This window comes from Sminthopsis crassicaudata, chromosome 3 (genome assembly GCF_048593235.1).
Source record: "Sminthopsis crassicaudata isolate SCR6 chromosome 3, ASM4859323v1, whole genome shotgun sequence".
Lineage (NCBI taxonomy): Eukaryota > Metazoa > Chordata > Mammalia > Dasyuromorphia > Dasyuridae > Sminthopsis > Sminthopsis crassicaudata.
This window is the reverse complement of record NC_133619.1, coordinates 652,100,192-652,166,599: the sequence shown is the minus strand read 5'-3', so window position 1 is coordinate 652,166,599 and position 66,408 is coordinate 652,100,192. Positions and strand designations below refer to the sequence as shown.

Below are 66,408 nucleotides of genomic sequence, written 5' to 3'. Positions count from 1 at the left end.
TTTTATTCTGTTGATTGTCTAGGCTTAAGAAAGTGATGGGGGTAAAAAGTACCCATGCATATGTACTGTCAAAAAAATTATAATTATAAAATTAATTAAAAAAAAGAAAGAAAGTGATGGGGGTAAAAAGTACCCATGCATATGTACTGTCAAAAAAAATTATAATTATAAAATTAATTTTAAAAAAAGAAAGAAAGTGATGGGGGTAAAAAGTACCCATGCATATGTACTGTCAAAAAATTATAATTATAAAATTAATTTTAAAAAAGAAAGAAAGTGATGGGGGAAATGTTAAAATTCGAGTTAAACTGAAAAATCAAAGCAGAGGTAAAAAGGGGTAAGGGAGAGGTAATAGCAGGCATAGGATTATTGGTTGGTTACTATTCATGGTAGGGAGAGTGGTGGGTGAAGGGTAAGAACTAGAAGGGAAGAAGTATTGGAAGTAGGGACTTCATTGGGTAAGGGGAGGAGGAGCAACATTAGTATTGGGGTAACATTCAAGGCAAAGTTAGGGAGGGGCTAAGAGACTGAGCTTGGGCAAGACTAGAAGCAGTATCACCGTAAGTGTTGGGGAGAAGGGGAGAAAACTCGATGTGAAACATCTTTAAGGGTAGAAAAAGAAGAGGAATGGAGAATTTTGTGCCTTTCTCTCCCCAAGCAGCAATCCAGGGTTTTCTGCTTACCAGGCAAGGGCCGAATCCTTCTGTATCTGGTCAGGTCTGAAAAGGAGCAAAGAAATGTGTAAATGTGCTTCTGGGAGCATATCCAACCAATCCATCCACCCACTCACATGGCCCTCCTAGCCCCAGAAGCCTCCCACACCTGCATGGGCCCCAGGGAGGCAGAAGAATAAGCACACCCAAGCCCCCAGCAGGCCTTTCTCCAGAATCATCTCAATTCAGCTCTGGAAGCTAGTTTTCTGCCCAGATCCAGCTCTGAGTTTTATCCCCACAAGCCCTGCCTGTCCCTCCCTCAGTCCTCCCACTTCTTATCCCCTCCCAACTAGCATGCATAATTGTCCCTGTTCCCCAACACTACTGGGAACTAGTGAAAACAGCCTGGGAGTTCAGATCAGGTAGCCTGCACCTAGTGCTGCATTTATGTCACATTGGGCAAGTCTCCGTCTCAGTTATCCCAACTGCAAAACAAAAAAAAACAAAAAACAAAAAACAAAAAAAAACCCTTTTCTGCTTATCTTTTCCCAGCTCTATCAACTTGGGGAGTCCCTTCTTTGAGAACCCCACTTCCCTCAGCTATCAAATCATGGGATGAAACTGATATCTTATCTCACCAATAAAATATAAGCTCATTGAGGGCAAGAAAAATTTCATTTTTGTTTTTCTGTCCCCAAGAGTCTAGCACAGGACCTGACCCATGGGTAATATGTACTTCTTTCTGGATGACTTGGAGAGCTCATTTCTAGCTTTCCGTCTCATGAAATGTCAATGGTTAAGGATTCATCTAGTCTCTGAAATCCACTCCAAAAGGAAAAACATGGTAGTTCTGCTCTCATCCTTCTCATACTTCAAAAAGTAGAAGGTAGAAGGATCAAGCAGGGGAGAGAGAGGAGACAAGACCCTCCAAGGTGGGGCTGCCAAGGCCTTCTGAGTGGGGACCCGGTCCGGCCCCTGTTTCTCCTAATAATCATGTCTACAGAAAGAAGGAAATGAGACTGAAGTTGGGCCTGGAAAGGTAGATTTTATCAATAAGTCAGTTTTTAAAAAATTATGAATCACCAGCTATCCTCCAAATATTGGACTGATCACTGGGGATATCAATATTAGGGATATATACAAAAAGCAATTCCTGGTCTTGAGGATCTCCCACTCTAATAGAGGTAATTACAGGTAATAAAGAAATTACTTATAAGACAAATGGAAAGAGAATATTGTAGGATAATCTATTGTGAATAATAGTTACTCTCAGCAATACACTAACCTTATTCCTTCTACATTGACTGATCAGGAAAGTTGTAGTGAGAAACCCAATAAATTATAGCAGAAACATTAATGCCTAAACCAAATGATACTAAATGGACTCCTTCCTCCTGCTTCACCTGCTCGAAGGAAAATGGCTTATTAGCCACCACAAGGCTGGTCAAAGATGGAATGTCTCTCTTCCAGTCCTTTTTCACCCTTATATACCTTATTGTAGTTACATCATTACAGCACATGGAGTATGTGGGAACTAGAGAGCCATGACGTCACCACGCTGAGTACTGAGTATACATGGGAGCTAGAGAACCATGACATCACCATGCTGAGTACTGAGTATACATGGGAGCTAGAGAGTCATGACATCACCACGCTGAGTACTGAGTATACATGGGAGCTAGAGAACCATGACATCACCACGCTGAGTACTGAGTATACATGGGAACCAGAGAGCCATGACATCACCATGCTGATTACTGAATATACATGGGAGCTAGAGAACCATGACATCACCACGCTGAGTACTGAGTATACATGGGAACTAGAGAACCATGACATCACCATGCTGATTACTGAGTATACATGGGAACTAGAGAACCATGACATCACTGCACTGAGTAATAAGTATTTATGGGAACTAGAGAACCATGACATCACCATGCTGAATACTAAATATATATGTCATCTAGAGAATAATCATCTCATCAATTCCATTGGGTTAACACCTTGTTTCAAGTATACTTGTTCAGAGTTCCAGCTCTCTACAATTATTATTCTTAGATTTTGTTTTTTGTTGTTGTACAAAGTTATGCAAAAGGACAGTTCCTAGAGGGCTCTTCTTGATTCATTAGGTTTGTTATGCTGATAATAAGCAGATAAAAACCTTATAAATTTGACTTATATATAGTGATCGTTGGGGGAAGAGGGAAAGACTGACCTTCCTAAGAATCAAAGAGGTAATTGTAAGAACTTCATTTTGTGAACAGTCTCCATTTTGAGACTTCAGTTTGTCTGTCCTGTAAATCACCTGATATCAGGGAATTCCATTTGTTTTCTCATGTCTTCCCAACTTTGAAAGTCCCAAATCAGTCCTCCAATAAGAAATCAGATTTTTTTTTTTTTTGAGGCTGGGGTTAAGTGACTTGCCCAGGGTCACACAGCTAAGAAGTGTTAAGTGTCTGAGACCAGATTTGAACTCAGATCCTCCTGAATTCAAGGCTGGTGCTCTATCCACTGCACCACCTAGCTGCCCCAGAAATCAGGCTATCTAATTCTACATCCTATTTTGTTTCCTACTAATTTTTTTTAATGCAGAAAAATCTGTGCAAAACCTGTATTCAGGGATTTGTGCCTATTGAAGGGCTCTTAACCAAGTATTTATACATCTTTTGTTAATAAATCACATAGCTCAGAATCTGTTTCCTCAATTCTTATAAAGCCACTCACAACAAAGAGAGGGAAGGGAAGAATGAAGGAGAATGCTCAAATGCATTGATAAAACACATGGCTAGGAGCTCCCTAAATAGAGCAATCCCAATTCCAGTCCCCAAAATTGGCAAGGCACTGTGTAGAAGATAGAAATACAGATGTAAGAGAGCCTCTTCTCAAGAAGAAATAATTCTATAGCATGTTCTCAGATAAGTAAATAGAGAATATGTGGATGTGAGTATAGGTGTGCATGTGCACATATTCTCTCCAGTGTGAGATACAGGGTTTAATTAACACCTCCAGTAACTTTGGGGCAAACATTAGAATCCTAACTCCTTGATTTGCTACTAGCTCACTTCTTTATTAGCTCTTTTTTTTTTCTGATGCGATTGGGGTTAAGTGACTTGCCCAGAGTCACACAGCTAAGAAGTGTTAAGTGTCTGAGGTCAAATTTGAACTCAGGGACTCCTGACTTCAGGGTTGGTGCTCTATCCACTACATCCCCTAGCTGCCCCTATTAGCTCTTCTTCACCAGGTTCAGAAAAAATGTAGTTGCATGTTCCAAATATTTTCAGAAATTGCTAAAATTGAAAAAAAAAATTTCTCTGGTTGGCTCTGTCCCAACCAAAATGTAGGCTTGGGGAAATCTGTTTTTTCATGGATTACCTTTCCTTCTCTCATTTACAAGCCTCAAATTTATCAGCTTAGACAAAACTACTGGTAAGTGAAGTGGTTTATTTTCATTGCCTATTGATAAAGAAAGAGAAAGACATTTAAACTAAGAATAGACCACAATGGGCAGCTAAGTGCTACTGCGAATAAAGTGCTTGCTCTGGAATCAGGAGGACCTGAGTTCAAATCTGCTCTCAGATACTAGCTTTATGATCATGTGCAAGTCATTTAACCCTGATTGCCTCAAATTCTCATGTATAAAATGAGCTATAGAACCTCTCCAGTATCTTTGCCAAGAAAATCCAAAGGAAGTCTCAATGGATCAGACATAACTAATCAACCAAAAAAAAAAAAAAAATGAACATGACACAATGGCACTTCAAGCTATTAGCTCCCATAAGGAAAAACTAAGGATTAATCACTAGAATTACTTTCTTTTTTTTTTTTTCCTTTCCAATGCCTTGTTATTTGGTTGAGATCAAAGTTCTTATAATTATCCCCTTCAGATATTGGCTTAATTTTCATCTCCAGATTAAAGGTCAAAGTTTCCATTTTCTTGTTCCTTTTTAAATTTTTTTTAATTAAAGCTTTTTATTTTTCGAAACATATGCATGGACAATTCTTCAACATTAGTCCTTGCAAAACGTTGTGTTCCAATTCCCCTCCCCCTTTCCCCACACCCTTCCCTAGATGGCAAGTAGTCCAATATATGTTAAATCCAATATATATATACACATACACACACACATTTACACAATCATCATGCCATACAAGAAAAAAAAAAAGAGAGAGAGAGAAGCAAAATAAAATACAAGCAAACAACAACAAAAAGAGTGAAAATGCTATGTTGTGGTCCACACTCAGTTTCCACAGTTCTCTCTCTGGGTGTAGCTGGTTTTCTTCATTACTGAACAATTGGGATTTGTTTGAATCATCTCATTTTTTAAAAATTTTTTTCTTTTTTTTTTTCTCTCATTTTTCTCTTCCAACATGATTCATAAGGCAGTGTGTGTCAAAAATAAATGAATTTGTTTTGTTTTAAAAACTCATAAAATGAAAATCAAAATACAGCAAACAATCAAATAAAAAAGACATCAGGTAGCTGGATTTTTAGTATTTTAAGGAAATCCCAGAGTATGCAACACTTGAATAAAGCAGGTAATCAATATTATGCTACAGTACTAGTATGCATTCCTCAAAATACTATTGCTATATTCATGGCAACCTATTTTGAGAACATAGCTTTGGAAATTCAAAATCTTGTTGAGAATGGGTAAGCAGAATTGGGGTTGCTAACAAGATTGCTCTTTGGGGAAGTCTGGCTTGTCAGCATTCTTTCTGTGTTGATTCACCGGGTAGCCATGGCAATAAAGCAATTTCAAGATATTGATGTAGAGAAAATAAACATTCAATCAAAAAAAAAAAGATTTAAGTTTGGGGAGTGCTGGGATAGTTTATTTTCATATTTGCATTATTAGCTTCTTCTTCTTGTTTTTATGATCCTAAAAAGTAGGGTAAAGGTGGGGAGTATTGATACATTGGGACTGGAAATTTGGTGATGAGTTCCAGGGAACTGTGTGCTCTTTAAAGCTGCTGGATTATGACAGTTTCAAAGAATAAAAGAAGCAGTAGTCATCTCTGGTCATATTAGTGAGATCACCATATGACATTCCACAAGCCAAGATCTATGTTACCATGGAGACCACTGCTTTACTCTTCTAAGGATGTGAATCTGAAATAGAAATAGGAAACCTGCTCTGTTATATTTGCTTTACCCCAAAGAGATATGATCCATCCCTAGAAAAAGACCTTTTTGGAATCTTGGTTATTTAAAGAATAACTGAATTTCAGTTATTAGGAAATTCAGTGGCTATTTGTTGAATACACAATTTCAAAAATATATAAAATATATTTATTAAAATCTCTCTGACAAGAAGAAGCTCTTCAACCTTTATTTGAGGACCTTGAGGAAGCTATTCTTTCCTGGGACTCCTGTGATAAATCTCTTGTTTGAATTTTCCCTCAGATCTCAAAGATAAATTTTCGAGCATGGCATGTGCCTTTCCGGCATCAACCCTTCTTCAGGTAATGTTTCTGACTACTTAGAGCCCTCCAAAATTTATTTCACTGGCATCAATAAATTTGGCTTGAAGAACCCATATAGTTTCCCTACCATCCTTTTCTCTTTCTTCCCCCCTTTTCTAGCAACACATAGTCTCTTGATGCTGTCCCAGCAATTTCCTGGGACAACTGTATACATGAACCATTCTCTGGGGACAATAATATATCTGAACTCACTCCTTTTTTTAGTTATAGCTTTTTATTTACAAGATATATGCATGGGTAATGTTTCAGCATTGACAATTGCAAAACCTTTTGTTCCAATTTTTCCCCTCCTTCCTCCCACCCCCTCCCCTGGTAGCAGGTAGACCAATACATGTTAAATATGTTAAAGTTTAAGCTAAATACTATATATGTATACATGTCCATATAGTTTTGCTGCACAAGAAGAATCAGACTTTGAAATAGTGTACAACTAGTCTGTGAAGGAAATCAGAAATGCAGGTAGACAAAATTAGAGGGATTGGGAATTCTATGTAGTGGGTCAAACTCATTTCCCAGAGTTCTTTCACTGGGTGTAGCTGGTTCAATTCATTACTGCTCTGTTGGAACTGATTTGGATGAATGAATAAAGAAAACTAACATAGGGCAGATAAACAGGCCGGAGCATCTAGGTAGCACAATACACAGAGAAATGCACTTGAGTCAGGAAAATCTGAGTTTCTTTTTTTTTTCCCCTGAGGCTGGGGTTAAGTGACTTGCCCAGGGTCACACAGCCAGGAAGTGTTAAGTTTCTGAGACCAGATTTGAACTCAGATCCTCCTGAATTCAGGGCTGGTGCTCTATCCACTGCACCACCTAGCTGCCCCCCAAAATCTGAGTTTCAATATGGACTCAGATACTTGATAGCTCCGGGTAGCTCTGGCCAAGCCTCTTAACTGCCATTTGTCTGAGTTTCCTCAGGAATATTAGCAACTTCTTCCCAGGTTTGTTGTGAGAATTAGATAGATAATATTTATAAAGGACTTATATAGTGACTAGCATATAGTTCTATATACATGTTAGTTATTATTATTATCATTAGTGTTAGAAAGAAAAGAACCAGGAAAGAGTAGTGACTCAAAAAGAGAGAATATCCAAGAGGAAAGGAAGGTATATAATGTGGAAGGCTGCATAGAGATCAAGAAAGATGAGGATGGAAAAAGGGCCCATTGTATCTAATAGTTAAGAGATGACTGGGCCCACTTGGAATTAGGAAAATGAGAGAAGAATGCAATGAGATACCAAGGAATATTCAAATGAAAGCCATTTTCTAAAATTGATTGGTAAGTTGGTTTGGATGGCCTTTAAGATTTCCTTCAAAATCTGAGAGTCTGTTTCTAAGAAGAAATGGTGATCTCCCTAGTCCTAGGGTTTACTGAGTACATGTCAAGGATTTTGTAGCAGGAGGTCATGGTCAGCTAGGGACTGAATCAGTGGCCTCAGGTACCCCTTCCAGTTTAACTTCATTTAGAGGTCAGCAAAATGTTACATCCTCTTTAATGCCTTTTAAGATTTCCCCAGGTATCAAGACCATTTTCCTTCTCAGATTGCTTTGGATAGATTTTTCTGAGCATATGTTCTTATCCCCAGTAGAACGAAAACTTTTTTAGGGCAAGGAATGTCTCACATTGGGCTTTGCCTCTCAGTGTCTAGGACATAGGACATAAATGTCCATTGTATTGGAGGGAACAACATGAGCAGACATGAAGGTAAGAGAATATGGAACCTGGGGATGGGGCAGAGAGCCATCTAATTTGGCCAAAGTACAGCATGATAAACAAGGAAGGCTGGAGAACACTGAAGCATCAGATTATGAAAAGCCTCAAAAATCAAGGAGAAAAAACAAAAACAAAAACAAACTAAAAAAATCAAGGAGAAGAGTCCTGAAATTTTCAGGTTTCAAACCAGCATGGACAGAGACATGGAGATTATTGAGGTACTGATCCAGGGGGGCAGGGAATAGATGCCCCTAGCTAACCCTCAGGCCCCTGGCCAAGTCCAGTACTCTATGCTTAAGACTAAGAACTTCTTGCCCCTTGATGGGGCTATATTGGGCTTTGCTGGGGAGCCAGTGTCCTGTTTAATTCTCAGCAGGAGTTCCTATAATCCCCAGGGGGCCCTGGTTCCCCAAGAAGCCTGCATGCCTTTCTGAACCACATGGACTTTGCCAGGCTTCCAGCCTGAATATCATGTATAAATCTATAATTGACAACATTAATACATTATGATTACCTTAATAGAAGCAGAATGAAGCTTTTGATAAAATACAGCACTTATTCCTATTAAAAATACTTGAGCATATAAGAATAAATGGAGCTTTCTTTAAAATGATAAGAAGCATCCATCTAAAATTATCAGCAAACATTATATGTAATGATGATAATAAGCTAAAAGCATTCCCAATAAGATCAGGGGTGAAACAAGGATGCCCATTATCACCACTGTTATTTAATACTGTACTAGAAATGTTAAGCTTTAGTAATAAGAGAAGAAAAAGAAACTGAAAGAATTAAGAGTAGCCAATGGGGAAACAAAAGTATCACTCTTTGTAGATGATATGATGGTAGATTTAGAAACAACAACTTTAGCAAACTTGCAAGATATTTAAAAATCCATATAAATCATCAGTTTTCTATTTGATACGAACAAAGTCCAGCAGCAAAACCTAGAAAGAGAAATTCCATGTAAAATAACTGTAGACAATATAAAATATCTGGAAGTCTGCCTGCCAAGAAAAACCAAGTACCATATCAACATAATTACAAATGCTTTTCACATGAATAAAGTCAGATCTGAACAACTGGGAAAAATATCAATTATTCATGTCTAGTCTAAACTAATATAATAAAAATTGCAATTCTACCTAAATTAACCTATTTATTCAATGCCATCCCAATAAAACTGCCAAAAATTACTTTATACAGCTAGAAAAAATAATGACAAAATTCATACAAAAGGACAAAAGATCAAGGGAATTAATTAAAAAACTGCTAAAGATGATGGACTAGCCATACCAGAACTAAAATTATATTATAAAGTGGCAGTCATCAAAACCATTTGGAAGGGGTTAAGAAGTAGAATAGGAGCAATAGAGTACCTGATGGTCCACACAATAGTAAATGACTATAGTAATCTAGTGTTTGATAAACCCAAAGACTCCAACTTTTGAGATTAAAAACTCACTATCTGTCAAAAATTGCTGAGAAAATTAGAAAATAGAATGACAAAAACCAGGCATTGATCAACATGTCACATTTTATATCAAGATGATGTTGAAATGGGTTCTGGATTTGAACACAAAGGGTGATACTATAAACAAATTTATAGAGCAAGGAATGGCCTACCTGTCAGATTTGTGAAGAAGGGAAAATTTATGGCCAAAAAAGAACTAATATATAAAATATAAAATGGATAATTCTGATTATATTAAATTAAAAAGGTTTTGTGTAGAGGGCCAGAACTCTAAAAAGATGTACTTAAATCTAGATCAGGATGGTGCTTATAGTTAAGTACCTTTTCAATGTGAGATAATGGTTCTCTATGGTAATGTAATGGTTTCGAGTGCTCAGTGTGGTATAGTGATATAAAGGTACTGAAGTATTTAAGGGCTGGGACAACTGGGAATGCTCTCTCAGCCACAGACACAGGATAAGATGCCAGATTCCAGACTCCATCTTCGATCAGCCACATGGTAGCATTTCTGCCTCCTTCACTCTTGCACTAAGACCAAAGACTTGGGCTGATCCCAAGGTCCTCCAGAGAGCTAGTCTGGACATTACAGTTTTGCACAAACAAAATCAATGTAGTCAAGATTAGAAGGAAAACAGAAAGCTGGGAAACAATTTTTATCTTCAGAGTTTTCCTGAGATAATTCACACAGAACCAATTCAGTTTCCTGGAATGATACTAGTATATTGTCCAGGTCCCTATACAGCATCATTCTGATAAACATTCTAACACCTCTTCTCCTCTATACTTCCTTCAGGAGCCTCTCAAACACTGAGCTAGCTCTGGTAATGTGTGCATCAATTTCATCATCTTTGTTTACATCCCTAGAAAGCATACTGCTAAGGGAAATGAACTTACCCACTACATTTAAATTTTCATTACCATAACCAGTGGTTCCATGTAGGGATGGTGTGGTGCTGGCTTGTGGAGAAACTCGGTTTCTTTGATGTTAATTGTCTGGCCAAAATTTGCACAAGCAGCAGAGAGTTGATCCATTGTCTGTTGCTATTTAGCCCCAGAGGTTGCATTGAGTGCACAATCATCTGGGAACAAAAAAGCCGAGCAGTAACACTCCCTCCACTTTAGTCTAAAAATCTCCAACATGGCATGCCATCATCAAAGAAGGTTCTGAGCTCTATGAGTAAAGTGCAATTGCAGTAGCTCATAAAAAAACATGAGATGTGCACATTTAGAAACCTCTGCGCTTCTGGTATTCCTATGGACTATTTGTACCCAATCTGTGACAGAGTTTTGGTCGGATCATCCATTGTTCCTTGACTCCACCATAGTGATTTCATTTTGGTTCTCTTCCAGCATGCAGGTCAACAACTTTTAAGCACCCAATATATGTAAGGCTCCCTCTTGAATCACTGTCATCATGAAAAGCTCAATGAAACTATGAACTATGCTATATGGGTTACCCAAGGTGGATGAGTCATAGTAGAGAGTTCTGAAAATAGGTGAACCACTGAAGGAGAAAATGGCAAACTACTCCTGTATCTTTGCCAAGAAAACCCCATGAACAGTGTAACGTGCTCTCCTGGCAGTTACAATTACTAGCTTAATAACCGGTAGCGCACTCAAGAACAACCATGTGTAATCTTAAAAGCCTTTATTATACCTACTCACATAATGCCCTGACTGATGCCCTGACTTGTTGGTTCCCGAGTGAACACCTGGTCAGAAGACCCATGTGTTCACTACCAAAACCCTTACCTCTTTTGGTTATCCATCTTGGCTTGGCCACCCAGGCTAGGAAGCCAAGGTGAAGAATGCCAGGTTAAAGAGAGCGCGCTTGCTGCCTGCAGTGGGCTTACATAGGGCCTGTGAGGTCACACACACAGCCAATCAGCGAGAGAGTCACCCATTACGAAGCTATCTCAATATGGCCAGGATCCCGCCCAAGGGCAGTCCTAATATCCACAGAAATTACTTCCGGGCCTCAATCTCCCGATTTGCTGTGGCACCCATTTAAAGGCCCCTTACAGAACAGTATCAAAATTGTAAAAGACATGGCACTGGAAGATGAGACTCTCAACTTGGAATGTGCTACTGGGAAAAAGCGGAAGACAAGTACAAGTAGCTACAGTGTTATTGAAGCACCGGGTCAATAGCCAAAAGTAAGCTCAGCTGGAGATGTGTCTAGGGATGAAAAGAGAGACTGCTTCTGTACAGATCAATATTGCATGAAAGCTGGAATGTAAGATCGCTGAACCAAGGAAAGCTGGATGTGATCAAATAGGAGATGGAAAGGAAAGTTTAAGCAGTGAAATCTTGGGTTGTCGTGAGTAAAAAGGATGGGAATGAATGAATTTAAATCAGGTGATCATTAGGGGGGGGAAAGGAAGGAAAAAAATTTGGAGCACGAGGTTTTGCAAAAGTGAAAATTATCTATGCATAAAAGCTTTAATTTTAGTCAATCTAGTAAATATAAAATGATATCTCAAGACTGTTTTAGTCAGAATTTCTCAAATCAGTAATAATTTAGAGCATTTTTATTCGACTATAAATTATTTAGATTTCTTCACTGGAAAACTGCCTGTTCACATCAATTGATAATTTATCAATTGACTAATTATCAATGACTTGTATTCAAATTTCCCTCTATCTTATTATTACTCACTATTTTCTTTCTCAATCTCTCTTTTTTACCTTATCCCTGTTGCCTTATTTTTTCCTCTTGGTCTCTTATTCTTTATTTACCCACCTCTCTAAAATTCCTTCCCTTATCTTCTCCCTCACCCTCCTAATCTTAATCAATATACCCTTTGAAAAGTCCCTCTGCTCTGTTATCCCCTAATTTTCTCATCACTCTGGAAGTTCAGTAGATTTCTAAACCTCTTAAGAAGTTCACTTTGTTTCCTTTTCAACCCATGTGAGCATAAAGTTCCAACATTACTAGTCCTTGACACCCACCTGTTTATTCTGTATTCATTTTTCTTTTCATGTCCTGTTTTTATGAGATTGTGTTCCTTTTTTACCTTTTCCTACTCAATTTGTTTTTTTTTTTTTTTTTAATCACCCACTATACACAAATCAGTTGTAACTTTTCTTTCAAACTACCTTGGAAATGATAATAGTTTTAAGAATACTAATAACATTTTCATTTCTTTTTGTTACAAATTCCTGAAAGTATTTCAGTTCATTAAATATCCTTTTTTTCATTCAAGATTTTACTCAATTTTTCTGGATGCAACCACAATTACTTTGTTCTTTGATATATAATGTTCCAAGACTTTTAGTGTAGAAGCTGCTAGGTCTTGTAAAATCCTGATTGGGGGTTGTTTGTTTGTTTGTTTTGTAGTATTTAAATTCTATTTTTTTATTTTTGTTTGAAATATTTTTTCTTTAATCTAGGAATTTTGAAACTAGCTTGTGACATTCTGTAAACTTTCTTCCTCGGATCTCTTTCAGATGGTGATCTGTGAATTCTTTCAATTTCTACTTTAATTTCTTGTTCTAAAATTTCAGGGCAACAGGTTGCATGTACCTTCGGATTCTAATGTTTATTGTGCAACAAGAAAATGATATTCACACACATGTATTGTACCTAGACTATATTGTAACACATGTAAAATGTATGGGATTGCCTGTCATCGGGGGGAGGGAATAGAGGAAGGGGGGGATAATTTGGAAAAATGAATACAAGGGATAATATTATAAAAATATATATATAATAAAAAATTTAAAAAAAAAATTTCAGGGCAATTTTGCTTAACAATTTCTTGTAATATTGTACATAGATTCTTTGTTTTTTATCATAATGCTCAGGTAGTCTGACAACTCTTATTTCATGAGTTTCTTTCTTTTTGCAAAATTCAAACTTAAATTGAAGAAAGTGGAGAAAACTATTAAACTTCATAGGTATAACCTAAATAATTTCCCTTATGAATATGATTGAATAGATTTATGAGAATAGATCTTGAAGACAGTGACTGAACAAGAATGGACAGAAGATTGTATTGTAGTATAGGAGGCAGTAACAAAAAACAGCCCAAAGAAGAGTAAGAAAGCTTCACTGCCTGTGAAAGCAAGAGACATATGGGATGATAGTTATGGAGCTGATCTAGGAGCTGATCTAGAATAATATCATTTGGGAGCTTAAAGGACTCTGCCTTTGCAAGGAAAAGAGCTACCTACCTCTTCAGGTGAGACAGAAATGCAAAAGGAGATAGTGGAGGAAGTCACCTGAATGATGTAAGATGAAGAGGAAAGAAAAAAGAGCCCTGGAAGATGGCTTCAAATTTTTCAGTGAAACTGAGGCAAGTTTTCAGCTGAGGCAATGAAGGCAGATGGAGCAAGATAGATTTGAAAAGGTATGAAAAGATTTAGAATAGCTCCTGCAGTGACTGGGAGAGTAAATGGATTAAAGAGCTGTAAAAAGATTGTCTCAATGCAGTGGAGCCCTAGTTTATGTTATATAACATCACTTTCTAGTGAATCCAGACAGTACAGTTTTGTTCAGTAGCACATAAATAAACAGAAGAAGCAACAGATGGTGGGAGTCATCCAGATTTGAGGTTTGAAAAGACTAGATCTTCAAAACAATAAGGGGGAATGAGACTGGAGGGAAAATAATATAGAATTGAACTGGTTAACCAAGAGGTCAATCAATGTTGAGAAGGGAGGAAGATGTATCTAATACAATGATGATAGCCTGACGAAGAGTTAATGGGTCTAAGGATTAGGGGAAACAATGAGGATGAAGAACAGAGTCAGGAATCCAAGAAGAGACAGGTTGAATGACAGTAGATTGTGATTTAGGGGAGGAAATTGCAAGTATTTTGTGAATGATGGCAAGATCAAGGGCTTTACCATTTCTTTGATAACCGAGATGGGATGGAAGAATTCATGAGAAATGTGCAACTTAAAGAACTGGGAGTTTTAGGTGTTTGAAAGGTAGGTATTAAGCCCTGGCAAAAAGGGAACGGTATTGGAGGTCAATAGACAATAGTTACCAGTATCTTGTTTTAGCCTATCAAAATCTTTTCAGATCTCAAGTCTGCGAGCCAATATGTAATCTTATTCATAAAGGTCATATGATATACTGGAAAGCATCACTGACTTCAAATCTTTCTGTTCTTTACTACTTGTGTGATGCTTCATGTTGTTAAATCTATGTTTCCTCATCTGTTAAAAAAAAAAAAAAGTGGGGTTGGAGAGGATTGAACTAGAGAACTTCTGGGAGACCTCATTGATCTCATAAATATTTATTCAATGAAATGATTGCGTACAATCCCCATTCTTTGAAATTTTGATGAACTTGCTAGCAATGTTCTTTCAATAATTTGAAACTTTTCATTTTCAAATGTCAACACAATAAAGAAACACAGGAAGGAAGTTTGATTTCTTCGTGGAATTCTCAAGATTCTGTCCATATGTGAATGGTTGACTTAGGTTTTAGAAATATACTTTCCCACTTTCAGGCTATGTGAGTAATAAAATGGAGTACTAGACATTTTCTTTGATTCTCCATGACTTTTCAAAACTCTCTGAAACAGAAATTAGAAGGAAAAAAAACTTCAAATGTCTCCATGATCTAGGGCACCAAAGATACAAGAAAAGATTTTTTTAAAAAAGCCTAAATTCATGAACTGATGCCCTGAGTTCACCCTGCACTTTCCACACCTCCCATCCTATCTGTGTTATGGTTACATTAGCAGACCCAAGAAAAAAAAAGAAAAAGAAAATCAGATAGAAACAGCTCCTAGGGCATATATTTACGACTATCAGTAAGCATAATATGTAATGGAAATAAACTGGAACCTTTCCCAATAAGATCAGGAGTGAAACAAGGTTGCCCACTATCACCATTACTATTCAATATTGTATTAGAAATGCTAGCCTCGGCAATAAGAGTCGAGAAAGAGATTAAAGGAATAAGAGTAGGTAATGAGGAAATCAAACTGTCACTCTTTGCAAATGATATGATGGTATACTTAGAGAACCCCAGAGATTCTAATAAAAAGTTATTAGAAATAATTCACAACTTTAGCAAAATTGCTGGATACAAAATAAATCCTCAGTATTTTTATACATCACCAACAAAATGCAACAGCAAGAGATACAAAAAGAAATTCCATTCAAAACAACTGTCGAGAGTTTAAAATATTTGGGAATCCATCTACCAAAGAATAATCAGGAATTATATGAGCAAAATTACAAAACACTTGCCACAAAAATAAAGTCAGATTTAAATAATTGGAAAGACATTCAGTGCTCTTGGATAGGCCAAGTGAATATAATAAAGATGACAATACTCCCCAAACTAATCTATTTATTTAGTGCTATACCAATCAGACTCCTAAGAAACTATTTTAATGACCTAGAAAAAATAACAACAAAATTCATATGGAAGAATAAAAGGTCGATAATTTCAAGGGAACTAATGAAAAAAAAAGGCAGATAAAGGTGGTCTAGGTGTACCTGATCTAAAGCTATATTATATAGCAGCAGTCACCAAAACCATTTGGTATTGGCTAAGAAATAGACCAGTCGATCAGTGGAATAGATTAGGTACAAAGGACAAAAAAAGGGTACATCTATAACAATCTAATCTTTGACAAACCCAAAGACACCAACATTTGGGATAAAAATTCATTATTTGAAAAAAACTGTTGGGAAAACTGGAAATTACTATGGCAGAAATTAGATATGGATCCACACTTCACACCATATACCAAGATAAGATCAAAATGGGTCCATGATTTAGGCATAAAGAATGAGATAATAAATAGATTAGAGAAACAGAAAATAGTCTACCTCTCAGACCTGTGGAGGAGGAAGAAATTTATGACCAGAGGAGAACTAGAGATCATTATCGATCACAAAATAGAAGATTTTGATTACATCAAACTAAAAAGTTTCTGTACAAACAATACTAATGCAAACAAGATTAAAAGGGAAGTAACAAATTGGGAAAATATTTTTACAATTAAAGGTTCTGATAAAGGTCTCATTTCCAAAATATATAGAGAACTGACCCTAATTTATAAGAAATCAAACCATTCTCCAATTGATAAATGGTCAAAGGATATGAACAGACAATTCTCAGATGATGAAATTGAAACTATATCCACTCATATGAAAGAGTGTTCCAAATCATTACTGATCAGAGAAATGCAAATTAAGACAACTCTGAGATACCACTACACCCCTGTCAGATTGGCTAAGATGACAGGAACAAATAATGATGAATGTTGGAGGGGATGTGGGAAAACTGGGACACTAATACATTGTTGGTGGAGCTGTGAAAGAATCCGGCCATTCTGGAGAGCAATTTGGAACTATGCCCCAAAAGTTATCAAACTGTGCATACCCTTTGATCCAGCAGTGCTGCTATTGGACTTATATCCCAGAGAAATACTAAAGAGGGGAAAGGGACCTGTGTGTGCCAAAATGTTTCTGGCAGCTCTTTTTGTAATGGCTAGAAACTGGAAGATGAATGGATGCCCAATCAATTGGAGAATGGTTGGGTAAATTATGGTATATGAAGGTTATGGAATATTATTGCTCTGTAAGAAATGACCAGCAGAATGAATTCAGAAAGGTTTGGAGAGACTTAAATCAACTGATGCTGAATGAAATGAACAGGACCAGAAGATCGCTGTACACTTCAATGCTGTATGAAGATGTATTCTGATGGAAGTGGATATCCTTCAACATAAAGAAGATCCAACTCACTTCCAGTTGATCAATGATGGACAGAAACAACTACACCCAGAGAAGGAACACTGGGAAGTGAATGTAAATTGTTAGCATTACTGTCTATCTACCCAGGTTACTTATACCTTCGGAATCTAATACTTAACGTGCAACAAGAAAATGGTATTTACACACATATATTGTATCTAGGTTATACTGTAACACATGTAAAATGTATGGGATTGCCTGTTATCTAGGGGAGGGAGTAGAGGAAGGGAGGGAACAATTTGGAAAAATGAATACAAGGGATAATGTTATAAAAAATTATTCATGCATATATACTGTCAAAAAAATTTAATAATTTTAAAATTAAAAAGAAAGAAAAAAACAGAAACAGCTCCTAGGGAACAAAAGCCTGGCCAGTGGCCACAAACCTGTAGCACCAGCACATCAAAGTTCTGAACTGGCACTGCCCAATTAAGAATTAAGGAACAGAGGGAGTGGGCAAGGTACCAGGACAGAATGTCGTCTGTGTAGGTGGGTGGGTGGGTGAGTGTGTGTGTGTTGGGATTAGAGGGGCAATATGAAGCATCACACTAAGGCTGAAGGGAAGAGCACAAAATACAGTTTGTAGTTCTGATCAAGATCTAGGTTAGAGGCTCACAAATTGCCCACCACGGGAGGAGGCTGTGTTGTAAACAACAACGAAGCTCAGAATGCAGACCAGCATGACAGATCTGGCACATCTGAGTTTAGCCAAGCTGGGCAAAGTGTGGGCGTTCAATAAAAAGGAAGATTTTGAAATGAGAAGAGATTATTTGCTTCTCAAACTCTCCAAACAACAGAAATTCAGGCAGAATAATTCTGCAGACCAATACAACGACAACAGAGTGGCCACTGAGAGGCCCAGGGTGAAGTCATAAGTTGGTAGAGTTAACAATGAAAAGGCAGACAAGGGGTATTATGGACAGAACCTGATGACAGAACCTCATTCACAGATGAATCAGTGGTTTTCTATGGAACTATAACATTCCCATGGGTAGATGAAAGGGAGGAAAGAGAACAGAGGATAGAAAGGAACATGTGATGAACCAGGGTAAAAGCAAGTATTAGCAGTGAGGAAAAGGTGACCTCTGAAATCTCCAAAAGAGCAGAGCCTAAAGGGGAGTGGCTGAGAAGGAGGTCCTGAACTTCCTAACTACTTGGCTTTCGGCAAGTCCCTTTCCTTCAGGGTTCCACCTAGCCCCCAGGCCCAATGTCAGAGTTACATTGGAAGAATCCCCCACATCTAGGATTTGGTGGAGGAGGTTGGTTGTGTTCCTCCCTCCGACCCTTCTGGTACCCTCAGTCTCCAATCCTGGTCAAGCTCAGTTGTACTCCTGTCCTGAGTCCTTTCCATAAGAGATCTAAAGAGCCATTAAGTCAAAGAGGAGTTGGACTTGATTGCTTTGGACCTACAGGGAATGTCCCGAGAACAATAAATGGAAGGGAATATTCCCCAAACTTCCAGCAATCCCAAAGTGGGAGGAAGGCTCCCCATTCAGGGAGATCTTCATGTAGAGGCTGGGTAGCCTCTTGCCTAGGTTACCAAGATTCTGGCTCATGTGTTTGCATCACAAGGTCTCTGAAATCCCTTCTAGCTTTGCTTCTTAGCTTCTGATTTGATGCTCTCTAACTCTGATAATCCATGATTAGGCAGGGGAGGGGGAGAAGCTGAGAAGGGAGATGGAGACATATACCTTTCCCAGAAGGATCTCAGAGGCAAAAAACTTTCAGGAGTCCTTGAGTGCACCTCACTCCTGGACAGCGTGTGGAATTGATGGAGTGAAGAGTTCTCATGGGAATAGAGCCTTCAACTATTCTTTAATTATGACTTGAGAGAACAAATAGAGTTATAGCTAAAAAGTTGCAGGTGCTGTCCCCTATTTCTCTCCACTTCTTAATTAGCATTTTAAGTTCTTCTTGTAAAGGTGATGATGGCTTTGAGTTCTCTGTGCATCACTTCTCCAGGGAAACTTAAATGAAGAGTTAATTATTATTCCATTTGTATCTTTTTTGTTTCTGGGTGAAAGTTTCGCTATTAGAATATAAGCTTGGACTCCCCCAAACAAAGAGAGAAAAGGCCAGCCTGGTGAGATGGGGGCTACAGGGACTCCTGCATTTAGACTATTTAATCTTGTGTTCCAAAGTGATTCTTGGCACTTTTTACTGACAAACACTTTGTCAGATGAAAGGTGCCCTTTTTCTAGAGATGGGAATAAACCCCTTTTTGCTTTTTCTCCCTCTGAGAGTCACTGATGGTTTTGTGGACTATCCTGTCCCACACAGCAAGAAGTTTGTCCCCCAAGCCATCTGGGAAATGATGACCGTCCAATTTCTGCCTAAGCAACTCCTTTGAGAGAGAGGAATTCACTTCCAAGCAGGGCCAAGCAGTTTTGGGGGGGAGGAATTCAGGGCTCCTAGGCCCTCAGTGGGAGAGAAAAGGACAACCAATCCTTGCAGTCTGTGCTGGCCCCAGGAAGAGAAAATAGTGTTCCAGAATACACTGTTCCTGCCCTCAGGGCCAACGCTGGGTCTTCTTTTAACGGAACCAGAGGGGACCCACTGCAAGCCAAGACTGCAAAAATAGGAGAAGTCTGACCCCTACATTTATTCAGAAGGAATAGGCCCAGAGACAGAAGGTTACACAGGTATAGCACATTATCAAAGGGCCAAAGCTACGCGATGACAGCACCTGAGAGCAGAAAGCAACCTCAGGAGCAGCTAATCCAACGCAGAGCTGAGCCAGAATTTCCCCTATACCATCCTAACACTTGGTCATGCAGGGATCCAGAAGTCACTACCTCTTCAGCCCCAGATTTTGGCCCAGTTTAGTTGCCCATTGACTAAGTCATGGAGAAATAGTGATGGAGAGGTAGCCCCATCACAGATCCCTAACTTAATCCTTGAATGAAACAGTCCCAGAGTTTTAAAATCTAACTATTGCTACTAACCGGAGGTTGGGCAGTTACTTTTCCCTTTCTGAGCCTCAGTTTCCCCCACTTGCTCTAAGGGGTCTCCTCCAACTCTTTGGATTCATACACTTGTTCCAGTCGGGTTCACTCCTAAGTGACCCTCACCTCTAATAAGGGGGAGAGGGGACTGCCCTCCATCATATTCTTCAACTCCTTAAGCCTCCACTCTGGAGCAAAACTGGAAAATTGCTCCCCATTAATCATTCCCCATTCACCAATGATTTGCACCTCTCAGAAGTATACCCTTTCCCAAAGGTATTTAAAAGCATTCAGCAATCTCCCTGGTTTTGGCTTTGGTTACCAAGAGAAAATGTATTGATTATCAACTGGCCGAATTAATAAATTAATTATAAATTATCCAGAAACTCAGGCTTTTCACTCATCTCATTATTACATGTTTTAGAGATTCTCTTTTCTCTCAAGGTGATCTATGAATTCTTCCAATTAGGATTTCATTTTCTATATTCAGAAGTTCTGGGCAATTCTCCTTTATTACTTCCTGCATTGTTGTATTAAGGTTTTCTGTTAGGTTCTTACTAAGTGCTAAGTCAATACTTAACAATTCTCTAGTTCCGGCCTTTATTGGGAGTTTAACCCCTTCCAACTTCTGGGGAGGAGCTTCCATGCTTAGGAGGAGCAAGTTCATTGGTTGAAGTAATTTTTCCCAGAAGCCCTTGCATTATCCCATGCCCATTCTCTGGGAGGATAAAAGAGGGCGGCACTCGAGAGATGGAGAGTCTTGTCTGGACCAGACTTGAGGCCGCTCTCTAGAAGAAAGAACAGTCTCTACTCTGGACCAGAGTTGGCGGCAACTGTCTGGAGACAAGGGCTCTCTACAGGAAGAAGAATCTGTCCGAGAGATCTGAGTTGACACAGCAGATCTCCTCCCAGAGAGCGATCAGAAGCTTCTGGAGACAACAGTTACAATTTGGCACCCACAACGTGGGGCAAGGACTTTTGCTTATCCTGACAAGGACTTATTCTGAGCCCTTCAGAGGAGCTGGACCGGACCATCGCAGTTTTCCATCCTCATTTCTTCTGAGAACATTATGATCTTTAGATTGTTTCTATACCTCCTGTCTTCAAGATCAATATGTTCTAATTTCATAGTGAACATAATTTATTTTAATAACATTTTTTTTTGCTTCTTTTCTTCTAGATTGTCCTTCACTTCTGTGTATTTGCATTCTCAATCTTTTGTTTCTTTGGTGAGGTTCGCCATTGCAAATTCAATTTTTTCTATTCTGCCCATTATTTTTGCTAGGTAGATCATAAATTCTGCTCCCATGATGCACATTTCTCTTTTGAACCATTCAGGGACAGCGTGGAGTAGTCCCATGTTCTCCTGTCTCATCAACTAGTGAATTTTTTTTTTTTTTTTTGATTCAGGCCTTGGCCAGCTCAAGAAAGCAAACTGGAAAAAAGAAGGACAAAAGTCTTTCATTAGCACAACAAATGAGCAAGATACAGATTTCAAACTGCTCTTCAGAGGCAGAAGGAAGCAGCTTCCACCTAAGGGTTAAATATGTAGGTTGGTATACGTATGTGACGAGGGGCAATCTGTGCCATCTCATCAACTTCTCTGTGCCCAAGTGCCCTGTGCGAGGCATTTCCTGCCATCCCCTCCTGGCTGGTTATACATGCCCTCAAAGTCTAAGCAAGGTTTGCACAGGGGATGATGAGGTCCAGCCAAAGACCTTATCTTATCCCTAGTAGCCACCCAGTTCCTGAGTGGCCCCAGGGAGGAACAAGCTGACCCTGTGGAATTATCTTACATAGACACATCATATGTAGACCAAGCTGCACTGTACTAAGGGCCATGTTACTTAGACACCCTGGAGGTGAAGCTATAAATTCCCATGACTGTCTTGCATCAGTAGGATGGCAATGGCTACCAGTTGCTTTGCTGATGCACACAGTGAGCACCATTAGCATACCTTGTTCCGAGTCTTTCCCTAGTAAAGGACCCATTTTCCCTTGTTAACTGTGAGTTCATTAGGACTTTGCCCACCTTATGGCATTACAAGAAAGCTTTGCCCTCTGAACCTGTGGATTCATGACCTTCCACCTTCATCACTTGTCATGCTGTTGTAACCTGTGGGTCCCTCAGGGTCCTTCAGACCGATTTTGCACAGGTGATTGATTCAGCCCAATTTCCACTCTGGTATTAACCATACTCAAGGCCGTGGTGGTTGTCGTTCATCTTGGCCCCTTCTGGCAGCTTCTTAGCAAAGATTCTGGAATGGTGTGCCATTTTCTTCTCCAGCTCATGTTAGCGATAGGGAAACCGAGGTAAATGGGTTTAACAAGTGTCCAAGGCCAGATTTAAACTCAAGAAGTCGCCTGATACTCTATCCACTGCACCACCTAACTGCCACCATCCTCAAGGTACAGCACCCCAGTAGGACCTTCATCTATCCTCAATTGCATCATCTTATTCTCTGCTGCTTGTAATTTGGAAATTGGATTAGGATGCAGTTCTTTGCACCAAGGGAAGTACTGCAAACACAAGCAACACACAGTCCCATGAAACATGTACCAACCAAAATACTTTTTTCTGCCATGAGAGATTTGGAATAAATAGGTTAATTATTCCCATAGGAACCAGGGTTCCTTTCCAATCTTCTGGAACTTGTTTCAGGCTTTCTGAACCAACAATTTCATCAAAGATGTCAGGAACCCAGGTGCAGCCCTCCTGACCTATAAAGGTCAGGCTATTCTACAAGGCTGCAGCCCTAAGTACATGGACTCAGTATTGTGGTCGTTTGAGACCCCATACTTAATTATTCAGCATTTCTTCAGTTCTTGATGGCTATCAGGGACTGCATTAATGAATGGAGCAGTAGGATTAGGTTTTAGTTAGTTATATACGTAATGCTGTTAAAATAAGAATTCTATATGTTAGGACCAAATATCCTCTTAGGTATTCGTGATACTGCTATTATGTATTAATGGTGTCATTGTGGATTGGAGGATAAACTCCTCTGACTGCCTGTTATAGAATAAGCCATTACATTTGACCCTGGAGCTTGTTAAGGAGTGTCAGCACCCCTTACCGACTGTTACCATTACCACTGCTCCTGTCGATGTTTTCTCTTGCCCACCACTTTCTTAATTCTCAGAATACTGCCGACCAAATTGCCAATGTTTGACTTCCTAGGAAAATCTTCCGGAGATGACAGGTAGAATGGCTTTGCTGAAAAAACCCTGAAGTTAATGACTAAAAATTGACAATTTTTTGGTCCCTATTGTCAAACTGACAGAAATGTCAATATTGTCACTATTGACAAAGGGCTTATGCTTGATGAATATGCCCTCAATCAATCTGAATTTTTCCTGATCCTGGTGTTAACCAATAATGAAATTGTACTGGCTCATTCTATTTTTAGTGCTCTCCCAAGTGTATTAAAGTACCTAAGAGCCAACGGGAGGGTTTCTGAGCATTGGATCCAATTGATTAGGGACTCCTGAACCCCCAAATAAACGGAATACCCATGGAGTACATATTGGACTGGAATCTGGGGGTCCCAGAATTAAGCTCCTTCATTGTGCCTATGTTTTCCTGAATAAAATCAGGGAAAAAAAATTGTTCATTTTTTTCAATAGTGCTCTGTTGCATCCAGTCCCATACATGGATAATCGGAAAGCAAAACCATGTTCAATCCTACTCGCCAAAGGCAGAAGTAGAATAGAAATTTGGATAACTTTTTGGACATATGTGCTAGGAGGAAGGATACGTGTGGGCTGGAAGCCGAAAGGCACCCACTCAAGCCACTGCTGCATAGCTCCCCGAAGAGAAGGAAGCAAAGTCCTCACAGGGTGATCCTAACTCCACTCATGTGTGCCAGGCCCCCCATTTAAGAATCCGAAGGTTCTTTCTCCCCTGAATGGTCACATTTTGTTTCAGGGATAAGAAATAATCACGTTCCATTTGTCATCCCATGTCCGGACCTTGGGACCCAATTTGTTCATGAACTGCAGGGTCTGACACTATGTCCCAGGTTCAAGGAAGGGATGAGAATTGCCAAAGGTCATTGTCTAGGTCTAAAAAAGTCCATCCCTCAATATCTCCAAAATAAAGCTCATTTATCAGTCTTCTTCTGGCCAAGAGGAAATGGGAAGAGGAAAAGGCTAGAGCACGGTCCTTCCCTTTAGACCCTCCTCAAACATATGGATGATGACAGTTCTCATGGGAGGTATTCACACAGCAGTAGGGTGTTCCTCCCCAAGCCTGGGACTTTGTGCTCCAGTCTTGGTCAAATGGAGACTGGTGGGGCAGGAGGCCCCGAGTGACCAGTATAAATGTTAGTATTCATTTGGGAAGACTAACCTTGCTGGGGACTCTTCCCTCTATATATGGTGCATAATTCCTTTTAAGCAGTGGGGGTGGAAGTAGTTTAGAGACACTGACTAATCCACCCTCTTGCTGGAAATCTCTTTCCTCTTCATTGACTAATCTCAGGGATATACAGTCTCCAGATGCTTGGATGAAAAATAGCCTCTCTTGCTAGGACTCCTGCCCTTCCTGAATCCCATCTCAGCTCTGCCCTGCTCCGTTATTAGCAAAATGCCCTTCAAACCACCTTTCTCAGTCTCCTTTGCTGGATTATGGTTTCTGCTCCTATCTTAATTGGGGGTGTCCCCAAGGCTCTCCCCCTGGGGCTTTTTCTTGTGCATTTTTATGGATTTTTAGTGGTTAAATTCCATCCCATAGGTGCAGCTGTCATCTCCATACTCCCAGTTCTTCCTAAGCAGGTCTAGCTGGAGAGCTCCACCAAGGGGTCTCCAAAGTGCATTCACTACCCAACCTTTACCCCAATCTCACTCTCATCCTAATTTCCTCACTTGTGTGTCCTTTCAGCCACCTTTAGGGTCATATGTCACTTTCCCTCTCCATCACCCCTTATCTAATTCCTTTCCAAGTCCTATCAATTCTACCTCCATAAGACCTCTCAGAGATGTCCTATTTGCAGCTAGATGGTAGGCAGAATAGATGGCCCACTGAGCCAAGAGTTCAAATCCAGCCCCAGACACCCTCCAGCCTTCGGACTCACAGCAATCTCTGTTCTCTCTCTGCCCTCACTTCCTCTGAAATAAAATGAGGGTCTACCTCTAAGGAATAAAGCAAGATCATATCTGTTAAACTTTATGACACTACCTGGCACATAATAGGTGCTTAATAAATGCCCATTCTTTCCATTTATTTGCTCACCATCCTAATTCAGGCCCTCATCACCCAGACCATTGCAGATGACACCTCATGGATCTCTCAGCTAGGGAAGTTCCAGTAATGTCTTATCATCTCTAGATCAAAATACAAACTATTCTATTTGGCTTTAAGTTGACAAGATTGATTGAAAGTATGTGGGAATACGAACTCTACTCTTGGTTGTTTTTTTTTTTTTTTAAGCATTTGATTCAGTATATCAAAACCTTAAAAGCTGCCTTCCAACTAGAAATAGAAAGAAACAAGCACTTATTAATTATATATTATTATAAACTTGAATCAATTCTGTGTATATTTTTAAAATGAGGCCTTATCAGAACCCTTGAATACAAAAATGTTTTCCCAATTTACTGTTTCCTTCTAATCTTGTCTGTATTAGTTTTGTTTGTGTAAAAGCTTTTCAATTTGATATAATCAAAATTTTCTATTTTGTGATCAATAACAATCTCTAGTTCTTCCGTAGTTACAAATTCCTTCCTCCTCCATAGATCTGAGAGGTAAACTGTCTTATGTTCTTCTACTTTGTTTATAATATCATTTTTTATGTCTAGATCATGAACCCATCTTGACCTTATCTTGAGGTATAGCATGTTAGGTGTGGGTCAATGCCTAGTTTCTGCCATCCTAGTTTCCAATTTTCCCAGCAGTTTTTGTCAAATAGTGAATTCTTATCCCAAAAGCTGGGTCTTTGGGTTTGTCAAACACTAGATTGCTATAGATTGCTTATTTAGTACTGTCAGCCTGCCCGATCCCACTGATCGACTACTCTATTTCTAAGCCAGTCCCAAATGGTTTTGATGACCACTGCTTTATAATATATTAGATCTGTTACAGCTAGGCCACCTTCATTGACTTTTTTTTTCCTCATTAATTCCCTTGAAATTCTTGAACTTTTGTTCTTCCAGATGAATTTTGTTGTCAGTTTTTTCTAGGTCAGTAAGAGAGTTTCTTGGGAATTTGATTGCTATAGCACTAAATAAATAGATTAATTGTCATCTTTATTATATTCCATCAACCTATCCAAGAACACTTAATATTTTTCCTATTGTTTAGACTTGACTTTATTTGTGTAGAAAGTGTTTTGTAGTTTTGCTCATATAGTTCCTGACTTTCCCTTGGCAGATAGATTCCTAAATATTTTATACTATTGATAGTTATATTAAATTGAATTTCTCCTTGTATCTCTTGCTGTTGGATTTTTTTAGTGATGTATGAAAATGCTGATGATTTATATGGATTTATTATGAATCCTGCAACTTTGCTCAAGTTATGGATTGTTTCTAGTAATTTTTTAGTTAATTCTCTAAGACTCTCTAAGTATACCATCATATCATCTTCAAAGAGGGATAATTTGGTTTTCTCATTACCTACTCTAATTCCTTTAATCTCTTTTTCATCTTTTATTGCTGAAGCTAGCATTTCAAATACAATATTGACTAGTAATGGTGATAGTGGGCATTCTTGTTTCACCCCTGATCTTATTGGGAATGGTTCTAGTCTATCCCCATTACATGATGCTTACCAAAGGTCTTAAATAGATGTTACTGACTATTTATGCCTATAGTCTCTAGTGTTTTTAATAGGAACAGGTGTTGGATTTTATCAATGTCTTTTCTGCATCTATTGAGATAATCATAAGGTTTTTGTTAATTTGATTTTTGATGTAGTCAATTATCTAATAGTTTTCCTAATAATGAATCACATTTTTAAACTGCTTCCCTACAGACTGTGAAAGCAATGTGGCACTATGAGTAGTGAAAGCTCATCATCCTCACTTTTCAGAAGAGGTAACAGACTCCAAGTGGGTCAGTGACCTGCTCAGAATAAATCTGCCAGATGACAGCTGGAGCAAGCTTTGGACCCAAGTAGTGATAGGGGTTGTGGTCCCTTTAAGATTCCTTACTGACTTCCCAATCCCCATGACTGACCTTAATTCACAAATCTTGGTCAAAACGCACCCTTTTGAATATCCGGACCCAGCCCCCACTAACAGCTGCTCAGCTTCCCCCAGCCCCTACCGGATCTGAACTAAACTGAAAAACCTGCCAAGAATTTGGGGTACCGCCCACAAAGCTCCTTTTAGGTATAAAAGAGCCAAGCCAGAGCTCTTTGCAGGAGCCCTCCCCTCCAACACATGGTATCCTTCCAGCCATGTAAGGGTTCCTGCCCACCCAGTGGCCACCTCTGGCCCTGGCATCTTTCTAACTGAGCCTTACTTCCAAATTTCTACAATAAACCTTTTATTTATCCATCTAGGTTTTTGGGCCTGTAAATTTATTTACAGGGGACACTGCGCCTCATGGGATCTTTGCACCGACAAACAGGGTTCCCCCTTTCCTTCCTCTCATCAGTAGCTCCTGGCTCTAGCTGGGTTCAATGTGCTTTCCACTAGGCTGTCCCACCTCTCATGGCATGGATCTTGGACCAATACTAAAGATGGAAAGTGAGCTGGGTCGAGACTTGTCCAAGAGGAAGAAAGGAGGCTGGATTGCCTGGGAGACTAGACTTCCTACCATCTTTAATTGCTGCTCCATGAAATAGATATTTGAACACCATTAGCCTTCTGGGCAGCTAGATGGTGCAGTGGGCAGAACTGGGGCTGGGGGCTGGAAGATTCATCTTCCTGAGAGCAATCTGAGAGCCACTTACTTGTTTGCCTTGGTTTCCCCTTCTGTAATTCAAGTCAAGCTGAGGGTAAATTCCATGTCACACCATATCCATGCAGTGGGAAAATCCTGCAGTTTTGTTGCTGCCATTGGATTCAAAGCAGCTGGCTAATCCAGGAATGACTCTCTATGACCTGGGACCTCAGTTTCCTCATCTAAACAATGAGGGCATTGGAACAATGATCTCAAGCTCTAGTTCTGTGATCCAAATGATGGGCTCCTTGGAGGGGCGCTGATTATCTCAACCCTCTGATTTTAATTAGGCCTTTTGTTATCCTAAGTAGGTCTTTATAGCAGTAAGCCCAAGTAGAATTCCTTGTTCAATTCCTTGCCTGAGAAACCCTACTGTTACTAACTACTCCAATCAAAAAACCAAGTTATGATGTTAATCCCCGAGGTTATTTTTCCTTTAAAAGAACCTACTTGGGGGGCAGCTAAGTGGCGCAGTGGATAGAGCGCCAGCCCTGAATTCAGGAGGACTCAAGTTCAAATCTGATCTCAGACACTTAACACTTCTTAGCTGTGTGACCCTGCACAAGTCATTTAACCCCAACCTCAGAAAAAAAAAAAATAGAAGAACCTACTTGCACCCCACTCCTCCCTGGGTTCATTAGTTACCTTGACCACCATCTGGAGCAATTCCAACAGCTAACTCCTTTTAGGGTTAGGCCATTGGTTAATGGCATAATTCCCCAATTCTTTGCTGGTTCATTAGGATCCCCCAGCTTTATGGCCACAAGTTTTTAAGAACTTGGGTACCTAATGGCATCTCCCCCCTAGTTATGGAGTCTTCCCCCTGGTTAATGGCAACAGAACTTAGCTGTTTCACAGCAGAACGTGGCTTGCATCTTTACACTTCTTAATCATAAAAACTCCCCTTGAGAACTTAGCAGCTAGTTGTGTGGGAAAAAATGAAGAATTTACAGATTAAGCACATATTGATCTGGGACTGTTATCTAAATCCCTAAAGGTCTCAGTTTAGGAAACTTATGATTTTAGATAAGGCCTGGCCTACACTCCACAGTCCAAAAGAGGAAGCATGGTGAGGAAGCATGTAATTTTAGATAAGATCTGGACTATATTCTATAGTTCAAAGGACACTGGTGAGAAAGTTATACATCTACTACATTCCACTGACCAAAAAGGGGAATAGAAACTTATGTCACCACATAGAGGTGGGATTTGGGGGGTTCTTTGAAACGTATAAAAGCTGTGAACATCTTCAAGGGAGTGGCTATCTCCTTAATGAGGGAAAGGAAAGGGGGAACCCCATTTCTCAGCACATAGATAGTAAGATAATCCCATGAGGCACAGTGTCCCCTGTAAAATGAATTTACAGGCCCAAAAACCTAGATTGATAAATAAAAGGTTTATTGTAGAAATTTGGAAGTAAACTCAGTTAGAAAGACGCCAGGGCCGGAGGTGGCCACTGGGCGGGCAGGAACCCTTACATGGTCGGAAGGATACCATGTGTTGGCTGGGAGGGCTCCTGCAATGAGGGAGTTCCGGCTCACCTCTTTTATACCCAAAAGATTGTGGGCAGTTCCAAGTTCTGGCGGGCTTTTCAGTTAGCTCAGATCAGGTGAGGGCTGGGCCCGGATATTCAAAGGGTGCCTTTGACCAGGATTTGTGAATCAAGGTCAACCATGGGTTGGGCAATTAGAAAGGAATCTTAAAGGGACCCCAACCCCTCATCATCCTGCTGTGAATTTGGCTCGCAGACCACTTCTGGAGATGCTAATAAATAATTCTGCTTTCTATGAGTGATCTCTGTAGTAGCCAATTTGGGTAGGTCTTTTTGTCCCAAACACGGTCAATGGCATAATAATAAAATCTTTGGTTCTTGATTTGAAGAAGGTCTAAGTCCGCAGATTCTTTTGAGATGGCTCAAAACACTGATCTCGATATATCTGGGGAGTCCAACCCCACTTCCCAACATTTGGTGGACTATACTAGGAGAATCCTGAAACTCCAATATATTTGTGGGGTTCAGTATTTCTGCACCCCAGTACCCCAAGCCTTTGACCTTCACGAAATTGCTTCTTTTCATTCACACAGCCGTACCTTTATTCAGACTCAAGTTACTTTCACCTGGACTATTACAATGGCTTCCTACTTGATCTCCCACCTCCACCCAACTAAAGTGATTTTCTTAAAGTAAAGCTCTGAGCCAAATCTTTCTCCTGTCCCTGCTCAATAAACTTCAATGGCTTTTGATTGCCCTTACCTTCAAATACAGCCTTCATTGTTCAGGATATAAAGCCTTGGTCTCCATGCACCTTCCCAGCATCTTTTTACATTGTTACCCTACTCTCACTCTTAAACCCAGTCAAATTTGCCTCCTCTCCTCTCCTTCCAGCTCGTTTCTCCGTGCCTTTGTTTGGACATATCCCATACCTGGCCCATACTCCCTCCTCACTTCCACCTCTTTGAATTCATTGTTTTCAGCCAATCACTACCCGTACATGAAGCATTTCCTATGCACCCCCTTCCTATGCTTTCCCATCAAAATTGCATTTAATTTGCATTTGTCTTTGTGAAGTTTATTGTCATAGAATGAAAGTTCCTTAAGGGCAGAGACTTTTATGATTCCCAGCACTTGGCACAGTGCCAGCCTCTGTGGGTGGATTAGAACTCCAGTGCTTTATAAGGGATTAATAATTGACTGATTGCAGGATCCTGGAATGGGATGCTGGGATTTAGGGAATAAGAAGAATATAAAAATGAATAAGATCTCAGAGTGATCACAGGCTAGAAGTCCCAACTCTATTCCAAAACTAAATAATCCAAAAAAAATAAAAATAAACTTCTGTAGCTAATTAAGTAAAATTCTGCATATGTGGACTTGATTCACCTCTGCTCAGCTCTAGGAAAGATGTAAAGGCAAATAAGATCCATACTTAAAGACTCATCCCTCTTCCTGATCCTTTAAGTGCCCTTGACCTAACCTTTCGCAGGAGGCAATGACATAAACTGAAGATTTTTTTTTTTTTTGGGGGGGGGGGCTGGCTGTAAACTGTATCCCCTTCGGGAGCTCCCAAATCCTGGGAAAAGCTTGCAAACCCCCACTTAAGTGGCTTCATTCAATTGGAGATCTTGGCCAATCACCCTCCACTGAATTGCCACAAACAACTCTCAGTGGCTCAAACATTCAATTTTAAATTGAATTGAAAATCAGTCTCTCAGGAGCTGCCCCAATCAAAGCAAGCCCCAATATATCTACAGCTACACCCCAAGATATTTTTTGCAGACATCTTAATAGACCAGGCCCACTGGTGAAGATATTCTCTCCTCAGTCTTCACCTTTGCTATCTTCCTAACAGGACCTTTTGCCCACTAAGAAGTCTGACTCTCGGGCAAGCTGGCTTCTCAGGGCCCATAAATCCCTTTTCGCCCCAGATTTCGGGTTTGTGAGTTCTTTCTATAGGACCTACAGCTGGGACCAGAGGGGATCTCCCAGCCCAATTCTCACCCCTCATCACAACTACCACTAACCTCATCATTTGCACCTCAGCAGCACCACGGTTCAGTGTAAAGAGTACAGGGTTGGAAATCAGAGGACCTGTGTCAAATCCCAGCCTTGCCATTAATGATCCATACCATCTGGAGCAAGTGAATCTCCACTTTGCTCCTCCCCATCCCACCATTCTCCCAATTCCTCATCTGCAAAGCATGACCTTTAAAGTCCATCCCAGCTCTAAATCTGTGATCCCAGGATTCATCCTTCCCCCTGGTCTCCTGCCAGCTGAGGGACTCTGGGGGCTAAATGTAAAAATTTATACCTGGATTTAAAGAAAAAAAATTATTGTCACAAGTCTGCAAGGAGGGAGTCATTTAAGAGAGATCAAGCACGAGCCAGAGATTGAATGAGAAATGTTTATAGTACCGGAGGGAATTAATTCACTGGTAACATGGCCGACAGTAGCAGAGGACTAGATTGAGAGATGAGGGAGAGGGAGAAGGGTGACAAAGGAACTGTCCAATCAAGGGAGGGGTCTAGAGACAGGAGAAGCCAGGACTTGCTTGAAACGGAGACGATGAGCTCCAGGTCACTGGAGGTATTTAAGCAGATGGTGATTTGCCTGAAAGGGAGGGGGCCGAAGGGTCTCCTGCTTGAGAAAGATGAGTGGACTGGATGATCTCGGAGAACCTCCCAACTCCACATTTCACCAACCCACCCACTTTTGCACAGGCTAAATCACTTGCCGACATTTTTTCTTCCACTTCAGCATTTTATGTTCCAAATATGTTCAACTCTCACTTCTCTAAAGAGATTCTCCTTCACGGATTTTTTTTTCCCCTAAAGGACTAATTATTGGTGGGGAGGGGGGGGGATTTAAATTCTGCATTGGTGGTCACAATATGGTACAAAGCAAAGAACATTCTGCATTTGGGGTCAAAGGGCCCCTCAACTGCCCAGAATTTATAATCTGTATGACCTTGGACAAGAAGGACCCCAAAATGAGTCCATTGGATTAAAGGAGCTCTGCCGTCCTGTCCTGTTCTAGATCTATGATCCTGAGGGGAAGCAGCAGACAGAACCGAGGAACTGGGGAACTGGGAGAATTTGACTGCAGCAAGAGCTTCTTAAGTGGCCTTCTTGTTCCCAGAGTGCTCAGCTCAGCACATTTGACTTCTGTTGATGAAAAACTCGGAGGGACGGAACTCTAGCTGGGTCCACTCCAAGCTGGGGGGCCAGGAAATAGCTTTGGCCTAGGATTTCCCCCCAAAGATTAACAATCCAAGGATCCACTGTCCCGGAAAGGGCAGAAGGCCAGAGCTGTTGTTAATCTGATTTAGGGATTAAACTCCATCTCACCCAGAGTTGGGATTCAGGGAAAGAAGGAAAATATCCCAAAGGGCATTATGGGTGGGGAGCGTCCCTCCCCATTAACGTCACTGAAGGGAGCCGGATTGGGTCTGGAGACTCCCACACACACACACACACAGGCTCTGGGGGGGACTCACCTCATGATTCTGTGCAAAACCCTCCTCCCCATCTCTCGGTTTATTTTTCTAGCTACAAAATGAGGCAATTGGATTTAATCCTCTCTAAGCTCTAGTCTACTTCTAAGTCCTGTGATCCCATAATGCTCGGCCTCCTGGCCCACCTGGGGAAGGTGGGAAGGCTCCTGCCCCACATTTCTCAATGTTTCCTGGACAGGAGCCGGGGCCAGGACCGGGCTCTTCAGCGGGACATCATCTTCACAAACTCTGGGAAGGAAGGGACAAGATGGCAGTCAACACCTTCGCCCCTCCCTTCCCCTCCCCCTCCCCCCCCCAGTCCTCAGGATTGTTTTCCCCAGATCAAATGGAGAAGGGGGAGGGGTTAGAGGATCTCCAAGCATCTTATTGCTCCCAGAAAACTAAGCAACTGAACTGTGCCTACAGGGAGAGGGAACGAGCTGTGCCTGGGGGGGGGCCTGTGTCACCTTCAAAATCCACTGTGCCGTCTCCATTGACATCAGCCTCCTGCACAACCTCAGAAATCTCGCGGGCACTGAGCTGCTCCCCCAGCAGCCTTTGCAAGGCCTGGCGAAGTTCCACCAGGGTGATTGAGCCATCTCCATTGGTATCAAACTGCCCCAGACACAGCCCAGCAGCAAAGGAGGAAATGGAAGAAGAGGATTGATCTGGGAAGACTTCTGGGTGGGGCAGCCAAAGGGAAGAGCAGAGTCTGGGCTGGGGGGGGGGGGGGGAGGGAGGGGCTTCCCTTCTGTAGCCCTCCCTGCAATTTATTCCAGCTCAGAACTGAGGTGGCAGAGGAGCACTTCCCTCAGCTTCCTCAAGTCCTCTCTCTGTCTCTGTCTGTGTCTCTGTCCTCTCTGTCTCCGTCTCTGTCTCTCTGTCTCTCTCTCTCTCTGTGTGTCTCTGTCTCTCTCTCTCTCTCTGTGTCTCTGTCTCTCTCTCTCTCTCTCTGTCTCTCTGTCTCTCTCTGTCTCTCTGTCTCTCTCTGTCTCTGTCTCTCTCTCTGTTCCCCCATCTCTCTCTGTCTCTGTGTCCCTCTCTGTCATTCTGTTTGTCTGTCTCTGTCTCTGTCTCTGTCTCTCTGTCTCTCTCTTCTCTCTCTCTCTCTCTCTCTCTCTCTCTCTCTCTCTCTCTCTCTCTCTCTCTCTCTCTCTCTCTCTCTCTCTCTCTCTCCTTTTCTTTTTCTCTCTCCTTCTCCTCCTCCCTCTTTCTCTTTCAGTTTCCTTGTATATCAAATAGGTACGTCGGACCCCATGATCTCTAAATACTCTTTTTGCCCTGGCCTCCTTCATTATCCCTGCACCTTGTCCATGGTACTGAGTGATTGTGACTCGGAGACTGCCATGATTCAATGGGTTCATTGACTGTGCAGGCCAAGGGAGTCCTTTTATGAAAGGAAATCCAGGGCCATAAAGTGGGCCAGAAGGCTCCCCTTCGGGAGTCCGTGGGTCCAACAGGCCTCCCTCTCCCTGCTCACCTCCTTGAAGGCATCGCGCATCTCATGCACTCCGATCATCCCAGCTGTCTCTGCCAGAAGCTTAGGTGTCATTAGCTCTACAAAATCCTCAAAGTCTACCCTGCCACCAACTGGGGATAAGAAACGTTAAGAACAGGAAGAAGAAGAAGAAACAAAAACTGAGCCTGAGTTCCAGATCCCGACTCCCCCTCCTCAGGGGCCCTGGAGCAGATCAGGACCCCCCCCCTTCTTCTTCCCCCAGCCCAGCCAAGAGTTTCTGCTCCTGAGGGTACCCCACCTCGCACCCACAATGCCAATCCCAGCTGCCTCCTAAGCAGTCAGTCAATTAACAAGCATTTAATAACTGCCTAATGTGTGCCAGACACATTGATAGCGGCAAGAGATATAAAGATAATAACAAAGTAGTCCCTGCCCTCAAGAAGCTTACATTGTGCACACATCTAAGTAAGCGAAAAATGTTCGCAAAATAAATATAAAGTGATTTCTGGGGACGCAAACAGCGGGGAAAAGCAGGGAAGGGCTTGTGTAGAAGGAAGAGCTTGGGCTGAGCTTTGAAGGAGATGCCCAGAACCCATCATGAAAGGGTACAGCACTCCAGGCCTGAGAGAGGGTCCAGGTAAAGACACAGAGATGGAAACTGGGATGGGAGGCAAGCAGGTGGGCCTGCAGCATCTCTGAGGCAGTAAGGATCTCCAGCCCTTCGTCTCTTCTCAGGATATTCTCTCCTCCCCATCACCTCCCTGAGTCTGTCTTCTTCATTCTGAAACCTGCTAGTAGAATAGAATGAGCCGCAGAGCCGGGGTTCACAGACCCCCTCTGACATTATCTCCTGACCCTGGAGAAATCCCTTAGCCTCCTACAATTCACATTCTTCATAATGAATGGAGACTCCTCTTCTGTACTCATGATCCTGTAATCTCCCTAATCCTCCCCATCAAATTCCCAGTGCCATCGTTTCTGTTTTCTCATTATCTCCTCAGCATCACCTTCTCCTTAATCTCACTTGAGCTCCTTGACCGCATCATCTCCCAAAGTCCAGCCCATCATCATCCCATCCTCATCATGTCCTCACCAGATTAGCTGCTTGTCCCCAATCCTCCAGATGAAGATCTTCCTGTGCTAATGCTTCCCTCAGACCCAGACCCAGCCTCTCCCCACACTCAGCACTCCCAGCCCCAGCTTAGTTCCACCACTAAAACCGCCATGTTTCTCCGCCGCTTTCCCGCATTTCTATCGCCCATCCTCGCGCCTTTAGCCATCCCTCACTTCTTTCTCAAATCAACCTCATCTCGAGCTTCTCTTCTCTTCCCATTGCCTTCCTTCCTCCTTCCTCCAGACCAAGCCCAATTTCTTCCTTGAATCAATGACTTGACTTCTTCACTTCACTTACTTCTTAACCTAGCAACCTCTCTCCCTCAGGGGTCATAGAAAGAACGCTTCAGTCCAATTTAGAGATCCTGCTTTTGAATCTCAGCTCTTCCACTCCCTAACTGTGTGCCCCTGTATAAATCCAGTGCCCTCGCAGAATCTCAGTTTCCCCATCTAGCAAATGGTGAAAACCATACTTTGCATTGCTACCCAACAGGAAAACCCATTGAAAACCTTAGGTAGCTGTAGAAATTTAAGAGGTGGGGCCGCTAGATGGCACAGTGGATAAAGCACGAGCCTTGAATTCAGGAGTTCAAATTTGACTCAGACACTTCCTAGCTGTGTGACCCTGGGCAAGTCACTTAACCCCAGCCTCAGGGGGGAAAAAAAAAGAAAGAAAGAAATTTAAGAGGTGTGTATCATCCTATCATCTCTAACCCTGCCCATCTTCCCCTGCCCCACCCCAATCCTCACGGTTCATTCGGATCTGCTGTCCCAACTCTGCCAGCTCCATCTCAGTGGGCATGTAGCCCATGGTCCTCATCAGATTCCCCAGGTCCTTGCAGGAGATGAAACCGTCTCGATCCTTGTCAAACTCTTGGAAGGCTTCCCGAAGCTCTAGGGGAAAGGCAGGGAAGGGGGAAGGTGATTATGAGGAGCCTGAAAACTACCAGGGGGAGGGGGGAGGAATCTAGAAAAACCCCTTCCTGGGAAAGCCTCTACGAACAGGACTTGGCCAAATGAGGCCTTGAGGAAAACTCCCAGGTGGTGGACAGGGGTGGGATTCCTACAGCCAAAGGAGGAAAGTTGGGAACTCCTGATACTGTCATGGGAAGATGGATGGGAGTAAATCAAGACTAAAAATCACTGAAATCAGAGGCCTTAAAGCTGCTAAGGAAATATATGGGTAGATGTCAAACCCACCCTTCAAGAAATGAGTGCGGACTTAAAATTAGCAGGAGAGATTGAGTCTTGGGAGACTAGGGTGGCAGTAATGAGAGCACTGTTAGAGTAAGAATGAGGAGGATGTGGCAGAAAAATGGTCTGGGAGAACTGCCTGGGAGGAGGGAAGAGGGGGAAGTTACCTTCAATCTCATCTGGTCCTAGCGTTCGATCCTGAAGAAGGTACAGGAGGAAAGAATAATGGGGAGAGGTAGAGACAGGAGTGGCCCTCTTCAGGGCTACTCAGTGACCCTCCAGCTCTCTCCAGGGTCCTGAAAGAGGAGGCTGGAAGCCATTCACGTTCTCTCACACCCTCTTCCCTGGCTGCCCCTACTTGGTTACTAACCCCTTCCTCCATGCTCATCCAGCCTCTGCCCCTTCCCCACCTGCTCTTTTGTATTCCCTCCTTGACAATCTCTTCCTTCTCTCCCTCCACCTCCTTCCTTTTCTTTCACCTCCTTCCTTAAAGTCTCTTCTTCATCCTGCTTCTTGTTCTAAACTTCCAGCTCCTTCTAGCTACTTTCTCCTTTCTCTATCGCCTTCCTCATGCTTCCCTAAACTTCCCTTCTTCTCTAGCCTTTTCCCCTAATCTTCTACCTCCTTCTGCCTTCTCTCCCTTCTTGAGTTCCTCCATCCTCTTCCAGCATGAAACGATGGGAGGAACACTGGCCCGAGAGCAAATCTCACTTCTCTGCTACCACCTGAGACCCTGGTCAAGTTTCCTTTTGTTAGTACTAAGAGTATATATGGTGCTTGAGGCTTGCAAAACTCTTTACAAATACTTCATTTTATCCACCTGAACCTCAGTTTCTTCATCTATAAAAGGAAGGGGCTAAGCCAGATGGTCTCAGAGATGCCTTCCGGGTCCAGATCTCCATTCCATCCTCTTCTGTAGTCCCTCCCTTCCCTCCTTCCTCTTTCCCCATCCATTCCTCACCCTCTGCTTCTTCGCAATCTCTTTCCTCAGGAAGATGCAAGCTGGTCCCATGGGGATCTGCATGGGGCCTAAGGGAGAGCAAGATCCAGGATCTTGTGGAGATCTCACAGCTCACAACCCTCCTCTTGCCTCTTTTTATAGTTCTCTGTCTCTCTCTTGGGTTTTTTCTCCTTCAGTCTCTGGATCTCCTCTGTGCTGTCTGCTATGTCTTCTGGTAAGCCAATTTGTCTGTTTCTCTATATCTTTCACTCTTTCTCGTCCCTCCTTATCTCTTTTCTCAGTCTAGTCTGTCTCTGTCTCTGCTTCTGTCTCTGTTCAGTCTTAGTCTCTGAATCCAGTGGGTGACAGCTGGGACCCAATTTCCCCTGAGGCCCGGGGGAGGAGGGTGACAGCTGGGACCCAGACTCCCCAGGGGTTTGAGGGAGAGGAAAAAGACAGGTGGAATTGACCTCTCCATCTGCTTCAGGACAGGAAGTTATCCCAGTTTGGCTCATTCCCAGAACAGATTTGTGGCAGGGAATTCCTGGGCAGGGCGATTAAGAGTGGGCAGGGAGATTATGAGTGGACATAGTGTGTGGAGGACCAGGGACATGAGCTCACCAAATCATCTTAGGAAAGTCAGAGCTAGCTTTTTATAGCCTCAATTTCCCTGCTAGACCATGCAGGATTTCAATGACCAGGTGTCCAGAGTCAGGGGCATTCTAGGCTTCTTCGGGGGCAGTGGCAGAGATAAGACAGATAGACACATGAGCCAGATGATCCATCTGCAAATAGAGATGCTGATACTGGTCTTTTCTTCCCATTGGTCCATGGGTTACTGTTGACTCTATCTCTTTGAATCTCTATATATGCCTGTCATATCTGGTTCTGTTTGTCTCTTTTTTCTCTTTGTTTCTATCTCCTATAGAGATTTTTCTCTCTCTCTTTGTCTCTGTTTCTGTCTCTCTCTGTTTCTCTCTGTCTGTCTGTCTCTCTCTCTCTCTATCCCTCTCTGTCTCTCACACTCTCTCTCTCTCTCTCTCTCTCTCTCTCTCTCTCTCTCTCTCTCTCTCTCTCTCTCTCTGTCTCTGGTTCTGTCTCTCTCTGTCTGTCTGTCTCTCTCTCTCTATCCCTCTCTCTCTATCTCTCACCCTCTCTCTGTCTCTCACCCTCTCTCTGTCTCTCACTCTCTCTCTGTCTCTGTCTCTCTCTCTGTCTCTCTGTCTCTCTCTGTCTCTCTCTCTCTCTATCTCTCTCTCTCTATCCCTCTCTCTCTGTCTCTCACTCTCTCTCTGTCTCTCACTCTGTCTCTGTTTCTGTCTCTCTCTGACTCTCTGTCTCTCTTTCTCTCTCTCTCTCTATCCCTCTCTCTCTATCTCTCACCCTCTCTCTTTCTCTCACCCTCTCTCTGTCTCTCACTCTCTCTCTGTCTCTGTCTCTCTCTGTCTCTCTCTCTCTATCTCTCTCTCTATCCCTCTCTCTCTGTCTCTCACTCTCTCTCTCTGTCTCTCTGTCTCTGTTTCTGTCTCTCTCTGACTCTCTGTCTCTCTTTCTCTCTTTCTCTCTCTCTCTCTATCCCTCTCTCTCTATCTCTCACCCTCTTTCTCTCACCCTCTCTCTGTCTCTCACTCTCTCTCTCTGTGTCTCTGTCTCTCTCTCTCTCTCTCTCTCTCTCTCTCTCTCTCTCTCTCTCTCTCTCTCTCTCTCTCTCTCTGTCACCCTCCCTTCCCCATGATTCCTTGTTTCTGTCTCCATGCCTTCATACAATCTCTCATGTCTATATTCCCACCTCACTTTCTAAGATTTCCAAGACTCAGATTAAAGCATCATATTGATTTTAAATTTTTATTGGTACTTTTTGTTCCCCCGCCTCAGAAAGCCATCTCGTATGATAAAGAATTTTAAAAGAGGAAGAAGGAAATTTTGTTTAAAAAAAAAAAAAGTAACATGAAAGTTGCTGTAGTCAGTGTAAAAGGTGCAAAGTCTGGAGTCAGGAAGACTTGAGATCAAATATACCTTTAGACACTTACCAACTATGTGACTCTGGATAAATCCCATGTTTGTTTTCTCAGCTGTGAAATGGAGATAACAATATCTACCTCCCAGAGTTTTTGTGAGGATCAAATGAGATAACATTTGTAAAAGCACTTAGTGCAGTGCTTGGCACTTTTCCCCTTCTCCAACATATTTAAAAATGTCTGACATGAGATGGGATAATCCAGGTCAAGAAGAAGCTTTTATTAAGCTATTAAGCACTTTTTATTAAGATAATGTTGGGCATTGTACTAAGCACTGGGAACGCAAAAAAAGGTTTAAAAAAATCTCTGAGGAAGCTCACTGGGAGAAAACAATCATGTGTAGACAAGATATATACAGAACAAATCAAAAGAGAATAACAGAGAGAATGTGTTATGTGTAAATAGACCAAAAAAGGTTTCCTGTAGGATGGGAGACTTTAGCTGAGACCTGAAAAAAATCAGGAAAGTCAAAAGGCAGTGATGGGGAGGGAGAGGTTTCCACCTCCACAATCCTCCACTTCTTTTTTAAAATCATTATTAATTTTATAATTATAAAATTTTGGTGACAGTATATATGCATGAGTAATTTTTTTATAATGTTATCCCTTGTATTCATTTTTCCAAATTTTTCCCCTCCCTCCCTCTATTCCTTCCCCTAGATGGCAGGCAATCCCATACATTTTACATGTGTTACAGTATAACCTAGATACAATATATGTGTGTAAATCCAATTTTCTTGTTGCATGTTAAGTATTAGATTCCGAAGGTATAAGTAATCTGGTAGATAGACAGTAGTGCTAACAGTTTACATTCTATTCCCAGTGTTCCTTCTCTGGATGTAGTTGTTTCTGTCCATCATTGATCAACTGGAAGTGAGTTGGATCTTCTTTATGTTGAAGATTTCCACTTCCATCAGAATACATCCTCATACAGCATTGAAGTGTACAGCCATCTTCTGGTTCTATTCATTTCACTCAGCATCAGTTGTCGTCTCTCCAAGCCTCTCTGCATTCCTCCTGCTAGTCATTTCTTACAGAGCAATAATATTCCATAACCTTCATATACCATAATTTGCCCAACCATTCTCCAATTGATGGACATCCATTCATCTTCCAGTTTCTAGCCACTATAAAAAGAGCTGCCACAAACATTTTGGCACATACAGGTCCCTTTCCCCTCTTTAGTATTTTTTTGGGATATAAGCTCAATAGTAGCATTGCTGGATCAAAGGGTATGCACAGTTTGATAACTTTTGGGGCATAGTTCCAAATTGCTCCCCAGAATGGCTGGATTCTTTCACAACTCCACCAACAATGTATCAGTGTCCCAGTTTTCCCACATCCCCTCCAACATTCATCATTATTTGTTCCTATCATCTTAGCCAATCTGACAGGTGTGTAGTGGTATCTCAGAGTTGTCTTAATTTGCATTTCTCTGATCAGTAGTGATTTGGAACACTCTTTCATATGAATGGATATAGTTTCAATTTCATCATCTGAGAATTGTCTGTTCATATCCTTTGACCATTTATCAATTGGAGAATGGTTTGATTTCTTATAAATTAGGGTCAGTTCTCTATATATTTTGGAAATGAGACCTTTGTCAGAACCTTTAACTGTAAAAATATTTTCCCAATTTGTTACTTCCCTTCTGATCTTGTTTGCATTAGTTTTGTTTGTACAAAAACTTTTTAGTTTGATGTAATCAAAATCTTCTATTTTGTGATCAATAACGATCTCCAGTTCTCCTCTGGTCATAAATTCCTTCCTCCTCCACAGGTCTGAGAGGTAGACTATCCTCTGTTCCTCTAATCTATTTATGATCTCATTCTTTATGCCTAAATCATGGACCCATTTTGATCTTATCTTGGTATATGGTGTGAAGTGTGGGTCCATATCTAATTTCTGCCATACTAATTCCAGTTTTCCCAACAGTTTTTTTTTTTCAAATAATGAATTTTTATCCCAAATGTTGGTATCTTTGGGTTTGTCATAGACTAGATTGCTATAGATGTACCCTTTTTTGTCCTTTGTACCTAATCTGTTCCACTGATCGACTGGTCTATTTCTTAGCCAATACCAAATGGTTTTGGTGACTGCTGCTATATAATATAGCTTTAGATCAGGTACACTTAGACCACCTTCATCTGACTTTTTTTTTTCATTAATTCCCTTGAAATTCTCGACCTTTTATTCTTCCATATGAATTTTGTTATATTTTCTAGGTCATTAAAATAGTTTCTTGGGAGTCTGATTGGTATAGCACTAAATAAATTAGTTTGGGGAGTATTGTCATCTTTATTATATTCGCTCGGCCTATCCACAAGCACTGAATGTCTTTCCAATTATTTAAATCTGACTTTATTTTTGTGGCAAGTGTTTTGTAATTTTGCTCATATAATTCCTGACTTTTCTTTGGTAGATGGATTCCCAAATATTTTATACTCTCAACATTTGTTTGGAATGGAATTTCTCTTTGCATCTCTTGCTGTTGCATTTTGTTGGTGATGTATAAAAATGTTGAGGATTTATGTGGATTTATTTTGTATCCAGAAACTTTGCTAAAGTTGTGAATTATTTCTAATAACTTTTTATTAGAATCTCTGGGGTTCTCTAAGTATACCATCATGTCATCTGCAAAGAGTGAATCCTCCACTTCTATAAAGTGTTTATTTCTTCTTTCAGGTTTAACTTTGGAAATTTCCATTTTAATTGCTTTGCTGATACTGTTCTTCCCATTGAGATTGTTGTATGTTGGTTCCCCAATTCTGTAGACTTATTGAAGCCATTCATACAAGTCTTCCCATGCTTCTCTATATTCTTCAGTAATCATTTCTTATAACATGGTAATATTGCATTTCATTCCTTTTCTACAATTGTCTTTCCATTTCCCAATCCATTATCATTGACTTTGACCACAAAAAGTCAATCACTACCTTCAAACTAAAGCCTTGCTGACCTCTCCCATTGCTAGTTCTCTCCTTCCTTAAACTATCATGCACTGATTTTGGACTTGTTCAGTATATACATGCTTTCGGGGAGGGAAGGGGAAATGTACGCTTCTTGTAGGCAGAAATTATTTCACCTTTTTCTTTGTATCTCTACACTCCAGTACAGTACCCAAAACACAGAAGTGTTTAATAAATATATGATGTAATATTTTAACATGTTTAACATGTATGGGACTACCTGCCATCTAGGGGAGGGGGTGAAGGGAAGAAGGGGAAAAGGTGGAACAGAAGTTTTTGCAAGGGTCAGTGTTGAAAAATTACCCATGCATGTGTTCGGTCAATAAAAAGCTATAATAATAATTTAAATAAATAAATGATGGATTTGGCTATTTGTTTCCTTGGTATATCTCTCTGTTTTGGTCTCTTGTGTCTTTCTATCTCTTTTGACTCTCTTAGGCTATATCTGGATTATTTCCATCCATGTTTCCTTTTGTAATTCCCTCGTCCTTCCCTGCATCCCGCTGATTCCTCTAGCTTTCTAAGTCTATATCTTTTGCCTTTTTTATATCCCTGGTGTTTACTGGAGTCAGAGAAGAGTAACGAATTAGGAGACATACTTGAGAGTCAGTAGGAAGGGTGTTTGTCACTGATTACAAGGAAAAGAATGTGTCCTTGTTAGCCATTTCCACTAGTTTAAAGAGAAGAAAGCCACATTTATCAGTTAAGACGAGGAGCCGATGTTTCTGAATTCTTTAAGTTCTCAGTTTCAGTTATACAGCAATCAAAAAAAGAGAAATGCCAGAGAAACAGCATGCTTTAAGCTGTTCCTGCAGTGTGGGCTGAGAGGCATTATTTAGCAAAAAGTGGCAAACATGGAACAAAATGGCAACAGTTATGGTAGCTCTCAACACACAGCTGAAACTCCCCCAAATCCACTCTAGGATTGTACTAACTACCACAGATAGGAAAGCCATTCAGCTCTGCCTTCAGGGAGCTCAAATTCTAATCAGGGGAGAGAACCACTGGAAGAGTTTTAGCTCCAAATCAGCTGGAAGGACCGGGTTTTTGATCTACAGTAGCTAATCAAACAGTACTGTATTTAATTTTGCTTCCATTAAATGAATCATATCGGTTTCTGATATTGGATCATTTGATGCAAGGGCAAGGATGTAGGTGCTAAGAACTTTTCCATTGAGGAAATGCTTCTTACTTTTTTATTTGCTAGTTCTCTATCTTGGCTATAGACCCATGTCAGAAATAAGTGGTGTGATGTTTTTCTCAGTCTGCAACTTACATTCTTCATGTAAGCAAAATTATCTTTTTTTTTATTATTATTATTCAGGGTGATCTCCATCCCTTGTTTGGTTAAGAAGTCTTTGGGATTGGGAGGATGAACTGGAAGCCCAGAGGCTTCTAATTAGACAAAAGCATCTGAGGAGACATCCATGGAATTGGGGAGCCAAATTCCTTTCTGATTCCAGGACAGCCATCATCCCTCCATCTCCTCAGAAAAATGAAGGCACACAGCAGACTGTCATTGCATCTTTTCCAAGAGAGGTTTACAATGGTGGATTCAATCCATGACTGTGACCTGATATCTAAACCTCTGAGATTCCCTTAGGGGATCTGTCCTCTCTCAGACCCCTTAAGCAACGGGAAAAGAAGTTTCAATTCAGTCTGTCCTTCCTCCTCCTCTGAAAAGAAAGGCATAAAGGACAGACCAGTCCCCTGCCCTTTCAGGGAATCAGACTCAGTGAGGAAGTCCGAAGTGACCTAATTCATCCTACACCTAAACAGAAGCTCCTCTCCATCTCCTAGAAATGTCACACTTTCTTTGCTTGAAGGCTTTTGGGAAGAGGCAAACAAGCCCTCCCAGGACATCTTGCCTAGCTTTAACTGTTAGGAAGCTGTTTCCTTACATCAGGCCAAAATTAGTGCTCAGAGATCCAAGGGAAAAAGTTCCTCTCTTTGACTGCCTCATCCCTCTGTAATGTAAGAACTTCAAAAAACCTACTACAACCAGACTTCGGGTGGGTCTGGAAGATAAATTGGCCCTGTGGCTGTGGGCAGGTAACAGAAGAGTGGACCAGGGAAGGTCTTTGGGGAAGGAGAGGGCTTTCTAACTACAGCTAGCACAGTGGCTGGCCCATACTAGGAGCTTAAAACATGCTTGTCTGTTAGCACAGTGGCTGGCTTAAAACATGCTTGTTGTCATTCTCCTCTCAGACAAGGGAATGAGGGAACAGGGTTAATCTAATGTCTTGATTGGGGGCAGAAGAGGGAGACTTTAAGCACCATAGACAGAGACCACTTTCCCAAAGTCTTTCAGCCTTAGACAACAGAGCTGACATTTATTCCCTCTCAACCCTGTGGTTCTGCTTCTGACCCTCCGAACTTTGCCATCACAATGGCTGCCTCCTCACCCTAGAATGTCCCTCATCCAGGAAGGTCCTGACTTCCAAAATATAGATTTCTTCTGGACCCTTATATTTTGAGGACCCTGGTTCACAGCCCCGTGCTCCCTAGCCTTCTATTTAGGTCTCTCTCCTCCCCCCACACTCACACACACACACCCTCTCTCACACACACACACACACACTCACACACACACACATTCACACTCACACACCCTCTCACACACACACTCACTCACACAAACTCTCACACACAGTCACACACACACACACATACTCACAGTCACACACACACACTCAAACACACTCACACACACACACTCACAAACTCTCACACACACACACAAACTCACAGTCACACACACACATACTCAGTCACACACACACACTCAAACACACACTCACAGACACACTGACAAACTCTCACACACACAGTCACACACTCAAACACACACTCTCACACACACACACACTCACAAACTCTCTCACACACAGTCACACACACACACACTCAAACACACACACACACTCACAAACTCACACACACTCACAGTCACACACACACACAAACTCACAGTCACACACACACATACTCAGTCACACACACACACTCAAACACACACTCACACACACACACACACACTGACAAACTCTCACACACACAGTCACACACTCAAACACACACTCTCACACACACACACACTCACAAACTCTCTCACACACAGTCACACACACACACTCACAAACTCACACACACTCACAGTCACACACACACACATACTCACAGTCACACACACACATACTCAGTCACACACACACACTCAAACACACACTCACACACACACACTCACAAACTCACACACACAGTCACACACTCAAACACACACTCTCACACACACACACACTCACAAACTCTCTCACACACAGTCACACACACACACACTCAAACACACTCACACACACACTCACAAACTCTCTCACACACACAGTCACACACACACACACTCAAACACACTCTCACACACAGTCACACACACACACACTCACACACTCACACACATACAGTCACACACACACACTCAAACACACTCTCACACACACACTCACAAACTCTCTCACACACACACACACAAACTCTCTCACACAGTCACACACACACACACATACTCACACACTCATACACACACATACTCACACACAGTCACACACACACACACAGTCACACACTCATACAAACACACTCATACACACAGTCACACACACACACTCACACACAAACTCACACACACTCTCACACACTCACACACTCTCTCTCTCACACACACACACACACACTCTCACACACTCACACACATACATTCTCTCACACACACACACTCACACACACATTCTCACACACACACAAACTCTCTCACACACTCATACACTCACACTCACACACACACACACACACAGCTGGCTCTCTACTTTCCCATTTGCTCCCTCCCCCCCCCCCCCCCCCCCCCCCCCGCCCAGTTCTCAGCGTGCCCCTCAGGGACCAAACAGAACACAGAACAGTTCTTCAAACACTTTAATGAGACAACGGACGTGAGGAAGAAGGACCCCGGCAGGGAGGGGGCCTTCCCTACCTGTAGTGGAGGCACCAACCTCTCCCACCCCTGAAGGGCTCCTTTAACCTCTCCCCTCTTAAACAATGCACCCCCTCCACGCTGACCGGGACTCCCTGCAGGGGACAGGGGGTCTTCATTTGGCCCCTCCCCCAAGCACAAAAGTCACATGGAAGTTGGCCAAGTTATCCAGCGGATACTCCTCCACCTCGGACACCCTGGAAGGGGAGGGAATGTTGTTCGACTCCCAAAAGGCCCAGCAGCATTCCAGGAAGGGGCGGCAAACTACACCGGCCGTTGGGCTCCGCTGGGCTCCCCGGGGAACAGGAAGGCCATTCAGTGACCCGGCCTGTACTGCGCAGGAAACTCACATAGGGTGGAAAACAGGCAAGAAAGGAAGGACTAACGTCGCCCACGGGATCCTAGACCCTTTCTTGAAATGCCGCCCCTGGCGCCCGCTCTGCCTCCTGCCTGTCCCTTCCCTCCATCCCTCCGAGCTCCGGGATTCCATTTCCAAAGTTCCCATCTGGGTCCCCGGCACTCAGGACCCGCTGGGGCTCCCACCGTGCTCGGTGACAGCCGCGCCTGGAGCAAGGCCACTCATTTCACCTCTGAGACTCCACAAAGGACGCGGGACCGCTCTGGAGGGGCGCCCTGGGGACCCACTTGTCCCTGGCCCGTCTCCCAGAAGGGCCCGAGCTGAGGCAAAGCTCCAGCTGCTGTTTGGGCAATGGTCACATTCCCAAAGCGGCATCCCACCTGCGCCCACCTCTGGTCATCCCAGGCAGGCAGCCCTCTGGGAAGGGGCCGAGACCGCCGGGGGGGCCACCGCCCAGCCCGCTCCGGGCTCCCTCCCCCAGGCCTCAGCCGTCGCCCGGCCTGCCGTGCTGCCGCCGGTGGCTGGGGTGGCTGAAGCCCTTGCCGCGGACGGGGCGCTGGTGGGGCGCGTCCCCGGCGTGCCCCTTCTCGCGCGCGGCGCCGTAGGCCCGGTCCTTGAAGAGCTTGGGGCAGTGGCGGCCGGGGCTGTGCACCCTGCGGTGCTGCCCCAGCAGCGAGGGCCGGGCAAAGGCCTTGCCGCACGTGGGGCACGCGTACGGCCGCTCGCCGGTGTGCGCGCGCTGGTGCACCGCCAGGTAGGAGGCCTGCTTGAAGGCCTTGCCGCAGGTGGCGCACGGGAACGGGCGCTCGCCCGAGTGCACGCGGCGGTGCGAGGTCAGGGCGTTGGACTGCTTGAAGGCCTTGGCGCACAGCGGGCAGGCGAAGGGCCGGGCTCCGGTGTGCACGCGCTCGTGCACGCGCAGGCTGTGGCCGTAGGTGAAGCGCTTGCCGCACGCGCCGCACGCGTGGGGCTTGTCCTGGCAGTGCTGGCGCCGGTGCAGCAGCAGCGCGGGGCGCGCCGCGAAGGCCTTGCCGCAGTCCGGGCAGGCGAAGGGCCGCGCCGAGGCGTGCTGCGCCGAGTGCCGCTGCAGCTCGTGGGGAGACTTGAAGCGCTTCGGGCAGGACGGGCAGGGGAAGGGCCGCTCCCCGCTGTGGATGCGCCGGTGCTCCTGCGGGAAGGGGAGGGCGGAGCCGTGTCCGGCCGGGGCCTGCCTGCCCTCCCGGGGGCTCCCCGCGCCCCTCGAGGGCCGCCCTCGGCTCTCTCCTTCCCGCCCGCCTGCCCCGCCCCGCTCCAGCCCCATTCCTCCTACCTGCCTCTCTCCCCCAATCTGCCCCGCCCCGCCCCTCCTGCCTCCCCGCCCCGCCCCTCCTGCCTCCCCGCCCCGCCCCTCCTGCCTCCCCGCCCCGCCCCTCCTGCCTCCCCGCCCCGCCCCTCCTGCCTCCCCGCCCCGCTCCAGCCCCATTCCTCCTACCTGCCCCTCTCCCCCAATCTGCCCCGCCCCGCTCTCCCTGCCTCCCGAGGACCCACCCCTCCCCGTCCGTCTCCCCGCCCCGCCTCGGCCCCGCCCCTCCTGCCTCCCCGCCCCTCTCCAGCCCCTCTCCTCCTGCCATCTCCGCCCCGCCTCTTCTGCCCCCACCCCCCACCCCCCATCCTTCTCCAGCTGCTGCTCTCTGGCCCGGTTCTGTCCCTGGCCTTCTCAATTTAAGTCGACCCAGTTCAACTGTATTCAGCAAGCATTTATTAAGTGAATACCGCGCCAAGCCCTTAGTCGAAGGGGGGGGAGGGGAGGCTCAAAGACAAAACAGGCCCCCCACAAGGGGCGTAATTGTACCGCTCCTGGGAGAGCCCTGGCGTCAGTGGCTACCTGTCCTCGGCCACGGAATGGGTGTGGCCTCGGTCAGACACCCGGGTGGATCAGAGCCCGGCCAGGCCTCCCTCTGCCTCCGAGGCTACCTGCGTTCGGCCAGATGGGCCGACGGACCCAGGGGGCTCTGGAGGGGAAAGGGAGCAGGGAACCTGCACAGCCCCCTCCGGTCAAACCCAGTTCACTCGCCCGTCATGGCCTCGCCTCCCTGACGCCAGGGTCCTCTTGGAGAACGAGGGCAAACAAAGCTCAAGCAAATGAAAAAAGCTCTGTAGTTCCTGTCCCACTAACCCCCCCCACCCCCCCCACCCCCCCACCCCGTCTCCCAGGGCCACGAGGCTACGGGATCTTTGGGTCCAACGTGGGGACTTGGACTCGGATTTTGCCGCTGAGAGGTGCCTCTCCCTAAGAGATGGGGGGGGGGCGCCTCCATATTGGAGTTAGGAGCTTAAATTGCAGGGAGAACAAAGAAAAAAACAGGTAAATGTTCTCGTGGGGGCGTCCGAACCTTGTTACGGGGGAAGGCGTTTTGATAAAGAGCGGATGAGGAATCAGCCCCTCACCCAGAATTCTAGAAAAACAAAAACAACTGTGTGCTGGACAGAGAGAAGAAAAAATGGCTGCTAGGCCATTTCCCAGAGACTGAATTTAACCCTTGAGGAGCCATATTAGAGGACCGGGAAGTTGTACTCAGCCTCTGAAATAGAGGGAGCGGTGGATCTGCCTCCACAAGTGAAGAACCACTCTCTGGGTGCGGGAATGAAAGGAAGACCCCAAGAGGTGGGAGCCTGGCGAGGGGGGGGGGAGCGTGGTGCAGCCTGGGCAGCAAGAGGGTGAGCTGCGGGAAGAGTAAGCCTCGGGCTCCGTTTCAGGGGCGCCAAACACTGAGGGGCGAGCTGAGCCCAGCCACCCGGGAGGACTGAGAAGCACATGCCCAGGGCTCCAGGGGGCGTCTGGATGAAGTGAAGGTTTTGTAAAGTTGGGAGAGAAGGGGGCATGTTTGTGAGCAAGAGAACTTTCATATGGATGAAAGAGAGGAGGGGGAATGAGGAAAGAAGCAAGCTCCTGGAGAAGGGAGGGAGGGGGGCCCCTGCTGCTTGGGGGGGGAAGGGCCTCCTCATTCTGGGACTGTAACAGAATGGGGAAGATGGGAGGAGGAGGAGATGAGGGGACAAGCAGGAGCAGCTCAGCGAGGCCGCTGCCGTCCATCTGGGCTCTGCCCCGCTGTCTGACGTCACCCAGTAGCTCAGCATCTGTCCTCAGAGGAGACAGATGTAGGGGTGACCCGGGTCAGGGCTTTTGAGAGGATGAGGGGCCAGGGAGATTCGGGGGAAAGAGGGCAGAGCCTGAATGTCAACCACAGGGTCAAGTCTGGGCAAAGCGGCAAAGGCGACCAGAGCCAGGGGGGTGACGGCCCTCCTCCTTTCCTTCTTCCCCTCGGCGTCTCCCCTCCTCCCCTCTCCTTTTTGTCCCTCCTTCCCCTTTGCTTTCTCCCTGTCTTTCCCCAGAATCCCCCACCTTCTCCCTCTGCCCCCAGCTCTCCTGCCCCCCTCGGGCACTCTTCCCTGGCTTACCTGCAGGTTGCTGGCCCTCTTGAAGCCCTTGGCCCAGGCCTCACAGGTGTGGGGCCGCTCCTCACTGTGCACCAGTGCGTGGCTCTTGAAGTCGGAGTGTCTCTTGAAGGCTGCATCACAGAGCTCGCAGCGGAAGGGCCGGGCCGAGTTGTGGACCACCTCGTGGCTGAACAGCTCCCAGGCCCGCTTGAAGTGTTTGCCACAGGCCACACACAGGAACCGCTTGTCCTCCACGAGGCCCTGCCCAGAGCCAGCACCCCCCGACTCCTCCTCCCCTTCTGGCTCTTCCTCATCCTCCATGGTGGCCTCCCTGGAAGCTTCCACCCCGATCCTGGCTGCCGCCGCCACCATCGTACCTCGAACTAAGCGGGCTGTGGAGTGGACTCCATCATTGTTAATGAAACGGACCAGACCCGGAAGGGAGGCTGAGGGGGGCTGCTTGTGCTCCGCTGCTCCCGGCGGCCCCCCTTCTTCTTTGGGGGACACTGTAGGCTCCTAGGAAAGAAAGAAATCGTGACTTAGGTAACCTCAGAAACTGTCCAGGGAGGGTCAGTCCACTCCAAGTCTCTGGGAAAGCCACGGACCCTAACCCTCCTCCAGGCCCCCAGAGGCACAATCTGGGAGTCATCCTGGATTCCTCACTTTCTCTTACCCCCATATCCACGCTGGTCCAAGACCTGTGGAGTTCAGTTCTGCAGAACCTCTCCCATAAACTCCCTTCTCTCTGGCACTGCCCCCCCCATCCTCTTGTAGGCCCCCAGCCAGATTCCCGCAGTAGCTGGGAGGGGGGATTTGCACGCCTCATGTCCCTCTCCTTTAGACCATCTGCTCAGCCATCAATGGGACTTTTCTAAAGTGCACATCTGACCATGTCGCTATCCTCAGACATCAACTCCAGGATGTTGTTTGATATTCAAAGCCCTTTCTCACTTACTCCCTCCTACCTTTCCAATCTCTTCTGTATAGTCCATAACACCAGCCTCCCAGCTGCTCCTGGCTCTGAACATGTTTTCTGTGTCCCACAACTAGAATGATCTCTCCCTCATCACCTCTGGCTTCTGGCTCCCCCGGCCTCTGTCAAGTCCCAGCTTCTCCTTCTTCTTCTTCTTCTTCTTCTTCTTCTTCTTCTCTTTTTTTTTTTTTTTTGCTAAGGCAGTTGGGGTTAAGTGACTTGCCCAGGATCACACAGCCAGGAAGCGTTAAGTGTCTGAGACCAGATTTGAACTCCGGTCCTCCTGATGTCAGGGCTGGTGCTTTATCCACTGCGCCACCTAGCTGCCCCAATTCTCACCTTCTTTATCAATTTTCATTTCTGTGCTTTCCGTTTATTAACTATTTCTTATTAATCTTCTATAGATCTTGTTTGCATATATTTGTTTACTTGTTTCTCTTCCATTATAATATGAGCTCGCTCCTAGAGAATCAACTAAAAAACTACTTGAAATAATTAAATATTCCAAATCACTATTGATTAGAGCTGATGTCTCAAGAGTTGTTTTAATCTGCGTTTCTCTAATCAAATTGGCTAATATGACAGGAACAAATGATAAATATTGGAGAGGATGTGAGAACATTAATACATTGTTGGTGGAGTTGTGAAATGATCCAGTCATTCTGGAGAACAACTTGGAACTATGCCCATAGGACTATCAATCAGATTGTGATTACCCTTTGACCCAGCAACACCACTGCTAGATCTGTATCCCAAAGAGATCATTAAAAAAGGGAAAGGACCCACACATACAAAAAAGATGCACAGCAGCTTTACTTGTGGTAGTAGAGAACTGGGAATTGGGGGGGTGCCCATCAATCGGGAATGGCTGGACAAATTGTAGCACATGAACATAATGGGATACTATTGTTACAAGAAATGATGAGCAAACAGGTTTTAGAGAAACCTGGAAAGAGTTAAACAAACTGATTCAGAGTGAAATAAGTAGTTAATAAGGAGAACATTATACACAGTAGCAACATCCTGCAGTGATCAACAGACTTAGCTTTTCCCAGCAATACAATGAGCCAAGACAATTCCAAAAGATTTGTGATGAAAAATGCTATTCACGTGTAGAGGAAAAACTCTAGAATCTGAATGCAAATCGAAGCATACCATCTTCACTTTTTTTGATTTTTTTTCTTGTTTTTTTTTTCCTTTAGTTCTGATTCTTCTTTCACAACATGATTAATCTGGAAATATGTTTAATATGACTGTCCATGTAGACCCTCTATCAGAGTGCTTGCTGTCTTGAGGAGGGAGACAGAAAAGGAGGGAGGGAGAAAAAAATTGGAACTCAAATCTTATAAAAATGAATGATGAATGTATAAGACTGCTTGCCATCTAGGGAAGGGGGTGAAGGGAGGGAAGGGAAAAGTCAGAACAGAAATGAGTGCAAGTAATAATGTTGTAAAAAATTACCCAGGCATATGTTCTGTCAATAAAAAATTATAATAAAAAATGAATGTTGGGGCAGCTAGGTGGCGCAGTGGATAGAGCACCAGCCCTGAATTCAGGAGGACCCGAGTTCAAATCTGGTCTCAGACACTTAACACTTCCTAGCTGTGTGGCCCTGGGCAAGTCACTTAACCCCAGCCTCAGAGGGAAAAAAAAATGAATGTTGAAAAGTGTCTTTACATGTAATGAGAAAAAATAAAATATTATTAAGTGAGGAAAATTAAAAAAAAAAAAAAAACTAAGTTACTTGTGGAGAGGAGCTGTTTCTGCCTTTCTTTGTATCCCCAGATCTTAATGCAATGCAATGGCTGGCATATAGGAGGTGCTTCATAAATGTTTGTTGATTTAACCCACTGCTATCAAAGAAGTCCTACTGGGACCAAAAATATCCAGAGCAGCTCTTTCTGAGAGCTAAAAACTGGAAATCCAGGGGATGCTCATCAAGCTGGGGATGGCTAAATAAGCTGTAGAGCATGAATGTGCCCAAGAAATGAGGAAGCAGAGAGTTTCAGAAGGTAGAGAAACACCTGTATGAACTGATGCAAAGAGAGTGCAAAATCAGGCCATTCAGACCCTAATATCAACATTTTGAAACAATTCTGAGGATTTTTAAACTAAAAAAACAATGAAATGAATAGAACCAGGAGGATAAATGTACTGAAATGATTAAAAAAAAATAGCTAACCAGCTAGGGGGCAAAGTGGATAGAGCACCAGCCTTGAAGTCAGCAGGACCTGAGTTCAAATGTGATCACACACTTAACACTCCTGGCTGTGTGATCCTGGGCAAGTCACTGAACTCCAATTGTCTCAGCAATAACAAACAAACAAAAAAGCTTCAAGAGCTCTAATACCATGATATCCAATGACCATTCAAGATTACAGAGAAATGGTGATGAAACATGTTATCCATGTCAGAGACATGATGGATCTAAGATATGGAATTGATGTAACATGATTTTGTGATCCCTGATTTTTTTTGGGGGGAGGGCCTTCTGTTCTGGCAATAACTCAGTGACTCTAGATCTTCTGGATTGGGAGTCTATCTCAGGAAACTCCCACACCCAATCTTCTGATTCTGGCCACTCCTCAGTCAGATAACTTCTGGTCTCAGGAGAGTTCCACAGATCAAACTCCTGAGACGATAGTGAAAAGACCACTCCTCAATTCATTGCTGTTGGTCAATCTGTTGGTCAGCAAGAAACAAATTCTGGAGACCACTCCACTTTCCTACCTATGAGCCACAGAATTAGCATATCAATGCCTAAAAACTGGATATTTCTATCTCCTTGCCTCTGTTTCTCTGCTGAATTCTCTTAAAATTCCAGTCCACTTTGCAATGGCATTACTATTACAATAAACGTTGCCCCTTGCCTAAGGAGATGGGTTCAACCCTGCAAAATCTTGTGAGATACTTCCTGCCACCAGTATATGATCTCAAACTTTTGGGGTCTCCCTTTCCAACTCAACAAAATGAAATGTATATATTTGTTACAGTTACTGGAAGAATTTGTTTAGTATAAACTGCATGCTTATTATAATTTTTTTCTTTTTTTAATTCAATGAGAAGGGAAGAAGGGAGTGACAGAAATACATTTCTGTTAACTTTTTAAAATAGAGAAGTGGGAGGATGCTACAGGTGCAAAATGTTGCATTCACTTTCAGATGAATTGACTATGCTTTTTTTACTTGTTTTGTTTTGTTATGAAAGACATCTCACAAGTGGCAGTAATCTGAAAATGTATGTAATATAGAAAAAAAATCAATAAAATTAAGTGACAAAAAATAAAATAAACCAAGAGAGAAGACATTAATAACAGAAGGGAACATAGCTTCCAAAACAGCTGAAAGAGCCCAGATAACTATCAATAAATGGTGTGGACAAAAGACAATAAATAAAGATGTAATGATTGAAGAGCTTCTTGACATTGCCTAGAGGACGGAACCCCAGCCGGGTGTGCTAGCAGGGCTTAAAAAGAGAAAGCAGAATTGTGAAAGCAGAATTTCTAGCCTGCAAAGCAGAAATAAAAGACAAAATTGAAAAACTTTTAACTCCTTTGTAGCTAACCTTAGAGGGAAAAAAAGAGAGAGAACAACGGATTGGTAATGCAAAGTCAAGAAGAGAAAGACACGTTAGAAGAAGACAAGCTAAAAGCAGTAACTTGAGAAAAAAAACATGGTCTTTATATATGCAATCCAAAAACCTGAACAACACAATGCAGTGAACAATATTAGAAAATGCTCAGAAAACAAACTGCAGATTAAAAGGATGCAGTCGGGGGCAGCTAGGGGGCGCAGTGGACAGAGCCCCAGCCCTGAATTCAGGAGGACCAGAGTTCAAATCTGATCTCAGACACTTAACACTTCCTAGCTGTGTGATTCTGGGCAAGTCATTTAACCCCAGACTCTGTTCAGGTCACACCTCCCTTAATGGGGGCCCGGACACTAGGGCTGGTCATCCGAGGGGAGTGTGCTGTGCCTGCTGAAAGGAGGGAACCAGGGGTAGCGGGGGAGAGAGTTTCATTGGCGTTGGGAGTGTGTGTGTGGGGGGCGGGAAGAATGCAGTCACCTCCAGGGAAGACAAACAGATCTGATTAAACTTAACAATTCCAATGGCAAACAACAAATGTTGCAATCAACCAGAGGGGAAAACCTTCATATATAAAAGAAAGGAAATTCAATAAACACAAAACTATTCTGCACTCACCAGAAACTGCAAGAGAGAATGGAATAATGTATCTAGAGAGCTAAAGCATTCTGTAATATAATTTATAAACCTGAGCCCTACTCATTAATGAAAAAAAGTGGATATTCCATATATAAAGCATTCCAGCAAAGGATAGCAGACCTGTACAGATTCTTTGCTTTGCAAACATCCTTGACCAAAAGAAAATTTAAAAAGTAAACAATTTGGCAAGGCACAAGGAAGGCACGAGCAATAAAATAAATGCCCTAGAATTTTTTTTAAAAGGAAAAACACTAAAAAGAGAACTATTCCTGTGAAGTTAACAATGACAAAATAACATCACAGAGCTCACTGAGAAATTTCCTCCTAAAAATAAGAGACTGGCATGAAAGCAGAAGCCAAATAGAGGGGCTGATGAAGAAACAGACCCAAAACTTGTAGGCCTGAGCACCGTAATATGCTTGTCTACGAGTGAATCAATGATTTTTGTGGAACTAAATTACAGAATAGAAGGAAACATAAAAGGAAGAAGTGAAGAAGATGGGGGGAATGTACACACTAGTCAAGTCAAAGGCTCCAGTGTAAAGCTCACTCTCCTTGGGAGAGAAAATGGAAATCAAGTCTGTATTGAACAGCCCTTAAGAAGTTATTATCATCCTCCCACATATTCTGCAGCTGTTGTTCCTTCTTCCTTGGATTTTCCTTTCTCCCAACAGATAGAAAATCACACACACAAAACTGTGCCCATTCTCTACACCAGAATCTGGTGCTTCTTGCTCCTATCTGTGATCACTCCTGACCAAACCCCTCCCTGGGATTACTCCCAGCATCTGCCTCCTGAGCTCATATTCCTGGGCCAATAAACACGACTGGTCATGTTTGGGGGAGCTCAAAGGCTGCTCGTGCCCATTCCCACCTCCAGACCCCCATCACTCAGTAACCTTTCCTACTCTGAGGTTCATTCAATCCAGGTTTTTGCTAACTGGCCCTCGGATGAGTTGTGTGTGACTCAGTCTCCCCTTCCCAGCTCTCCTCATAGGTCCCAACCTGCCAACTCCTCACCTGAGCTACCCAGGGCCCGCTCCTGCCCTCCCCTCCACCACACACACATACAGGTCCCATCATCACCCACAAGTGCTCCATCCCCACGTTCATGGACTCTGAAATCCCTTTATGGGATCAGAGCATCCTGTGATTCCATCTTGCCTTTGCCTTATAGCTCCTAATTCCGTTCTTTGGCCTCCCATCCCACAATCCCTCGGTTTTTTCCAGGCCATGGCCTCTGCAAACGGCCTCCTCCAACTCTAATCCAAGTTGGCAAACAACGTCTCCCAGGTCTTATACCGCTCCCAAGCTGAGGATGACTTTTCTATTTTTAAATAAAATTTTATTACTTTTTTTTATTGCAATCGATTGTAGCACGGACCATACAATAACCGTGGCGGTTAGATTTCCTGGGCAGAAGTCTGTCCCCCTGCCCCTCCACCACCACGGCGGCCGCCCCCAGTCCTGACTGCCCATCTGGCTCCCTGCCCTGTGAGGCTGGACAAGTCTCTGCATCTGTGAAATGGAGAGAAAACTTGCCTCCTGTGGCTCCGGGGGGTTGAAGGCCCTAAGCCGGCACACAGCAGGCACTATGTACAAGTTGGCATTGAGGATGGTGATGATTATATGAGCTCCCGGAGGGCAGGATCACCTTTCCATCTGTCTCCGTGCCCACCATACACACCCGCTTCCTTAATGTGCGCTGGGCTCGGCTGGATCCCTAGAAGCCAAGCTCCGAGTTCTAATCCTGAGCCCTTCCCACTAGATCCATGACCTTCTCCTCTCCGGGCTTCACCTTGTCCATGTCTCCCTCTCTGGACTCTCTCCCCCACCCTCTCTCCCCCCCTCCCCCAGGGCCTGGTCAAGACAAAGCTACCTGTCACCTACCTTGGCCTTCAAGGCCTCCAGTGTCCCAGGGCCCTTCTTCTGGAGAGGATTGGGGTACAGGGGACCCGCTTCCCTCACGGGATGATGCCTCCGAGGGAAGGCCTGGCAAGGGGGTGGGGCCCTCGCCCCTTCCCTGGGCTGCCCGCGCTGGCCTGTAGAGTGGTCCTCCATGTCTGCAAAAGAGAAGAGAACTCTGGATGCACTCCGACCCAGAAGCAAAGCCTGAGGGCTTGGCCAGGAAGGTGCATGATGCCCTGTGGGGATGGCTCCCCCATTGGGGGAGAAATGCTGCACCTCAAAGAAGACTGGGGGAGCCCCTGGAAGCCTCAGGGTACGTGTGGAAAGGTGCATTTCTGTCCCTCCCTGTAGCCGGCAGCAAGGACTCAGGGATCCCTGGGGAAAGTAGGTGCTGCTCCAGGAAGCCTAGATGCACCCCCCCTTGCAGTGACCCTCAGAGGAGGGCAGGACCCCCACCCCTCCTGCAGCCCCCTTTGCAGTGACCCTCAGAGGAAGGCAGGACTCCCACCCCTCACCCCTGCAGCCCCCTCCTGGGGGGAGCCACTGGGCCTTCTCAGCTCTTCCCTTCAGTGATCTCTGTCGTCACTCTGATTCCTTCTGATAGCCCCCCCAAAAAGCTGCCCCTCACTTATCTGGACACCCATGCCCCTGACCACTCCCAGACCCCTTCAAGTCCTAGTGCTCCAGAACCCCCATGCACTCTACTCCTTCAGACCTCCTTTCCCAGCTCCCCCCACACAAAGGCCTGACCCCAATCTAACAGGAGTGGAACTTCTCCCAGAAGGCTTGTCTTTCTAGACAATGTCACAGGTAGGCCTCCCAACAAGGTGGGCTTTCGTTTATTATCCCCATTCTCCTCATCAGGAAACTGAGGCTCAGGAGTAGCAGCACGGTCCCACAGAGATGTGGAGGAGAAGCCCTCTGCACATCTCCGTTTCTTTGGCATGGGAGCCCACCTCTGGGGGCCTCTGACCAGAGGCTCAAGGGCCCCTTGCCGGGGAGCTGGTGCCTCTGCCCCTTCCAGCTCTGTATGGGTGAGTGGGTGAGCCAGATTGGGGCAGGGTCAGCTCCCAGGGCCTGATGGGATCCCTTCCTGCTGAGATCTGATTCTGACCCCCCACACTCCCAACGCCAATGAAGCTCTCCCCCCCCCCCCCCCCCGCTACCCCTGGTTCCCTCATCTCAGCAGGCACAGCACGCTCCCCTCGGATGACCAGCCCCAGTGTCCGGGCCCCCACTAAGGGAGGTGTGACCTGAACAGAGTCTCCCTGCACACGGCCCGTCCTGAGCCAACCCGGGTCCTGTAGCTGGCGGCCCCTGCTCCCGCCCCAGCCTCCGCTGAAGACCCCTGGGGCTCCTCCAGCAGTCCTTAGAGCTCAGGGTGCAGGAGGAGGAGCTGCCCAAGGCCGGGGCAAAGTGCACACAGATGCACTCGGGGCACTGTACACATGGCCCCTCTTTGTTCCAGGCCCAATTTTTCACCTCTAAAAAGAGAGGCTTGGACTAAACGGCCTCTGAAGCTCCTCTGAGCTCCTCGGCTGCAGCCTGCTCCCACATCTGCGTCCGTGGTGGACTCTCCCAAGAGGAAGCAAGCTCCTCAGGCCAAGACTTGTTGGGTCTCGGGCTTGGACTTTGGCCCAGGCCTGGGCTTGAAGTGGGGCCCGACGTGTGGTGCTTGGGAGCCAACTCCAGCTCCTGCAGAAGCTGCCCGAGGACTCCCGGGGCCCCCACACCTGGCGGCTTCTCCCTCACTCCTCCTTGGACCAGCAGCCTCCCAGAAGGCAAGACCCCTGGTCTGACCCAGACTGGAACAAGAATCCCCCCGAGCAGGATAGCCCAAGCTACTGTGAGACAGCCCCGTCTACACCTGCTCACCCCCAAGGCTGCTGGCCCCGAGCTGCTTGTCTCCACCCTGCTCTGGGCTGGCCTCCACCAGCTGGAACTCGCCCCTCTCCCACATGTGTGGGACAGACTTCAAAGCAGTAGGAGGGACCCTGGGGGCCTTCTCCCAGCCTCCTCTCCCTCAGTGACTACATCTCCTCAATCCTCCCTGGACACCTGCGTGGGACCCGGTGTCATGACCTTCAGATGGGCAAACTGAGGCGCAGCCCGCCACAGGTATCGGAGCCGGGAAGGCTCTGCCCCAGGCCTCCTGGCTCCTAGTCTGGGCAGGAGCCACCATCACCCCTGGGTGGATACCCAGAGCAGGGTACCCCTCCCGTACTGCAAGTCCAAATGGGCCTTTACAGCACTGGAAAGCCAGCCTGTGCAAGGGAGATGGCCCCCCAGAGTGTGGCCCCCCCAAAATCAGAGCTTAGCCCCTTCCCCATCAGCCTGAGCCAGGGCCAGGCATTTGGTCTAGGAAAATGGTGCGGGGGCAAGTGAGTGGCGGCCAGGGCCCAGCTAGAGATAGACGGCCCGTCGGAGGGCCCCTCCAGCATTTGTCTACGGACCAGGGGCGTAAAGCAGGGAGGCCCGCAGGGAGTCAGCAGCCATTCCTTCCTTCCCTGACTCAGGCAGGCTGCACCCCCAGGCTTGGGCCGGGGCTCCCTACTTTCACACCCACCGCTCACTTGGCTCCAACAGGACTGAGAAGGAGAAAGGATCAAAGGTACAGGAGTCTGATTCAGGGGACAGTAGGCTTTCTCTTCCAGAGCCCCGGAGACAGGGAGACGGGGCAGCGGAGGGAGACGGGGCAGCGGAGGGAGACGGACAGCGGAGGGAGACGGGCAGTGGAGTGAGACAGGGCGGAGGGGGGAGACGGGGCAGAGGGGGGGAAACGGAACAGCCCAGGGACATGGGATAGCCGAGGGAGACAGGGCAGAGGGGGGAGACAGGACAGAGGGGGGAGACGGGACGGAGGGGGGACATGGGACAGCCGAGGGACATGGGACAGCAGAGGGAGACGGGACGGAGGGGGGAGACGGGACATCGGGGGGAGACGGGACAGCTGAGGGAGACGGGACAGCAGAGGGAGACGAGGCAGCGGAGGGACACGGGACGGAAGGGGGAGATGGGAGCGGAGGGAGACAGGGCAGCCCAGGGACATGGGATAGCCGAGGGAGACAGGACAGAGGGGGAGACGGGACGGAGGGGGGAGACAGGACAGCGGGGGGAGACGGGACAGCTGAGGGACATGGGATAGCAGAGGGAGACGGGGCAGCCGAGGGACACGGGACGGAAGGGGGAGATGGGACAGCGGAGGGAGACGGAGACAGCCGAGAGCTCCGGAGCCGCCTGGAGATGAAGAGGGGGACCTGGGTGTCCTCAAGGGCTTCACACCTCTTCCCCTTCCCTGCTGGAACGTTGTTCTCCAGCGCCCGCTCCACAGCCGGCTCTATGTACTCCCGGTGGACATCCCGCGCGTTTGAGGCCCCGGGTTACCCTCAGCCTGGGCTAGCTTCTCTGCCGCACGGCTACCAGGGCACCGCCACACTTCTGGGAGCCACAGGTGGCTCAGGTGGGCCGCAGCCCGCCCCCAGGGGGACTCTGGCCCAGGCCCGGCCTAAGGCCGCCTTAATGGGCCCGCCCCACACCCGAGGCCAGCGGGCTTCAGAAGGGGCGCAGGCTCAGTGATAGGGTGCTTGCTGCCCAAAACCCCGGGGAGAACTGCCCGGAGCAGGCCAGGGCTGGACACCACGGAGCGCTGGCCATGAGGGCTCATAGGAAACTGGGCCACACACCGGCCCGCGGCTCCTCAGTACCGCGTAACCTGCAGCGCCTCTTGGCCCTGGGCGTGCCCCCTCCGGGGTGTCGGCCTGGGACAGTGGGCGTGCCTGACCAGTTCTGGGCGTGGGCACTGCTCTCCAGCCACTGGATGTTTTCAGCCACGTGGTCAAACGCCCTAAAAGTGTGTTCCCTTTAAGATACTGTATTTCCTTTTGATCAGTGATCCCTTTAGAGTCTCAGACCCTCCTGGGTTTCCATCCCACAGTAAACTTTCATTTTGCAACTAATAATTCGGGAATGAGGGAATTCTTTCCCTTTAAACCTTCGGGCGGAGGATTAAAGGGGATCTTTAACAGCTCTTATTGCCACTAACTTCTCGACCACCAGGAATTGAGAGCATTCAAACCGCATCACCTGCGCACACAGGAGGCACTTCAGCAATGCTTTAATGATTAGAGGGAAGGTGGATCTGGGGGAGCCTGGAAAGGTGGAGAGGCTCTGGGTTCAAATCCTACCCCATTAGACTGTAAGCCCCTAGAGGGCAGCGGCTGCCTTCGGCCCAGATCAAAACTGTAGGCACTTAATCAATGCTTATCACCCACTGGGGGTGTGACCTAGAGGAGTCACCTGCCTTAGATCCTCCCCCTACAGTAAAAGGCCGGGGAGCCGGGTGCGGAAGATCGGGATGACCCCACCCCCACCCGCTCTGGAGCGGGATCCCAGGACGCCGGGTTCGAATCCTGATTCTGGGACCAAGGTAACTCATTTCCTCTCCGGGGGCTCCGTTTTCTCCTGTGAAATGGATGCCCACGCCCGCCCTCCCGCCAAGAAGACCCTTAGCCCGCCTGACAACCGTTAAAGCACCCCACGAACTTTCCCTTCTGCAGTTCTGTTCCCCGCCTTTCCGCCACCCCAACACTCACAATGCTATCTCCCCAACCCCCCTTCAGACTGATCCCCGCCCACCACTTTCTAAATATGGGCATACCCCGCCCCTCTATTCCCAGACAGGCGCACTGAGCTGCAGAACGGTTCCTAGCCCCCTCACCCTTCGCGATTCCGTCCCCTCAGCCAATAGGCACGCCCACCCCTTCCCTCCCTCAGCCAATGGATGGGCCCACCCCTTCCCTCCCTCAGCCAATGGATGCGCTCACCTCCCTTCCCTCCCTCAGCCAAGGGATGCGCTCACTCCCTTCCCTCCCTCAGCCAAAGGGCGCACCCCCCTCCTCCTGCTTTTTCATTGGTTTGGCTCCGCCGCCCCGCCCCACCCCCGCAGCTCCATGATAATCGTCCTCCTCCCGCCTCCCCGCCTCTCCGGAGAGAAGATGGTCTCTCGCCCGCTGCAGGCGGCAGCCGCGGCCCTGAAGAAGCCCTCTCTTTGTGTGAGGGGTGGTTGAAAGGCCAAGGCTCCGAGTAAGGGACTCACCGGGGCCGCGGCCGCCAGCTCGCTCCTCACCCCCCTTTTCTGCCCTTCACATCCATCTGCCGGCCCCCTCAAGCCTCTCCAACCCCCCTATCCGAAACAGCCCACACTTCCCTTTTCCCGGTTCTCCCCAACAGCACCACGTGACTGGGACTGCGGAGCGATGGCGGCATCGCGATGCGCATGCGAGCCTAGACTGGGTCCCGCGGGGGACTGAGCGGGGAGCTGGACTAGTGCGCAGGCGCAGCCGCAGCGGTGCATGTGGTCCCCAAGTCCCCGGCTCCGCCATCACTGGACCGTAAATACAGAATCTGTTCATGGCTTCCCTCCAGAAGCTCGCCTTCCGCTGGCGAGAGCGATAGACTTCGAGAACCTGAACTAAGAGCGGGAACCCTTACCCTGGGGCGTAGGGCTAGCTTTCAGCGTCTGGAAGTTGTCGGGCTGAGGGAGGGAGATGGACATGCTGATTTTCACTAACCGCTAAATAAAACGTAGCACTTCTTTCCGTTATTTTGTAAAAGCATTCTTCCGAGAAGGGCTCAAAGGTTCCCCCAGCCTGGTAAAGGAGTCCATGTCAGAGAAGTTAAGCACCCCTGGTTTAAAGGAAAACCCCTGTATCACAGAAATCTTGGGGAAACGAAAGCACTTGGACAAAATTTAGGGCAAAAAAATGAATGCTAAAATTTACTTGACATGTAATTGGGGGGGGGATAAAATACTATTGAAAAATAAATTAGGCCAACAAAGTACACCTTATTTTTCTAATGTGTTCCAAATAGATACTTGAATTTAATTTTAAAAGGTGACATCACTGTCTGTTGGCTCCTGTGTACTACCTCTAAACATGGTCCTATCTTCCTCATTCTCAGAAATAAATCCTGAACCATCTTCCACTATCTCCAGCGCTTGAGAAGACCTTCTAGAATCAGGAGCTAATTATCCTCTTACTCTCTCTTTAGGCATAAAATGTGTCCCCCGAAACTGCTCTCTCCTAGATGATCAATGATCTCTCAGTTGTCAAATCCAACGGACTCTTCTTCGTTCTTTTTAACTTCTCCACAATCTTTGATTCGGTCACTCTCTCCTCCTGGTACTCTTTTCATTCTAAGTTTTCAGCACATCTCTCTTCTGGATCCCCTCCTCCCCGAATGACCGCTCCTCCTGTTTCCTTTATTGGATCTCGCGCAGATCGCCCACAGTGTCTGAGCAGTGTCCCGCAGGGCTCTGTTCCGGACCTCCCTCTTCAGCTCCCATGGGCGGAATTATCCTCTCGGCGCTGATTCTGAAATATTCTAACCTCTCCGCTAACGTCCAGTCTCACATCTCCGACTTAGCTTTCAGGCATCTCAAACTGGATGGTCAGCAATAACAAGAATGAACAGTGCTGTGTGTCAGGGATGGCACTAAGCAATTTTTTGTTAACAAATATCTGATCCCCCAAAACAATTGTGGGATAGAGATACTAATGATACCTTGTTACAGATGAGGAAACTGAGGTAAAGGGGTAAAGATTTCTTCTATAAGTGTCTGAGGCCTTCTTGTCTACAGGAACCGAATTCTCTCCGCTGAACAATTTTAAACTCAATGTGTCCAAAACTGCATTCCTTATCTATCTATCCTTTGTATTTAACATTTCTTATCCATCTTCTCCATCTGCTTCTCTCCACTTAGAGCCACCACTGCTATTCACCCTCATCACCTCTCTCTTGGGCTGCCTTCCAATTGGAATAGTTGACTTCTGTCAAATCTAGCCTCCATTCAGCTATTAAAGCAGTAAAATGCAGCTCCTGAGTTACTACTCACTTGGATTAGCAGCTTCACTGGCTCAATTTCTTCCGCTGGATTAATTGCTTCCAACATGATCTTCTCTGCATTCATAAACTTTCGAAATATGACTCCTTTCTATCTTTCCAGACTGATTTTTCATTTCTATTTCCATGCTCTCTGGGTCTTAATAATTAAATTGAATCAAGTCACTCTAGTTATTAGGAGTTTTTTCTACAAATCAAATTTTGTCTCTATCCAGTTCTTCCACCTGTTGCTCCTAGAACCAAATAGATATTTTTCCATATCGCAGACTTCCAATGGTTTAATAATATTTGCTCATCCCTTTAGATCGCTTCTTCTTCAGACTTAGAACATCCAGTTCTTTCAACTAATCCTCCTGTGAATGAACTGAGGCCCTTCGTTCTCTTGGTTGCCCACCTCTAGGCACTCTAGCTTCTCAGTGTCCTTTTTAAGCCATGATACCCAAAGTGAACACCATTCTCCCAATGGAGGCTGACCAGCAAAGTAAATATCACCACCTGATTCCAGAAGTTGTTCAATACCTTTTTTAGGAATGCCCCAAATTAAATTAAATTTCTCAAGTGAAATACCATGCTGTTGACTTATAGTCACTTTTTGATGCTCTGGAACTGTCCAGTCTTTTGCAGATAAACTGATGTGTAGCTGCAGCAATCTCCATTTGTTCTTATGGAGTTAAATTTCTTCACCTTAGGTATAAGACTTTCCATTTGTTTTTTAATCACATTTTAGACTCAGCTTAGTTCTCTATTCTAACAATAGTCTTTTCAGACATGAGTCTCATCAATTATATTTTCCACAATTACCCATTCCCTGCACCTCCCAGGAAAAGAGACTTTGCAGCTTCCTTTGCTCCTCTAAATCACTCATCCTGTGAGGAAATATTCCTTGACTCATTCCTCAATCTAATTAATTAGGAGAAAGCACAGTGTGGAAGAAATAATCATAACCTTCGAGTAAGGGGATGGAGCTCCCACTCTTGTTAGTTTTGTGATATTGGCCAATGTCATTTTTTTCTATAGACCTTCAATTCACCCAATGAAATACTGAACTAAATGTTCTCTAAAGCCCCTTCAGTTTCCAGTCCTGGCTCTATCTTTTACCTGTATGAGCTGAAAAAAGTTATACCCTAGAAGCAGCTAAGTGGCACATCCCAAACATTAGACCTGATGTCAAGAAAACCTGAGTCAAAATCCAGCCTTACACACTATCTGGGTACCTTCAAACAAGTCACTTTATGTCTCAATACCTTCTTCTGTAAAATGGGGATATCTGAGATCTATCTTACAGGATCGTTGTAAAGCTAAAATGAGATAATATTTCTAGATCACTTGGCAAACTTTTTGAATGTCAGCTATAATCATCAACAATCTTGTGACCACTAATATTTGCTTAACCTCTAATATTTGCTTAGCCTCAGGTTCTTCATCTGTCAATGGAAAAAATAAAAATTGTGATACCTTCCTTCCTACATACTTAATGAGAAAAACACTCACAAGCTTAGAACATTAATGACAATGGCAACAACAACAATGGTAATGATGGTGATGGTGATATTGATGATGGCAAGGAAGGCTGCAAACTATAAAGTTATTATTATCAAAACCCACAAATAATTCTATGATTCATGAACTTTTTGAAAGCATGTGTCTGTTATATCCGGAACTAACCAATTACCCTTAAGATCCCTATTCACTGTATACAATGGAAAAAAACAATGGATTTGGAATCAGAGAACCTGGATCCAAATCTTGACTTTCACATACTTATATGTATGATCTTAGGTGGATCACTTCATTTTTTTTCCCTTCAGTTTCCTATAAAATAAAGGAGATGGACTAGATGACCTCCAAGATCCCTTCAAGCTCCGGATCTTAAGACCCTCAGAAGTCCCTTTCCTTCTTAGTTATTTTTAAATTATGAATGTAAGCGTCATCAATAAGCAATCACTTGAATGTTCACAGAACAATAAAATGGCCGTATATACATGAGCTTCATCTGTTTACAAAAATTAGATGGACATTCAAGTGAGA

General features: G+C 44.8%; 3 protein-coding genes across 6 annotated transcripts in view; all 3 read right to left on the bottom strand.

Annotated features, from left to right (window-relative positions):
• Positions 1-892, bottom strand: part of LOC141562660 (binder of sperm protein homolog 2-like) — a 3,195-nt gene extending 2,303 nt beyond the window's left edge. The window contains exons 1-2 of the mRNA XM_074302665.1: positions 823-892; positions 684-719 (exon numbers count right to left, since the gene is read on the bottom strand). Of these exons, the coding sequence (XP_074158766.1) occupies positions 684-719; positions 823-892 (106 nt within the window). The remainder of the gene's footprint in view (positions 1-683; positions 720-822) is intronic.
• A 30,885-nt stretch (positions 893-31,777) lies between these two features.
• On the bottom strand, positions 31,778-37,996 carry CABP5 (calcium binding protein 5). The gene is made up of 6 exons (XM_074297681.1): positions 37,609-37,996; positions 36,815-36,845; positions 36,204-36,347; positions 34,362-34,471; positions 33,349-33,496; positions 31,778-33,130 (listed from the first exon to the last, which is right to left on the bottom strand). Exons 1-6 carry the CDS (start codon positions 37,669-37,671, stop codon positions 33,105-33,107), a joined length of 522 nt encoding a protein of 173 aa, XP_074153782.1. The 5' UTR covers positions 37,672-37,996; the 3' UTR covers positions 31,778-33,104.
• An 8,528-nt stretch (positions 37,997-46,524) lies between these two features.
• On the bottom strand, positions 46,525-63,062 carry LOC141564666 (uncharacterized). 4 transcript variants are annotated; one of them, XM_074307407.1, is made up of 4 exons: positions 62,968-63,062; positions 57,460-57,632; positions 50,394-50,888; positions 46,525-48,123 (listed from the first exon to the last, which is right to left on the bottom strand). In XM_074307407.1, the coding sequence occupies exons 1-4, from the start codon at positions 63,029-63,031 to the stop codon at positions 47,440-47,442; spliced, it is 1,416 nt and encodes a 471-aa protein (XP_074163508.1). In that variant the 5' UTR covers positions 63,032-63,062; the 3' UTR covers positions 46,525-47,439. The 4 variants fall into 4 exon arrangements, with proteins under 4 accessions (XP_074163508.1, XP_074163509.1, XP_074163507.1 ...); XM_074307408.1 differs by lacking the exon at positions 62,968-63,062 and adding an exon at positions 62,573-62,755; XM_074307409.1 differs by lacking the exon at positions 46,525-48,123 and adding an exon at positions 48,677-50,072.
• Between the last annotated feature and the right edge of the window lie 3,346 nt (positions 63,063-66,408).

Coding starts and splice junctions, on each gene's coding strand:
- CABP5 (XM_074297681.1), bottom strand. CDS start 37,671: ATGCAGATCCCCATGGGACCAGCTTGCATCTTCCTGAGGAAAGAGATT. Junction 34,472..36,203: donor ACAGCAGATCCGAATGAACC/GTGAGGATTGGG, acceptor TCTTATCCCCAG/TTGGTGGCAGGGTAGACTTT. Junction 33,131..33,348: donor CGGCACAGTGGATTTTGAAG/GTGACACAGGCC, acceptor CTTCCTTCCCAG/AGTTTGTGAAGATGATGTCC.
- LOC141564666 (XM_074307406.1), bottom strand. CDS start 57,810: ATGCACCTTTCCACACGTACCCTGAGGCTTCCAGGGGCTCCCCCAGTC. Junction 50,889..57,459: donor TGGAGGCCTTGAAGGCCAAG/GTAGGTGACAGG, acceptor TTTCTTTCCTAG/GAGCCTACAGTGTCCCCCAA. Junction 48,124..50,393: donor AGAGGGCCAGCAACCTGCAG/GTAAGCCAGGGA, acceptor CCCTTCCCGCAG/GAGCACCGGCGCATCCACAG.